Source organism: Physcomitrium patens, chromosome 4 (genome assembly GCF_059467195.1).
Source record: "Physcomitrium patens ecotype Gransden chromosome 4, ASM5946719v1, whole genome shotgun sequence".
In the NCBI taxonomy this organism is placed as follows: Eukaryota; Viridiplantae; Streptophyta; class Bryopsida; order Funariales; family Funariaceae; genus Physcomitrium; species Physcomitrium patens.
In genome coordinates, this window is record NC_143413.1 from 5255580 (window position 1) to 5327668 (window position 72089).

Here is a 72089-nt window from a genome sequence, read left to right on the forward strand (position 1 = left end):
TTGAAAGTAAAACTAAGAGCGTAATTAATCTAATAGAAAGTCATAAGTATAGAACAATTAAACCTGTATTTATAGGTGCAAGTATTTTCTTACATGTTGCAAAAGAAGGATCACCTTGTGTCATTTATGCCACACTTGTTTCTACTGGTGGAAAGACTTCAAGTGGTATTCCAAGCCAATATCAAGATTTTTAAGATATATTTGAAAAAAAGAATATGGATGCTCTTCCAGAACATCGTTCCTATGACTACTAAATTGACCTTCAAGAAAGAACACAATCGCCATTTGGACCAATCTATAGTATATTACAAAATGAGTTGGCTGAATTCAAGAAGTATATTGAAGAGAATGTAGCCAAAAACTTCATACGCCATTCCAAATCTCCAACAAGAGTTCCAACTTTATTTGTAAAAAAAAAAAGATTGATCATTGTGAATGTGTCTCGATTATCGAGGACTCAAAAAAATCATAATCAAGAATAGGTAGGTACCGACTACCTTTGATATCTAAACTCTTTGATCAGTTGAATCAAGTTAAGATCTATATAAAAATAGATCTACGAGGAGCATATAATCTGATACGCATCAAATAAAGAGATGAATGGAAGACTATGTTTTGAATAAGGTATAGACATTTTGAATACAATGTCATGCCTTTTGGACTTACAAATACACCAGCAGTATTCCAACATCTAATGAATGATGTCTTTTGAGAGTTTTCAGATGATTTTGTTATCTGTTACCTAAATAACATCTTAATCTATTCTAAGAATATAAAAGAACATGAACTTTATGTTTGTTGTATATTACAAAAACTAAGAGATGCGGGACTTTATGCTAAGATAAAAAAGTGAATATTTTACACTATTCAAGTTGACTTCTTAGGATACATCATTTCAAATGATGGACTTATGATGGATCCTAAGAAAGTTCAAGCTATTACAGATTGGAAGATCCAAAAATGGTAAGAGATGTCCAATACTTTTTGGGATTTGCAAACTACTATTGGATCTTCATCAAAGACTTCTCTCAAGTTGCAGCTCTACTTACATGTTTGACTTAAAAAGATAAACTTCAATGGAATCAAGAAACAAAAGTAGCATTTGAAGCTTTGAAGACAGCCTTTGTTTCTACACTAATCTTATATTGCGTCAATTTTTTCAAGCCATTTTTCATGGAAATAGATGCATCAGACTTTACTTTGAGTGTTGTATTATTACAAATGAGAACAGATGATAAACTTCACCCAATAACTTTTCATTCCAAAAAATTTTCAAGAGTCGAGATCAATTACAAGATCCACGATATAAAACTTCTTACAATCATAGATTTGTTTCAAGAATGGTGCCATTATCTAGAAAGTGCACCTAGTCCAATCACCATATATACGAATCATAAGAACCTTGAATATTTTATGTCAGTATCTCTTTTCAAGATCAAATATGTTCAAGATCAAAAATCCCTCGTCATTGACTTCAAAAACTTCTTCAGCCATTATCCATTCCAGAACAACTATGGTCTTCTATTTCTATGGACTTCATCACGGATCTTCTAATCTTAAGTTCTTATGACTCTACATTCGTGATAGTAGATCGTTTTACTAAGATGATACATTTTGTACTATGTACAAAATCTATCACAGGTGAAGAAACAACTAAGCTCTTTCTTGACAATAGTTATCGCTATTATAGATTACTCAAGGATATTATATCAAATAGGGAAACTTGATTATATCAAGATTTAGGTAGACTCTTTTCAAGATTCTAAAAGTGGATATAAAACTATCTTTGGCATTTCATCCTCAAACTGATGGATAAACGGAGCATGTTAATCAAGTTTTGGAGCAGTATTTAAGATGTACCATCAACTACCAACAAGATGATTGGATAATTCTTTTGCCACTAGCAGAGTTTATTTAGAATAATATGATACATTCTTCTACAAAACAAATACCTTTTTTTGCCAATTATGGTTATCATCCACAACTTGATACTTTTGACTTTTCAAAAGTTGATAATCTTGTGACAAAAGATTTGATAAATCATTTGTCAGAGCTATATGCAACAATGAAGGCGCAGTTAAAAGAAGCTCAAGAACAACAAAAAAAAAATGTAGATGTCTATCGAAAGAAACAACCACCATTCTACATAGGTGATAAGGTATGGTTATTTTGTCGCAATATCAAGACCACTCATCCTTGTGATAAGTTGGACTATTGAAAGCTTAGATCATTATCTATTTCTGCATAAATCAATCTAGTTGCATATCATTTATACCTACCAGAGTCAATAAAAATCCATCCAATATTCTATGTATCTCTTCTTGAACCATACAAGACATTGGACATACCAAGAAGAAGACAAGCTCCACTTCATTTTATAAAATTAGATAATAATGAAGAGTTTGAAGTAGAAGAAATCTTAGATTCAAGGCAACGCCAAAATAAATTAGAATATCTTGTCTATTGGCACGGATATGATATTAGTGAATGCACATGGGAGCTAATAAAAAATCTTATAAATGCGACAAAGGCGATGGAGGCTTTTCATCGACGACATCCATCAAAATCAAGATAAAAACCTTCTTTATAAAAGAAATAAGATCTAAGCAAGATAACATTCTACTTTCAATCATTGTTTGTAATTTCTTTTTAGTTGTGATGTTAAAAAGATGGAGAATCAACAACCAACGAATTTGACTCAAGAGCCTTTGTTTGCTGACCTGCCAGACAAAACATTATAATTGTCACAACCTTCAAGACGATGCAATCGTGATAATGATCCTCAAGAACGACATGTTCTTCCTTGAATAGCTGGCGAGATACAACGCGTTTGATATCACGACCTTAAAAGGGACTCCCAATGTTTGGTGATTTTACTAGAGGTAGGAACAATTCTTGACGGTGTTCCAAATGTTTTATTTGAAGGAAGTTATGAAGGACTCAACAATGATCAAATAACTAAGTAGTCTTCCCACCCTTATATGGGATACGATCGATGATTGAAAGATCCTATCAATTATCTTTGAAGACAACAAAGTTCAGAATATGTAGCAAATATAATTCACCGCATCTTAGACTTCCTCGACATGTAATCACTGCTCCTCGTGGAACTTGTCTCTAGAAGGGAAAATAATGTCATGGACATATATTTATTGTAATTATTACCGAGGTGATATGAATAGATAGAAGTAGATAAAAATAGATTAATTTCATAATATCTTCTTAAGAAGCTTCTTAGAAGCTTTATAGATACTACTTTGACTTTACATGTATTTATACTTGATTGGTAGGTTAGAAACTTGGTCAAAAAGTTAACCACATGCCACACATATTAGTGGCTTGCGGAACAAGCTAACTATGTGACACCTACATAAAAAACTTACCTTGCAAGTTAAGATATGTATTGTGCAAAGTCAACACATTTTTGGAGGTTATATAGAACGTTGCCACGTAGCTCCTAGGTAGATAGTATATATAGAGGCAAGAATAAAGTCTTCTTTACTCTTATCAACTCCTTTCTTGTTTCTAGTCTAGTTTCAAGGGTCTCTAGTTTTTTTGTCTTTTAGCAATAGCCATTCCAATTTCGTTCTTAATATACATATTTAGTTATTTCTATTTTTTCATCCTTCTTTGAGAAAAGTCTTATTTGTTTATTTATTTTTATCAAGTTCTTGTCCTTGACATTTATGGTTGTTTGAGTATAAGTTTAATTAACCAAATAACTTAAGTTCTTTAATAAAGAATTAGAAAGAAATTTATGTAATCAATTCATATATTAATTAATAATTATGAACTAGAATAAATCACCTAAATTAAGAATTTTTTTGGTTTATAATTAGAAAGTTATTAGACTTATTAGACATAAATCAAAAGATTAAGAAGAATTTTTAGAATTATTAGATAATTAAATTTTTATAAATTAGAATAAGCTCCCAATTAATGATAGTTTATTTTAGTTCACACTATACCTCAATTTCGCTAAAGCCACATCCATCTTTTCTACTAAAAGATTTATTTTGTATTAGTTCCATATTTCTAACTTAATTTTTTATTTCCATATGCTTTTTTTAGCCATCCGTCTTACCTTCAATCCTGCCACCTTACTCCAACTTTTTCTATTCTAATTCTATATATCCATCCCATATCCAACCTCTCTATTTTCATAAAATAATTTATAGTTTTATAATAATACTATCACTTTTAATATTCAATAAGCATTTATTTTTTAATTATTTATTATTTTTGAATACACAAACAATATATTGGATTGATTACAAAATCATGGTCAATTTAAAATACATGAGCAATATTTAGAACCAACTATAGTGTCAATCTTCCTATTAATATGAAACTTTTTTTAAAAGAATATTGAGGTAAAATAATTATCAACTAATAACTTAAGATATTTTTATACTTTATTTAAAATATTAAAAAATATATAAACTTATTATATTAAAAAGAAGCTTAAAAAATTAATAAAAAAATCATCAAAATATAAAAACTTATTCATGTACTTCATCATGTAGTTTTTTAGTTTCATAATATCTTTTTTCAAAAACATATTCCACAAAGTCCTTCTACATGTTGACTTAGTACAAGAATTTTTATTTATATATTGATCTTGCAGCCAATTAGCATATCATCTAATTAAAGTATTAATCTTACATGTAAATATTATATAAATATTAGTCTTTAAAGAAATTTGTAATGAATAATATTTAAAATATATTCATATTAATAATAATTTGGATGTTATTATAATATATAATATTAAAATTAATTAAATATTTGATTTTAATTTTTTAATACTATCAAAAATATTTATTAATATTTATTAATATCAAATATTTATTAATGATTCAATTTTAAATTATGTATATATATATATATATATATATATATATATTTATAGTTTTTATTAAGTAATAGAAAATAAAATGCTATTAAAGATGTAGTCTTTTGATTGAATAATTTAATTAAAAAATGTACAAAGTTTGAAGTTCTATTTAAATCCAAATCTTTAATAATAAATATATATATATATATATATATATATATATTGCTATTAAAAATAAAATTTATCTCATCTTTATTATTTAATTTTAAATATAGTGATTTAAATATATATATATATATATATATATATTCATTTTTGTGAATGTAATTTAAATTATATTTAAAAGAATAAAATAATTAAAGGAGTTTTTTTCTTAAAAATTTGAAAGAGCATTGTATAAATATCTTACTTCAAAACTGGTTTTATGGAGTAGAGTTGGAAGTGGGTGGTGACATGGGGTGAGGTTTAAGGTAGATGGGGACAGGAAGAATGGGCACTGAGTAGTATTGCGACAAAATGGTGAGATCAAGAATGGGAATGGTAGCTGAGAAAAGGATATAGTAATAGGGAACAAGGGACATGGAATGGAAATGAGGAACAGAGACATGGAACTAATATAAAATAAATCATTTAGTAGGAAGGAGAGAAGGTGTGGCTTTAATAAAATTGAGATGTAGCTTTAATAAATTCCTATAAATAAATAAATATATGTATGTATATGAATGTATGTATGTATATGTATGTATGTATGTATGTATATGTATGTATGTATGTATATGTATGTATGTATGTATATGTATGTATATACATGTATGTATTTACACATTAATTCTAATTTTTTAATTATATAATATTTTTATTAATACAATGCAATAGATAATTTTATTTCTGTACTTAAGATTATAATTTTTTTTTATAGAATTTATTTCGATAGTAAAAAAATCAATCAAATTTTGTATTATTTATAAATGAGTAGTTATTAAAACTTATTAAGATAATAATATTATAATTTATAACTAAATTTTATATGATTATAAAGATATAAATATAAATATGTATTTTATTAATGCAATCAAAATTTAAAAAGACTAGAAGTTTTCAAATCAAACCAAAGAATAAGAAATAGATTGATAAGAATAGAGAAGGCTACACTCTTACCTCTGTATATACTATCTAATTATAGATCCATATAACAATACTTATCTAACTTACAAGACACAAATTTAATTTGTATGGCAAGTTTCTAACATATGCACTATACAAAAAAATTGTACAATAAGTGACTAAGATGTGCAATATATAGCAAAATTGTAAACCAAGTAGTCAATATGTGAACTACATGGACAACTTTTTGACAAAATTTTCAACCTATCAATCACCTACTAACACTTGAAAAATTGAATTTGCATCTATGAAGCTTCTAAAAGCTTATGTATATGATAATATTAAATTTACTTGCTTCAATTTTCAAAGACATGAATTAAAAATAATCAAAAAATCAAAACAATCTTGTATTACTATAAAAAACTAAATAATTACTCGAAGATGGTATAAGATTAAAAGTAGAATGACTATTGCTAAAGACAAGAGACTAAAGATTCTAAAAACAAGACTAAGAGTAAGACATGTGTTAACAAGTGTAAAAAATGCCTTACTCTAACTTCTATATAAACTAAGAAATTAAGAACTATGTGATAACATTCAACAAGACAACTGCCACATCTCTAAGTTGTATAATATGTGTATAAATTACAAAACAAGTTTCCTACATGTGTGCCATATTACCTACTTGCACCACATATTATGATCTTTATTCCCTTTAAGAATAGTTGATAAGTTATTTCAACCATCAATAGTATTCCATACCATCATATCATGTTGTAATACAACTTTGTGATGAAAGATAAAAATATGGATTTTATTATAGAAGATCCTAGTAGAACCAAAATATGGAAAAAGATAGGGAGGTAATAAAAACTTTTAGTATTAATATTGCTTTTTTACAAAAACAACTTCTATTTACTCTATATAGCCATAAACAAGACATAGTAAAATACATTAATAAGATAAATTATATAGATATATTTAGAAGAAAGTTAAGAGTAGTTTGTAGCAATCATTATCTTAAGAAATCAAGAATTAATACTCAAATAGGACCAATTGGGAACTAAAATTGAAATAAGACCCCAAGGCACAAAACCACAATTCTAAGGCAATTCCATGGTTATTTTGCAAATTAAAGAATAGAACTTGAGAAAAGACTTTAGAAAGATTGTTTAAGCATTAGTTTTAAGTGATTTGGAAGCATAAAGAGTTTTTGAGAATTTTTTAAATAAAAAGATGTATTCAAAGGTTTTGGATTTTGAGAAAAAAAAATAAAGCTTACATATTTGAAGAATCTGTAGATATTATAGCAAATTCACAAGTAAAATATTGTAAGTTTGTTATTTTGCTTTTCTTAATTATATTTTGAAGGTATAAACTATTAAAAAGTATTATAGTGGTATTTTAAAAATATTAGCAATATATATGTATAAACTATTAATTTCTTATGTTTTATGTTAATATTTTTTATATCTACTTGAATATCATATGATTATGATTATTTCTCTATTTTTTTATAAAAAAATCTATATAATCAGTTAATAATTACATCTGAAACTATTATTATTTTTTAATTTAATTTATAATTTCTTATTAAAAAAATTATAAGTTCTTCAAACCAAAAAAGTCTTATCAATCCTAAATGCATGTATGATAGTAAATTAATTTTAAAAAGAGTTTTTTTAGATGGAAAATCAATATCTTATTTTATTTTAAGTATTTTACTTGAATTAATTAAATTTATAAGCATCAAAATATAATCCAATAAATAATAAAAATATATTTTAAAGTACATAAAATTTTATAAAATATTTTATTATTTTCTTAATCTTTTTTAATGGTTGACTATAAAAAAACTTAAGTAATTTTACAAGAAAATACATGTAAATTAAAGATAGATAATAGAAAAGTAGAAAGAATTTATGATCTAAATTTTATTGTAGCTTTTAATCTAATTTTAGTTTTGATATGATTATAAGTAAATTATAATTCATACAAAAATATGACTATTTTATCAAATATTTACATCTTTAAGTATAATTAAACCGATTATTTATTAAAAACTTAATAGAAAGTACTATTAAAATATTACAGTTTATTATTTAATTGATTGTAATTTTTTTTGTCACTTGAACTTGGACAAATTTGTTTTGCTAAAATACGAAGATTAAAAGACATTGTTGCAAGTTTTTGTTGTGTAATTATACTGATGATTGTTCTTTAAATTTTTAAATAATGATAATAATAATAATAATAAATCAATGAATTTTTTATTATATTTATTAATTATAAAAATATAAATATAAGTAAATTTATTTTAACTAATTTAAATAATTTTAAAAAATATAAGTAATATTTTGAATTCAAAAATTATACTATTATTTAATAAGGACTTTTATTTATATAAGAACTAATTCCTTTTAAACTTGTAATGATAATTTGAAATAAAATAAAATAGATTTTAATATTAAAAGTAAAATCATTTTTAGTAAAAATATTATAATAAAAATGGTAGTAATTAATATTTATAAGATTTTATAAAGCTCAATAAATTTGTAATTGAATTTATTAAATATGAGATGAATGCATTTAAAAGAAATTAGTGAGATGAATGCATTTAAAAGATGGCTTATGAAAAATTAAAAAAATATATAGAGAGCAACATGTCTATTTTATATACAAGAATGATCATATAGTTTGTGTAAGTAAATATATCTAATAAAAAAATAAATCTTAATATCTAGTTGAGAGTATAAGAAATAGTAAAGTATAGAAATCATTCTTCTTAAAGCCTTATAATCTAGGTTGTTTGTTTCTTCTCTAGCATCCACATGGCCTTGCCTTGCCAAATTTCATATAATTATGTAGTGTTTTTTGCCACCCAACCTATGTTAATTACCTCTATTACCCAATAAAAGTTAATAAAAATCAATCAATTATCAAAAATTACAGATCATTACCTTTTTACTATAAAACTCAAACATTTTTAAACTTTTTATTCTTCATTGAAGGTTATTAGCTTTTGAGAGATTAATAATTAGATAAGAAAATATATATATATATATAGTTGTAATTTTTTTCAAATCATTTTAAAAGTCCTATTATTCAATAATAGAATCATATAATAGATTTAAGATAATAATAAAATTATGCATTAATATCTATATCAAAAATAATAAAGACAAAGTATGTATGAATTTTGTATGTTTTTTTAATTAAAAAAGCCGAAATAATAAAAAATATTTATCTTTAATAAATTCATTAATAAGCCATAGATATTTTATATAATTTTTGCTATAATCTATTATTGCTAAAATCAAATTTTATTAGATATGGATGTTTCTATGATTTATTATTGAAAAATCTAAGAATTATTAGTTTATATTGTATAATATCTTTCCAATATGTAGACCAAAAGCAATCAAAAAAATTATGTGATAGAACTTGAGATAATAAATGATCTACAAGACATCTTTTTATAGTATTTTTATATAAAGTTTAGGTTTTTATTTTTATTTATATATATATATATTATTTTAATTGATATAAATTTTTATTGTAGAAAATTTCTTCAAAAATTACAAAAGTTTAAATTTTATTCTTGGTCATTTATTATAAAATTAAAATAATAAAAATAGAAGCTCTTAAAATAAATATTATTAATATTATTTATAAATATTTAGTATTTTAATATATTAAAATAGAAAACCTTTATAAAAATATATTATTTTTAGATATTAAATGTTGAATATATTATGTATGTAAAGCATTACAAAAAAAACAACTGATTCGCTAAATAAATTATAGCTTTTATATTTATACATTAAATACAATACTAGTCTTATATTTTGGATAGTTATCTAAAATATTCATGTATAATAGAGTTGAATAAAAAAGTTATTATTTTTAATAGATCTTTAAAAAATTCTAAATATGTATCTAGTGATTATTTAGTATTTTAAATTTTAATTAATTAATTGCACAAATTGAATTTAGTAGATAGTGCTGATTTATGTAATATTAATATTGAATTTAAAAGATTATAGTTTAGCTCTAAAGGACATTCAAAGTCGTAAATACAATCAACATTACAATTTAAGTTTAATAACAAATTAGTATACAAAGTTATTTGATATACATACATATATATATATATATATATATATATATATTGTAATAAAATCTAAAAAATATACCAACACAAGAACTAACTTGAATATGTGGTGGTCTATGAAAAATAGTTTCTAATATCTAAATAAGCTCTTAAATTTGATATAACAAAGTATATGTTATAGAAGTTGCTTAAATATCTTCAAAGAACCAAAAATCATCAAATTTTTATTTTATTTTATGATTTTGACTTTAGGAGATTGCTTGAAAAAATAGTATTGTAATTTGTATCCAATTTAATATCAATTCTTGTCATAATAATGTTAGCAACAAACAATAAAAATATTTTATAACTTTATATTATTATAAATATGTAAAAATAAGTAAAATTAGGTATCAATTATATTATATATTTGATCGATCCTATTGCAATATTTTAAAATACCAACTATAACAAATGTATAAAGAATCTTATTTAAAGGAACAACTTTAATAATATTTGCTTTAAGATTTTTTATTTTATATATTGAAGAAGTAAAAAAAAGTTATTTACTATAGAAAGAATTATACTTTACACAAAATCGAAGGTTGTAGCAGAATTAACATCAAAACTTTAAGGAAGAAAAAAACCAAATTTTAAATTATTTGCATTCTTAGGCCTCTTGAAAGTTCATTCTCAGCAGAAACCTTAAAAAAATTAAATAAAAAAACTATGTTAAACCTAAAGTAATTATTTTGTTAAAAAATTGTTGATGCATATATTAAAGTTGCAAGTTATATCTAATTTTGTGGTTTAAGTACATCATTTAATATATATACATATATATAAATTTTAAACCTAAGAACTTAAAGCATATCTAAGAAAAATTTATAGCACGTAAAAAAAATATTTTAATAAATTAATTATTATTTTAGTATGAAATAGAAAGTAAAAATATTATTTATAATTAAACTTATAAAAATTAAACACAAATTAATAAATTAAATTTTTAGGAATTAATAATTTAAGAGTTAAAATTTTAGCTACAATAAAGACACAAAAATCATATAAGCATTTTAGCATATAAACCTTATACAAGTAGATTTATTTGAAGAAAAAACCAATGCCCTAGGTAATACCATTTTTTGCATTATTTAAAAATCAATTCTCAAATTATATAGAGAAGAGTAATTTAAGCAATAATTACAAAGATTTTTTAAATTTTTTATTTAGAATATCGACACATATATATATATATATATATATGTATATAATTTGAATTTACAATCTGATAATGTAATAAATAACCTAAATTTTAATGTACTTTTAAAAAATCCTATGAATATAATCTTCTATTTGAAAAAAAATCAATACTTGGTCTTCTGTATTACAATTGTGTAATCACGATGAGAGTATTAATGATTTACACCAAATCCAGAATTCCAGAATTGCTTATTGGTCCATTCCACATCAACACCAACTTCAATGAATGTGAACTTAATATATTCACCACAAAGTGACAAGATAAACATATAATATCCAAAGAATCCAATCAATGCATTATTCTTACACATGTGGCTGAACAATAAATTGATCGTAAAGCAGCAACAGCATGCATGTCGCAAGAAGAGAGCCTAACGTATGAAGAAATTTCCTAAAGTGCACTTGGTTTTTGAGCTAGATGCAACTTTTGGCAACTTTTCTCTACTAAACTAGTCAACCGGGTTCGCTTGGAAACGCCGCTGAACATGGCTCGCACGTATTTGATTTATATCTTTGCTGCCACGTTGTCAGTCTGCACCCCAAGTGCAATTGACAGACATGATGCACCCAATGATCCTTAACCACCCAAAATGAGATTTTCCTTTCTCACATGTAAGCGACATAGCAGTGGACGGAGAGCTGGAATTTGAGGTGATTGTTCTGATAATGCAATTTTGTACAATCAGGACATGGGGAAAGAAATCTTGCACCCAAGTTGAATTTTTCTCGTTGCAACCAAGACCACCACTTTTTGTCTCGTAATCTGCTTCGCAACTAGCAAAGTCTTGATACAGGAATTGTCTTAATGATACTAGAGAGTTGTTCGGAATGTTGGTCGTCTTTGACATGTCTCAGCTGGATTGCTGGAGATGATATGGATTTCCAGTCTTTCTGTTCTTGAAACGCTTCTCAATCAAAAGCTCTTCATCGATTGCATCCCTTGTGGTTGCAGACAGACATCGTTCAGCCGCAACTCATTCAGCCGCAATGTAGCAATCCACAACTCATTCAGCCGCAAGTTGGCACCCAATCATCCAAGTGACTAGAGAATGCAGCATCGAACCTGAGAAACGGCCCCCAAAACCAACCAGACGTGATGCCTTTGAGGGTATCGAAGAAAGCTCTACCTGGAATGGCTGGATCTCCCCAAATAAGGCCCGAGATCATGCTCAACTCATTACTCAGTAGGTGATGAAGTGCAGTGAACGAAACTCCCTCCCCCATACTTTTGACATAAGCAAACTGCGGCTCCTAAAGTCATACTCCAGGCCGTGATGGGATTGAAAACCCAGTTGGATTGGAGAGTTCTGTGGAAGTCTGGCGACAAATTTCTATTGTGGAAGGCTCTTGTGGTGATTGTAGCACAGAATTCCTGGCTTTCACGATCGAAGTCACCCCCTCAAGTCTATTCTTCGTAGTACCTTTACAGCCTCCCTCACCTTCGATTCCATACTAAGAATGGGATCATGCAAGAAGTTGGCAGATATCATGAGAAATCAGAAGAAGAAGCATCTACTAACTTGGTTAGAATCTGAGGCGATCCAAATATTCGTGTGCTAAACTTCACCGAATTTCCAAGCTCACCGACACATGTGGAATGAAGGTTGCAAAACTGCCGAGTCGCAAACTTCCAAAGGACGGCATTGATACTACTACTACAGAATCTATATTATGAAATGAGGAAATGTTTGATGAAGAAAGGTTCCTTGTGAAAGAAGCAAACGATTAGAAGGTGGACAAATCAGATGAAAGATTTCACTGTTTTAATTGTATTTTTATTTTGTCAATTAAAGTATGTATTTAACCTCACGAGAAATGTATTTGATGCGGAATATGCATGAACGGAGAGATTAATTAGAATTTGCAAGAATTGTTTGTGTACTCAGTGATGTAGGTTTTTGCTAGTTTAGGATAAAAATAGTAAAATACTTTTTACTACATGAAAAAAATGTAATTTGACTTATTTTGAGACGCTACCTCATGCCCAAAAATATCCGTGATTTGAAGCTAATATAATTCTTTTTTTAGTAATCTTGCAACACGCAAAGTAAAATTATGATTTTTGTGCTAATTTATTTCAAAAACAAAGAATTTAACATTGTTTCAAATATCTTTGAACTAATTGTGATATTTATACACTGATGTTTTTAACATAAAAAAATGACAATTTGATGATTGAAATGAACTAATAAGTATAATTAATAGATTTGTGATAATTTTTTGCTGTAAGATATTATGAATCATTCTAAAAATGTTGCTTTACTAATAGAAATGAGATTTAGGAAATAATGAAATTATGCATTAAAAGTCACATAATCTTAAAACCTTAAATTTTTCACATAAATTAAAATTATGCATGTATATAGGAAACAGACACAAAATCACGCCACAACGAAATAAACATATAACGTATATATATATATATATATATATATATTCACTAAGGTTTAAAACAACCTACATATATAATCGGATCTTTAGTTCTAACTATTTATTTGAAATCAGTTTCAATAGACTTTGGTTTTTTTCAAAAAAGTTTTACTAAACATGTGACAAATAAAATCAATTATTGATGATAGTAGATGAACAAACAGAACAAGAAAGTGGGTGTATTTTTAGTTTTATTTTAAATTAACAAAAAAATGAGGTCTATTTTATTCTTTTATTTGTATTGATTAAAAACAAGTTAATTATAACAAGTTAAGCTTCAGATTTGATTACACAACAAGTAAAGCAAACTTTCAAACATTCCTAAAGTCCAAGTATATAACAAAATAAAATAAATGAATAAATAAATAAAAAATCAGTCAAGATAAGACTTAACAAACAGTCAAAGTGCGTTGTCATTTCAAGTGCAGATGACAGTTGTCACGAATTTAAAACAAAGTTGAGCTGCCCGAGATCTGGGGCACTGCTAAAAAAACAAATGAGCCTCTGCCCAAAAAGGAACAAAACAAAACAAAACCCAACTTCCATAATAGTGAGTTACGTGTCATTGCTGAAACTGCCTAGAGATATGCTGAAGCATGGAAAGTGCTTTTTATATTTATTTTTATAACTATTATTTTGACTGTATTCCAAGTCCCCTACTGATCCCATGTGCACACTTTCCAAGTGGTAGTACTAGAACCCATCAACAAGTCCCCTTTGAAGAAGACCTTTTCCATGTGGAACCGTCATGGCAATCCCCCCATAGAAGTGTGCTCTTCATCCCAAGCCATGTGACAACCCCAATGTATCACCTTTTTGTGGTTCATTTTCTTCTTTGTCATTTTGTGGCTGTTTGGGGTACTGTATCACCTTTTTGCAGCCACTAGCACCCCCATTCACATCTTCTCAAATGATGTGACTGCTTTCAAACATTGATTAGTTTCCTTCCTTTTTTCTCATGGTGTTTTGTTGTATGATGATGCATGCCAATCCAAAAGTAGATCCTAAAAAAACGAAATAAAAAGAACAAAACAAAACAAAACCTAATGCAATAAACACCAAAAATACAAAATGGACATTACCCACCTTCGCATGAAGCAAGAAATGAGTCGGTTAGAGGGATCATATGCATAAATATATATATATATATATATATATCTATATTAATAAAATACGGGACGAAGGAACGGAGCAAGATCCGGAATCAAGGGGGTCACATCCACACGAGATTCAGCAACACCAATTTCATCCACCGGAGTAATCACAAGCAGATGAAAGAAGGATGAACAGAAACGTCGGGACAGGGAGGGATGATGTCCACATCGGAAGGGCATTGATGACGACGCAGAAGAAGAGCGGGAGGATAAACTTATAAGAAACCTATAAGCGAAAGGCCGCGCTTATAATGCCAGGGAGGCGCCAAGTCAGCAGAATGGCTACGCAGGGGTCAGCGGGTGGGTAGGGGACAATGGAGGGGAGCCGCGTGGATGCCATGTCAGCCCATTTACCACCACTTGCCTCGCCCGGGCATCCTTCATTGCCTGTCTGGGCTTACTCTCATACAGTCGTTCGTTCGACGGCCCCCCCCCCCCCCTCTCCAGGCTTCGCTTGGCTTTGCTTTGTTATGCTTTGTTATGCTTTGTTATGCTTTGTTACTTTTATTATGGAGCTTGCGCGATCACCACTGCTCTGCTCCGCTCCGCTCTCAACATCCTTCTCATCATTCTCCTCGTCATTGTTATCATCGTCATCTCTTTCTTCAGTGAGTGAGAGAGTGAGGCAGTGCGCACTTGTGCACACCCATAATCTTAACCCCACCCCACCCTACCTTTTCGGTATCTCTCAATCGGGAGCAATCATTGCCTTTCCATGCCCGCACCGTCCTTCCGGTTTTGGTTTTCTGTTTGGTTGTGTGTTTTGCGTTCGTAGGGTTGCGCGAGAGGGGGACGCGCATCGTCTCATCTTGTCGTTGTTGTTGTGCAGCTTGCGGTTCTTGCCGCTTCTCGCTGCTTCGGCTGCTGCTCTCTCTCTCTCTTGTCGTCTCTTGTCTCTTGGCTCTTACTTCTGTCGGGGCGGGTAGTGAGGGTTTTGTGCGTTGTTCGTGTGAGGGCGACCGAGTTTTTGGGGGAAGAGTTTGTGTTTGGGACTGAGGGTGAGTGTGGTAGCGGCAAACGGGGTTTGAGGAGGAAGAGGAAGAGGAGGAGGAGGAAGAGGAAGAGGAGGAGGAGGAAGAGGAAGAGGAGGAGGAGGAAGAGGAAGAGGAGGAGGAGGAAGAGGAAGAGGAGGAGGAGGAAGAGTTTGTAAGCAAGAGGGCGCGGTGTTAAGTGAGGCGTGGTCAGGGTCGAGTATTGTGGTCTTTGAGGATTTTGGTTTGTTGGTTGCGGGAATGGGAGATTGTGGTGGGTGAAGCATTGAGCACGCATGCACTTGGTAGTGGTTAGAGTGGGAAGTAGGCTGTGGTTTTGGTGAGTCCGTCAGTTGTGTGCTTTGTGCGGAGGAAGGTGGTGACCGGTGCTTGAAGGGCTGGGGTTTGACTGGGTCGTACTGGGTCGGAGGGGCAGTTTTGGGGAGTGTGTTTTGTTTTCTTGAACTGAAGATTGCATCTGTCTGTGATGCGGTTTTCAGAGAACAACTGACTTCTGGGTGTAGTTTTTTGTTGTCTTACGCTTCTTCTTCTTCTTCTTCTTCTTCTTCGTCTTCTCTCTTTTATTTTGTTTTATTTTCTCAATATGTTTTTTGAAAATGTTCTGAAATGTTTTTAGTTTATTTTTGATATCTCCTCGAGTATCTACATCCACAGTAGTTGATCTTTGGCGACGAAATTGCTTTCGTACAAGCTCGTGCCTCAGATTTAGTCGGGGTCGGTCGTTGTTTATTTTTATTTTTATTATTTTAAATTTTGCGGCTGGGTAGCTGTTGGCATCTTGTATACCGAAGGTGCAGAAGATTGTTTGTCATAGCAAGGATCACAGAGACTCGAAGGGAAGTGCTGAAGTATCGCTGCGGTGCTAAGTCTCTGTCGCGTAGGATTATCATTTTTCCTCCTCACACGCAAAGGGCAAAGGTCTACTCTAAAGCAGCCCTGGGCACTGGAGGTTAGCGGTGTGACTTTGCGAACGCGGCACTGAGAGTTGGCGCAGGGAAATAGTGTGCGTTAGACCTGCCGAACATTTAAGGTTATCTAATTTAGCGAACTACACTCACAGGTTTTAGAGAAGTGTAGAGTACGATTTTTCTGGGTTGGGAGTGATGGAATATCTTTGATATGCCCTGGTTTACGCACATCCGTCCCGAGGGAGCGCCACCGTGCAACATTTTAGCAGGTGCCTTTCATACCCATTCTCCCATGGTGTTACAGGAAAATAAAATGAAAAATGATACAAAAGCCTGATAATCGTCGGGTACATGTAGAACTACATATTTGCTTTGCCTTCCCCACATCCGAAATAATTGGACACATTTAACACTCAGCAGTTCCTGTTAACTAGACTGTCGAAGTGACTTATGAAAGTGAATTCATTGCACTAACCTTCATTTAAATTGTTCCGCCTTGTAGGAATCATATAGCGTAGCTGTAACAAGTTGTACTGTGTGTGTATTCTAGGGGATGCAAGCCTCTCGACTACAACTCGGGTTGAAACGCAAACAGGAGTCGTGATAGTTGTTTTGGGTGGATTCAACAGGATCAACTTCGATGCAAATTATTTAGAAAGAGAACACGGAGTCGGAAATTATGTAGATAAAATTTCACTTTTGACTTGATGCATTTTAGTACATACACATGCCCCCCTGAAGCTTCCCAGCATTTCATTCATCCAACCTTGTTCTGCTATGGTGAACCAAGGCAGCGGGGATTTCTCTTCTCAGGATGGATCCCTTCCATCCTGCTCCTCTACTTCATCTGAACGAAACCAGTCCTCGGGATCAGGACTTGGTGAGGGGTGCTCGCTTCTTATGGATGACGAAGTGCGTGCTATGCTAAAGAAGGTGACTGTAAATGAGGCTGTTTTGAATCGAGCTATTCAGAGTTTGGGCGGTGGGGAAAAAGGGCTTAAGAGTTTGATGGGGTATATCATGATATGGGTGAAGCAACAGAAAGAATGCAAATCTGCTCGGTCCAATAGCGGTGAACAATCTTCTGGTTCACCGTTCAATTTCTCCATGTTAGGAGCAGAGGCAGCAGCAGAGGCAGAGGCGATAGTTCTTCAACATACTTCTGATGCTTTTCAATCTTTAAATGGAATCCTTCAGCCTTCTGCTACGCAGTCTCCTGTGAACCTGCCAGACACGCAACATCAACAGCGCTTTAAATCTCGGAGGCTAATGATGGAAGACGCGGAGGTTGATGCTGGCCTCAAGGTAGATGCTGGATTTTGTCCTAGCAATTTCATGGCTGTGGGTGTACCCCCTGGAGACTATTCAATGTACATGCCTGCGATGGCTGGTCCTGCAGTTAGTCCATATATGCCACGGCTTAACTACGACAGTGGAATGCAGCAACCAGTGTGCAATATGCAGTCAATGATTCCCTCAACAACATCACAAAATAGCATGCAGCCCATTGAGCAGACTCCCGCCATGGCCACAAAAGCAGCAAGAAGGAATCGAATGGCTAGGCAGAGGCAATCCATGATGAAACAACACGCGCGAGCAACCAATCAAGCTAATCCTGTTTCAGTAGGTTTTTGGGTATGGAATGGTGCACCTCCTGCTGGAGGCACGAAAAAAACGGAGATTTCACACTCCGGTGCTCAGCCTGCTCAAGGGACTGCTGTGAATGCTGAACAGAAGGTAAAGTCCAGTAGTTTTTCGGGAGATTTGTCCCACAAATTATACCAATCCATTGTAAACTGTTTGTCATGTAAGAGTATACTTATCGAATGGCTGTCATCCTCGTTTAAATATAATATCGTATATACGTTTTCGAGAGCTTTACACTGGAGGCGAAGCTCAGTATGTTACTTTTTGTAGCTCTTTATTATTCAAATTTCGAATTATGAGGAATGCGCGAGGAAGAATGTTTTTCCCCCTTACAAATTAGGAGGAATTGTTGGCTTTGTCATGAGTTTGGCATCTCTCAACTGTCGGTTGATCGTTAGGTCTGTTTTTTTAGATCATGGTTTTAGTGATTACGATATAGTTTTGTATCGACTCACTAGACACGGCATCGGTTGTCGAGTTTGTTCAAACGCTTACCCACCCATACTTATGTTCAATGTCTTTGAGATCTTTGATAACTTCGACAGTTATTTATTTTGAAGAGACTGCAGGTTTACAGTACAATCTTTCTTTATTGATATATCAATCAATCTAAAGCATGGTTGCAATTTGTATCCAGGGGCGCAATATGGATTCTTTGACTTTTCTTCTGCAAAAAGAACTTCGCCCAAGTGATGTTGGCAGCCTGGGGCGCATCATACTTCCTAAGGTTAGTCAAATGCTTCTTATTCCTCTGGATGCAGAGACTAGTGCTGCCTTGAATGACTAGTAGGATTTTCTGCAATAGTTTTGGGCACTGATTTGCCATTCCCCATTACATTTGTGGTTTTTTCGCAGAAAGAAGCAGAGCAGCACATGCCCTTCCTTAGTATGCGAGGAGGTGTCTGTATACAAGTTGAAGATTTTGACTCGGGTCATATCTGGAATCTCAGATACAGGTATGGATTAGCTTTTAAATCGTATATTTCCTTTTCTTCTCTGGATTTTACGACGAGAAATTGGTGGGCAGAGTTGGAAGTAAGTTGGAGTTTGTCGTTTAATCATTTAGTTGTTCCGTGCCGTTGTACGTGTGTTGGATTCCCTTTTGATATTTTCCCGTGTTCAGTGAGGGTCCGAAGTTTTCCTATTCCCCCTAGGCTTCTTGATCCAAGTATTATCCTATTTTTTATGAGAATTTCTCTTGATTGAGAGCATTCTTGTATCTTTTTGGGATATCGTGATCAATGATGGGTTATGGAATAATTGCCTACCTATGAGTTCTTTTGTGATCTTTTATTTATCAGTTATTCTGGACTTAAACCTAGAACAATTCATAAGTTTCTGTGCTTCTTCTTCTTCTTCTTTTTGTTTTTTGTTTTTTGTTTTTGTTTTTCGTTTTGTGTGTGTGTATGTGTTTCTTGTTCCTTTTGGGTTCTTATTGTGGGATCAAGTTTTTTGAGACCCTGAAGTTTTATTGTTCCGTGTTGTGGCTTGTGGGTTCTCATTTTTTTTCCTATCTTTGAATTGGAGTTTGCTGTTGTTTCCTTTCAGTGTAACACCTCCGCCTAAAATGGGGTCATCACCCTTATCTAAATCCGCTACTCCATCGTAAGTGTGGATGTTGTCGTTAAGAAGGTTTTTTCTCAGCTTAAGTGTTCATCTACATCCGGTATTAGCATTGGTGTGAAAGGGAAAGTTCGCAGTTTTAACTGGCCTCCGTCTGAACAAAAACTAAATGCTCAAATTGAATATTTAAGTGATCAGGATAATTTATGTAGCAGTAATCTGGGTGTCGTGGTTCCACCCAAAGTTTCAATAGTTTGTATGAATGCTTTTAGTTGGTCTCAATCTTCTTTAAAACCTGTGTACTCACTTGCTTTATGTTTTTTTGTGTGTGAATAGGTTTTGGCCAAACAACAAAAGCCGAATGTATCTATTGGAGAATACTGGTGAGTACGCGTGTTACAATTAGAGATGAAAATCTTTTACTGTAAAGTAACCATTCGAACATTGTTGAGTTTGCATGGAACACTTGCTCACATTTACACATGCAATATCTGATTATGATTATCGGTTACTCCATGATTTGCAGGAGATTTTGTGAAGTCACATCGTTTGGTTGAAGGAGATCTACTCATAATTTATAGAAGTCAGCAAGGGGATTATGTAAGTGTCCTCCATTATTATTCTTCATTCCATCTTTGCTACCACATTTGTGTTGCAGTAAGATGTGCATCTAGTTGAATTGTTTACAGCCTTATCTAGGATTCGACATGTGAAACGGTAGACGTTATTGCAGGTTATGCGAGGAAAAAAAAGAAAGACGCAAAGGCTAGAAACTGAATCTGTTAAGATTCAATTTGCACACAGCTCGGCTAGAGATTCCAATGAGGAACATACCTCTCCGAAAGGTAATGGTTTACCCATGGAACGACTGTATGGAGGCGGACCTCCAGAAAAGTTTGTGAAGGAAGAACCACCCAATCTGGATGACGATCCATTTTTGAAGGATATGATGATGAGTATGGGTCCATCCTTTGGTTCTGATGCCACTTCACTCCAACCTTTGGAGCGGTTTCCCAGTTTGAACTTGGATTTCCCTCTGGATGAGATTATGGCGGTGAACCCCAAGACAGAGCTGGAGTAGTCCATCACTGGTTTATCTATTGAAGACAGTTTTTAGGTTTGCTGTGCTAGAACTGAAGGCGATTCGCGACTTGAACTAGCGTTTCATCATGGATCAGGTTCATACTCCACAAGAACGTTAGGACGAAGGTGGTCATGTTTAGGAGGTCGGCGTGCTGCACCTCAGCCCCTAATTGCGCAGGACGTTCTTTTGCCAAGTGAGTTGGATTGCAGGTTTCTTTTCAATTGAGTCAGGAGTGCTCCCCACGGGCACAGGAGGATGACAATCTTCTGTCGGTGGCACACGATGTCCCACTAGTCTTTTTTTTAAAAAAAACCGTTCAAAGAAGGATTCCTTGTGGTCTCATTGAATCTTTCCGACAGGCAAGTTGCAGCAACTGTGGGATTTTTAGTGGTTTGTACTTCACGGTTGGCTGCCCCCACCTTTATTTCTTAGCCCACCCTCTCAAGTTATGTATACGGAAAATGAGTTTTTGATCTTTGCAGGAAAACTGGAAGCCGCACCGTGAATATGCTTTGATGTAGAGTTTTCCATCCCAGATCATCCCAGGATCTAGAAACTAGTTTAATGTAAAGGATCGTCCATTCATCTCGGCTTCCCAGAGGATGCTTCGTTATCCATCTGTCACTGATCCCTGTGTCGACTGGCATCCATATTTGATGTAGCATAGAATTCAACTCTTATTTTTATTATATTTTTGTAGATATCCACTTGGAACTTTCAAAATAATTTTATGTACTATCAAAAGTTTTTTATTAAAAATAATTACGTTGGCACTAAGAACCAACATGAACAAATGTACAGATCAAAACCCATTAATCACCAAGACCTAAATCTATCCACATGTTCCAAAACCATACCGTGAACGGTTCATCAAAATTGGCGGAGAGCCAATAAGCTCGCCTGCCGAGGCAACGGAGGAAATGGTACCTGCCAGATAAGCGCAGCCCATCCAGCGAGACGAATTCTGCTTGGTGGGTGCCACACCAACATACAAGGTCAGGAATTGCTTCTAGCAACGGCACTCGTTTGAAACCCCCAAAAAAACAGCCCGTAGCAACGAGGCGACGTCCGCTTTCTGTCTCACAAGAAGAACCATTTTCAGTCAAAACTGCGCGCGACCACGTTCCGACGTTGAATCGTCGTCGTCTACAGGGAGAGGGAGACGATTCCGTCTCGGAAGGGGGTCCCGCATCGAGAGAGAGCTATGGAACCTTTGCTGTTTGTTTGTTGGTGGTAGCCCGTTGCGAACTGGATGCCGTCGTCCGTGGACACACACCTTGCTGTTGCTTCTGCTGCTGCTGCTGCTGCAGGGGCGTACACTGCGAGCGTCTCAGTAAGTTGTCTACTGGAGCTCTATGGTTGGTTTTTCGGATCTTTCGTACGTGTCCTTGTTAGTTCCTTCCTTCCTTTCTCCTTCTTCTTCGACCCACCTTCTCAATCTTCCGCGTTTGTGTAAAAATGATTTCAGCGTCTTTCGTATTATGAGTCGAGTGATCGAGCGACGTTGGGCGAGAACGGAAGCGTTTCTGGAATTCGGGATCGTAGTTGAGGGTGTGGGTGTGCTCTTAGAGCGATCAGAAAGGGGTTCGCCGCTCGTCGTTAGTAGGTCGGGTTGAGCGACTTGGGCGGTTTGCAGTTGTGGTGGTGACGAGATTTGGAGTGGGTTGGAATGGCGTGGAATGCCGTCCGATAGTTTGAGCTGAAGAATGAATGCTAGGTGTGTTTGGTGGTTTTGTGGTGCTGTTTGTACTGTTTGATTGTGCCATGCTGTGGTTTTTTCTTGGTTATATTTCTTTTTGAGCGTGCTTGGGGTTTGTATAAGAAATTTCGAGCGGTGTTTAAATAGCGTGCAGTTGAGTTGTATCAGCATGGTAGGAGGGTTAGTGCAATTCAGACTAATTCTCAACGTTGTCCGAGTACATGTGGCTGTGACGTTGGGTACGGAATTTTTGTAGCTGGATTAGGCCGAAGTGAAGCGTTTTTTCCCTTTAATTGTTCAATGCGTGTGTTTGTGGACGTTTTAGGTCTCTGGATGCCTGTAGTTTTGTCTTGTTTTTGTACTGAGTTATTAAGCCGTAGGGTTTTGATAATACGTTAAGTTTGTGTTTGTGAAACGCCATATGATTGTAGAATGTGGCAGATGTTCTTGTGCGTCTGATTGTGAATTGTTGATGTATTTTTCCTCCCATCGATGGCTGGTCGTTATGTACATGCGATCAAGTGATCCAGTGTCATTCCATGCTTGTGCTAAACAAGGACAAGCACAGGTGTGAAGTTATTGTTGAGTCCATACAAACTTCTCTGTGGTACTCGCTGGAATTTCGAATTCAGTGTTATTTCATGCGAGTCTTTTCAACCGATGTGATCTTTGTACTAGCTGTGATCTAAGAATGTAGTTATTTTATTATTATTATTATTTTTTTTTTTATAAATTTGATTTGCAGTGGCATCAACATAATGTGGCGTTTGTTTTCTCCCGTTCCAATCAGAATAGCTCTCTACTAAATGTTACCTGTTGTTGACCATCTCAAATTTGCACCAAATTCTTTTGTTTGTTGTGTTGGTTTAGTTTTTAGATACGCTTGCAATTTTCGTAAGGTGACATGTTTCTTGCACTCCCTGTTTTGTATTGGTATTTAACATTTTTGCTTCTCTTCCCGATGCGTGGTTTTCTCGTTTAAACACCCTTAATTTGGAATTTGTATTAACTGTCAAGGTCAGAGACAACGTGCTGAGCTTTGAGCAAGGAAGGCTCAACCAGTCCTCCTCTTTGCGTTTCAATTGCGTTAAACGATAGGTTCTGTGTATATTTTCTGTTGCTCGTCACATGGCTTGGTTAGCAATATTCCTTCTGATTATCTCGAGTTAATTATTTGTTGTTCTCATGGTTAATTATGAATGTGCGGCTATTCACACGTCATTACCATGGTCGTTTTAATGTAGTCCTGGCTGCGCGCAGGGGTGTAATTACGCGAATTATCATTTTGTCTCACTAGGCCCTTATCAATCATCACAAGGTCCTTATTAATCATCTGCTCAGCATCGCATCCAGGTGGTAATTGGGCAATTACACTTGTTGAGTGTCTTTGTCGCTCAATTTATTTTATAGCCTTGAACTTAAGACTTCTTACTAGCTTCCGGGGACTTCTTGGACTGAACTTAGAGAACTTCAGACGGAGCGGAAATGTCGGGCTTGTAATTATGGTCGGATCCTGCATGAAAACTTCCATCGAATGAAAACCTTTGGAAGTACGTTTATGTTCATGGTCTTAGCTTTTGAGCCATTCACATGCAGGAAGCAGGTTACCCTACATTGAAGAAGAGTCTTGGTCATACTTGAATGTTTTGGGGTTTTGCTTATATATATATATATATATATATATATATATATATATACACTATTTGGAGGAAGTATATGCTGCTCGTCACATACAAGCTGCCCTTGTCGATTTTGTGGCACTTTGGACATGTTTTTTTGTTGAAACAGTGAGCCATCATGCAGTTTTATCATCATCCCCTGTCTATGAATAGTCAGAAAGTACGGCTTGCCCTTGAAGAGAAGAACATAGATTACACCGCTTTTCGAGTCAATCCCTTGAAGGCCAGAAATCTTGACGCAGAGTTCTTTCGACAAAATCCAAATGGAACACTACCTATGTTGAAAATTGGAGCTCATGTGTTGTGCGAAAGTCTTCCCATTCTCCAGTAAGTTTTTTTTTATCTTACCTCAGCATTTCAGATAATCTTTGTATAATTGTGAATTCTAAGATTCTAAGAATAGTTCTCAGACGAAGAAAAAGATAATATCAACACTTGCAAAGAATAGCTTAAGTTAACCTTTTTCTCTGTAGATTTGGTTCGCACTTAAATATCCAAACTTTGTACAGTTTCATGCAGATCAAGTTTTCACTTTGAAGCTTTTTACCAAATTCCGAAGTTGTTTTCTTGAGTCTTGTGTCATATGCTTATGATACCAATCTTTGATTCGATCGTTTTGCTATTTATTTTTGAAGGCACATTGATAAGCTAAATGAGCCCTTAGGAGAGTACAAAGATTATCGTGAGAGGGCTGAAGAGTGGATTAAAAAGATTGATGAATGGGATGCGAAGCCATTCACGCTTACCCATGTTCCAGATCGAATGATACGTTTTTTCGGTAAATTCAAGAGGAGAGTACTAATAGCGAGGATGGCGAAAAACCCAGACCTCGCTAATAAGTATCACAGCAAGCTGAATAGCATGCATGCTATGGAAGAGCAGCTTAAGGATACTCAAGCCGTTGATTCTAATAGGAAGGAGTTAGTCCTCATGCTGGACGATGCCGAACATCAACTGGCCGGAACTGAGTTTATGGCAGGGGATGTTTTTTCCGTTGCGGATGCAGCTTTTATTCCTGTCCTTGCTCGTATCGAGTTGCTTAAACTCAGTGAGGAGTATCTTCGACCACGACCAAAATTGTTAGATTACTGGGAAAGAATGAAGTGTCGCCCAAGCTACAAGAAGGTGATCGGAGGCTACTCTTCACAACTAAAACAACTGAAGCTTGTGGTTCCATCCATATGCAACGTAGGGATAAGGAATGTTTTAAAAAGATTTTGATATGAGACCCTGGTCTGGAGTTATGCATTTAACCCAGCTTTGTGAAAACTTGAGATTTGTACCTTGTGTTCTACAGCCAGTGTCTAACTTATCCAGTAGTTTGTGGCGTGCCCCCACTGTGCTTCCGGTTGTCTGATTGAGAGGTTTTTCCTGGATTTATTTTGTAGCGTACCATTGTAATAAACATTTGAGGGGAGACCCCCACGATAAGCGTCTGACATGGCCTCTCTGGTCTTGATTTGTACAGAATTGTGAGGATTTGGTGATAGTACAGCTCAAGATAGTTCAACTGATAGGTTTAATAACATGGGTATTCATCTCTTATACTTTGAAACCACTCTTGCAGCTAAATATGCCCACTAAGGAACCGTGATTAATAGCGTGTATCTGCAGACAGGAGTGCCTTGTCTTAAGGACTAATCCCAATCCCAATCATTGCGAGTTTATAAACACGGACCATTCCATCATAAAAATGATGAAAAAATACCAGAATCAACAACATAATTCTGCCGCGATGTAGTGTCTGCAAAGTAATCACATTCTCATTCCGGATCGCAGTCGTCTTTGTCATTGATGAGTGCTCTCGCACGTTTTGCAAGTCTCCTCGATCAGTGTCGTGAAATTAACAGCATGTTGGTTTTGCTGCAGCAATCCGATGCATGAGCTTTAACACCATGGGTATCAATTGATGGCTTAAGTACCGTATGTGCTTGACTTTAACTTGGGTTTGTGAAGCTTGAGCTTTTATGATTTTTAATAAAAGATTCGCATTGCTCATCATTTTCACATGAATATTCTCACATTCTCACCAAGGTGGCTTTGTACAAGAACTGCTAGGAATTCTTAATCATTCACCACCAGTCCAAACAACCCTCGCAACCTCTGTGGTGCAATCTACCAGGGTGTGGCAGCTAGCTCTTCAAATCCTCCCGTCCTCACTCTTCAAAGTCTACGGTACTCGCATCACATCCCTCCTTCCCACGGTAGCTCGGCATCTACCACCAGTACTGGCACACCTGATCAATCGGCTCGCAGGAACTCCAGGATAGATCCCACCTAGAATTAGTAATCCTGGCGAAGAAGCAACCAGGCGCAGCTTGCAGACACAGTTTCAGACTGCTGCAACTTTCCACCACCAACAAAAGTAAAAAGAAACGCTTGTGATTAATCTCTTGATTAACAATTGTGGTTAATCTCCCGATTGGCACGCAGACCCTTTAGTAACTAGTGTGTTACTCGTAAGAAAGAATAACTTCTCCCTTGTTTTTGATAGTGATAGAGACAAGAAGAAGGTGTTCTGTTTTGTACAATTGTTGTGTTCACTTGGTTGTGTACACTGAGTAAAAGTTGTATTTTTATAATCGGTATAAAGTGCTGTGAGACAAAAGGTTATGGGCTTGAAGATTTGAAGCTGGGCAAGATTGACAATCCTTTTTGTTTTCTTTTCTTAATTTGTGTTCACTGAGTGAATATGTATTGTTTACATTCTGCAACATAAGTTCATTGCACACTTTCTAGTCACCATATCCATTTTCTTAATTTTCATTTCAATCATTTTTTTCTACTTACCTTTACATTTTCCTCTCTAGGATTAATATTCTTAACTTCTTAGGCATGTCTAATAAAAAAGACTTAATTGGCATTCAATGTTTCAACAGAATAAAGTTCCACATTTGAAAATGGCAGATTTCTAATTTATTCTGTGCTAAAGGATATATATGATATATAAATGGCACTGCTGAATATGATTTAGATGACAAAGAATAGAAAGAACAAGATTACAATGCATATATATTACTTACTTCTTAGATTGAGCAAAAATTCTTAGCTCTTTTAATTGGTTGTACTATTGCCAACAGAAGTTTAGAATTGTCTTCTAAAAGAATATGAGCATAAGAGTAGTAAAAATATACATGAATTATAGTGCCAATTCTTTGATGCTAAACTTGAAAACAAACAATCAATATTTAATTTCATTGCACAACACAAACTTACTATTAGTGAGTTACGTAAGCTTGACAATACTTCTTTTTCTAACAATTTTATGATATCTAAGCTTACAATTAATCTTCCTATTATTTTTGATAGTTTCACTATTGCTTGAGAGATCACCTTAAGAAAGGATTAAACATTAGCCAACCTCAAAAAGAGGAAATAAAAAATTTACACTCTATTTAACAAGAGACTACTTTTGAAGCCAAGGCTCTTTATGCAAGCTATACATGCTTATCAATAAATAGGAGTTACAAAAGTTCATTATGCAGTGAGAGAGCTCTTCTATGCAGTTTCAATCCTAATATGTTTCCATCCTTTTATTCCAATTTATCATACAACTATTCTATTTTATACTTTGGTTAGGGTTTTCCTACTCCAAGGTATCAAATATCATCCTTTCGATCGATCTTACCCCTAAAAAATCACCACTCTTTTCCTCTGTTTGTTTGCAAATTCTTTGAAGTCATAAATTTGCAGAACTTAAGTGCTGCACATATTGCAATAGTTACTGTCTACTCAGTCACTGGTGGTAAGAATATCCATACATATTAACTACCAATTATATACTCTGATCCTTCTACTCAAGTCTCTTTTGCTGAAACTTCTAACTCAATTATATTTTATCTATACAAAAAGATTCAATATTTAAGTGATTTTCATTTTTCAAATTCTTCTCATGACAACCAATATAATCATATCAACCATTTTCTCTCTAATGAATAAGAACCATGTTGCTTTGATTTTCTACTAGTGTAACATGTACATATACAATGTTAGCCTTCAAAGGTTTATTAAATGGATGGATTTCCAATAATGGAGCTACAAAACATATGATTGATTAGTTATATTGGTTTATCAATTATAAATCATTATCAAACAATGATATATGACCAGTTGAAATTCCAACTTGTCATAAGTGTTATGTCACAAGTACAAGTAATATTATAATTTTAGTACAACTACCAATTGTAATCAAAGTTCATCTTTTTCAATAAATTTTTTATATTTAAGATTTTGGCTAAAATTTATTCAATCTTACAAAGATAGTAAGAGAACAAAAAAAATTCACTCTCTATAAAGATCATACATGTAAGCTCATTTAAGATGATCAACTTATTATGATAGGCCATATGCATCAAGATTCATATATTATTGACTTCATTATCTTACTTCCTCCAATTTTTTATTCTTATAGAGCTTTACATGACAACATATCATCTTCAAAAGAGTTACAAGATTTAAATAGTTGATACCTATACCTTAAGTATTTACATTAAGATACTATAAAATACATGGATATAAATAGTTCACTCGACCATATCAAAATAAAGAGTATTTATTTTCTTGGCATTTGCTCTAGTTACCCATTTCATAAATCTCTCAAGACTACATTTCTATGGAATATTATAAGAACTTAAATTTCTTGATTTAGAATGGTTTTTCATAATCGTATTTGTGGTTCTGTGAGTGTGTCATCTCATGGTGATTTCTTATATTATATTTTATTTCAAGAAAATTATATCTATTATTACTTTATATTCTATATTTTTTAAAAATAAAATATTTTAATTTATTTTTAATAGATTTATAAAACTATTTTTTGTAATACATGCTACAAAGTTCTTACACTATGTACCAATAATATAGATGAATATTGTAGCAAACATTTCAATGATTATCTATACACAAAAAATATTAAATATGAATTTACTATTCTATATATTCTAGAAAAAAATATTGTTTCCAAGAAAAATAATTGCACTATTATTGAAGTTGCTAGAAGTTATATCTATCATGCACATCTTGAATTTACATTTTGGACCAAAGAAATTGATAATATTGTATATATATTAAATAAAACTTGTTCTTGACTTCTTCCTATTGTCAATCCATTTGAAGCTTATATAGGAAAAAAACCCTTTCTTGCTATCTTACAACCTTTTGGTTGTAAAGTCTTCATTCACATTCCAAATAAACTTTGTAAGAATCTTGATGCTAAGAGTCAAATTTGACTATTCTTTGGCTACTTCAATTAATCTAAGGGCCATTGCAAATAAAATTTAGCTCCAAAAAAAGTTATAATAAGCTGCAATATTTTATTTAATGGACATAATTACATTCACATGAAGCTATCCATTGCTATTGAGTCTTTTAGCATTACGTCAATAGAATTTTTCTTCATAATATGACAATGCCTTCTTTTGATGTACATAAATTCTATTCACTATGCTTCAAATTTTAAATTATTAAAATTTTTCCATTAACCATAGACTTTTCCTTCAATATCTATTAATTTTGATTATAGTCTAAATACTATAGGTATACTAAGAACATGACATCTTTTATCTATCTATAATTTCAGATTCAATAAAATTCTTCATGAATGCTTTGATTACATATATAATCCAAATAACAATGATATACAACAACTTCAATCAACTTCTAAACGACTATAATATTTAATCACTACTATGCAATGACATCAAAAATCTCTAGATCAATTTGATTACTTTCAAAATGATTGACGATATTCTTTTATAAACTCAATTTTCACTTTGCCATCTATTTCAATTTTATATTTTTCTATATCATCTTTATTATTATCTCCTCTTGAGGTTCTACAATCATATCCCAAAGCCTTTGCTTCTCCTTATTTGCTACATAAAAAGAGAACCATACAAGATGAATACTAATTTGTGATTAATAATGAAACATAGAAGTTAACAGATTTATATATAGGTTGCAAAGTAATTAATTAGAAGTGGATTTATGTGTTAAAAAAAATCCAGATAATACTATTGATTATTTCAAAGCATGAATAGTGGCAAAAGATTTCTTACAAAAGTTTGGAATTGATTTTACTAAAACCTATTTTTCTAGTATAAAATATAATTATATCCGCTTAGTTTTTGCAACTAGCACATAAAAACACATCCACATTTGGAAATTTGATATCAAAATTGCCTTTTCACATGATTAGCTTGAATAAAATACATATATGAAATAAGTTCAAAAATTTAAAGATCAACAACATCCTAATGCTGTATATCAATTTAATAAGGTATATTAATTTAATAAGGTACTATAGAAATTGATATAGGCCAACCACACATGAAATGAGTGCAAAACATAATTCTTAATAATTCATAAGCTAAAGCAAAATATTATTAATTTTCAATAAAATCAACCCACGTTAATTGCATTTGGTAGTCGAGTAGAGTAACTTCATTCACATAAGATTAGATGTCTTTTCTTTCTTAACAATTGTTTTATTTATGATTTTATTTTATTTTTATTTATTTATTTATTTATTAAATTATTTATTTTATTTATATTATTTTAATCAATTACTTATTTATTAAAATTATTTCCAATGAATACAAACTTTTTAAGCAACACCCACATTCTAGATGAGATTATCTCCATTAACTCAAACCTGTGTTGCCTCATCTTATTGCCCTCATAATTTTGTCATATTCAAATTTTGATGCTCTTGACCTTGTTTGTCCAAAATGGTTGACATAACCTACCTAATCCAAAATCATTTAGATTGAAACCTATGCAATTCAAACTAGTTTGACAAAGTAGGTTGCTAATTTGTGGATTTTTTATTTATTTTTTTAAGTCCCTAAGACATCCTTATGAAAGATTGTTAAGAGTCCTTCTAGAAGTATTTCTTACTATATTTTTTCTTTAAAATAGTATGTCAATTTTTTATTATTTTTAGTATATTTTGTTAATTCTAAAGGTCTAAATAATGTATTTTCTATCATTTACTTCTTTCTTCACTACTTTATTAACATGAAACCATTATTTCTATTTAATCTAATTTTAAACTATAATTTTTTTATCCACCATTATAATTTTACTTTGCTCTTAATACCTAAATGAGTTTTTCTTTGATAATTTATCCTACTGAACTACATTCAAACTTTTTTCTTCTTAATTCCATTGATTTATTCTAATATTTTTTCTAATTATATTGTGAGTCAAAAAAATTGACTCACATTAATCTTTGAGTTTACTACTCCAATACAAATATTAAACTTATAATCATTATATTTATCAAAAATAGATTGTAATGTTGTTAAGATGCTCAGTGCATTAATTTTGATTTATAATTATGAATGATATTTTTGAAACAAAAATCAATGATCTTGATATTTATGTTGATTTATAAATTGAATGTAATTGATCTTTTAAACTAATTTTTCTACACCAATGTGCATATTTGGAGAGTATTCTTTGTGAATATGGATTTTTTAAATCTTCACCCATATCCACTCTAGTAGATTCTAATTCATCTCTTTGTAGCATCAATTTTGCTAACATTGAATTTCTTATGACTTTTTCTTTTGTCAACACCATGAATAGTCTTTAGTTTGCTTCCATGGGTACTTGACCAAACATCACATATTTAGCGAGTAATATAGCCTACTTTAAGTCAAAATTTATCCAAGCTCACTTCAATGCATTAAAAAAGATATTTCAATATCTTCATTCAACTCTAGATTTTAAACTTGTATATGAAGGAACAACTTCCTTGACTATATTAACTACCTTTGCCAATGTTGATTATTTTACTAATCTCAACAGTAAAAAATTTAAAAGTGATTATATTCTATTTTTATATAATAGATCAATCAATTTAGACCATAAGAAATAAGAATGTTTGGTAGACAATACTACATATTGTAAACACATTGCCTACTACATGGTTGCTAAAGAAATTATATGGTGTTGTTGTATGTTAGAAAATGTTTGTTTTCTTTAACAACAAGCCACTATTTTTTATTTGGATTCTTAGAATGTCATTCAACTCAAAGTAAATCTTAAATTCTATTCACAAACCAAGCATGTTGATATTAAGTATCACATGCTCTAAGAGCAAGTCAAGAAACATATTTTACAAATTGATTACATCTCTACACATGCAAATATATTTACTAATACATTAACTCTTGAGAAATTCAAGAAATTATGTGCTTTACTTATTGTCTACTCAAATTAATACTTCTCCATTGAAGTGGGAGTATCACTACATACTGTAATATCAATGGAGAAGTTATTCTTTAGTGGGACTTCAGTGCCCAGTGTATTACTTGTAACAAAGAATAACTTCGCCCTTATATATATGATAGTAATAGAGACAAGAAGAAGATGTTTTGTTCTGTTCAATTGTTATGTTCATTTGAAATAAAGAGTATGCGTTGTGTTTATATAAATGGTGTAGAGAGTTGTGAGACAAAAGACCCAAACTTCTAGAGCTTCCAAGGACCGCAAGCTTCCATTGCAGGTCGTTCAGGCATCATGGGGGGCAGGAAGATCCGCGAATGCCCTCCAAACACCTCCCACGTCCTCGATCATTGCCTGCATCTTTCTGGAGCCTGCTTCCAGGGTACCATATGATACCACTATTGATGGAAGACTAAAGCGGCCAGCCTAGTTGTGTTTCTGGTGCAGGACTGCGTAAAGAGGATGCATGGGCTTGTCATCGTCCTGCTGCTTCTGATTCTTCTTCTACTGCTTCGTCTACGTCTTGTGCTTTGGCAGCTACGAGATCGGACTCCGTGCGCAGCAAGCTTGTCTGTCTGCACCGCGGCGCTTTACCGTCACGCCTGCTCCTGCTAATCCGGCGTCGCCCTAGGAGCCTTAACCGAAGCCTGAATCCCCAGATCCAAATCAGATGCCCTTACCAATCAAAGCTTCTCATTCTCATGCCCTGATTGATTGATGACGCTTGATTATGGTATTCTACAGCTTAATTATTGTTATAGTTCCATGTAAGGAGAAAACTCAGACTGGGATTGATACACAAACACTGTGAGATGAGGTTGTCTGTTGGCTGAATCATCATATGGAAAAGATTTAGGGTCCAGTTTTGCTTGGTTTTCCTAGTCGCGTTTCCATCTCGGCATAAAAATAAGTTGAATCTTTTTTAGTTTATTTTTCTGATTGATATTGTTTAAATAATATATATATTTTTATTTAAGTTCATTTCTATCTCTAAAAATCTTATTAAGGAAGTGTAGTTTTTGTGAAATAACATGTAAGTGTAAAATTAAGAAGATATACTGACAATAAAAGTTATTTTAGAGGCTAGAAGCTTTGAAATAGTTGAATTGATTAGTAAATTGACATGAATGCAATTTAGACTTGTGTTTTTTTTATAGTTTAGTTTTAGTTTTCATAAATCTTTTTATGAAATGTTCTGAGAGATTATAAAATGTAACAAAGAAAATTATAGAAAGTTTGAGCAAGTTTTTGAATATTCTAGAAGGTTCATTTAAATTAGATTTTTTAAATGTGAGAAATTTTTTTAGTGTTTAATGTATGATATTTTTATAAAACATTGCATGCAGAGATATTTTTATTGCAAATAATAAAATTTTAAAACACTTTAAGTTTTATTTTTTAAACTATTTTTTACCATTTTTTATTTTTATAGTTTTAATTATAATTTTTTCAAAATTAAAATTAAAATTAAAATTAAAAAATATATTTTAATATATAATATATTAAAATTAAATAATTTAACTTAATTAATATTTTTTGTTGATAAAATATAAAGATGTGGATTTTTTATATATTAGATTCTTTATTAATGCATAATTATAATATTTAACTAAGATAATAAGTAGCTTAAAAAAGAATTTATTTTATACAAATAGAAATTTGATAATAAAATTAATTATTTTAATAAGTATTTTAAAAAAACTAAAGTAATATATTGAATAGGTGGTAGATTGTGGTCGTATTAACATAAATTATGGTAGCATAGAGTAGATGGAAATGTGGTAGAAGTAGAAAATATTGTGGTGAAATTAGCAACAATTTATATATATGACACAAATATTTTTGTGCCTTTGCTTAGATATATGTTTGTACCATGTTTGGAAATCAATGACCTCCTTGAAGTTTTCACAATTTCCCTCATCAAGCTCCTCAAACCTACACAATACCTTACAAGCCTAGTTTGACAATGCTAATGAAAAAATTACAAAATTATTTTGTGAAGAAGTGACAACTTCCAATGTTGGCCTGTAATAGCATTCTAGTGACAATATTAAATCATTGTAGTGATGCTAGATCATGCACTTGTGATGCACCAAGGATTCTATCTAGGTAACAATGCTAGATTATCCACTTACAAGACAATAAAGAATTAGTCTAGGTAAAAAAGATTATTATTACAATGTTGAAACATTTGCTTGCAATGCTTACAAGGAGCTTATTTAAGTAAGGATGATCATCAAAGCATTGGCATTTTGCTTACAACACAAGGATTAATTTCTCTTTATGGAGAGGATCATTGCATATTAGCATTTTTTTTGAGAATTGATAACAAGGGTGTTGACCTTCACCAACAGAATGAGAAGTTTGTCATGGGAAGAGGATTATTGTAACCTTGGCATTCGGCTTGCTATGCAACAAGGACTCTATTTTGATGGATATGACCATTGCATATTGGTGGTGAATTTTTTGAAGGTTAATAGTAGGAATCTTGAGTTTTGTAGTAGCAAGAGAGAACTTATTTTTTGGAGATCAACAACAAGGAAGAGGGGACTTAGCTTATAACAGTCAATAGCAAGAGTATTGATCTTTGCTAAAGCAACAAAAGGACTCATCTTTTATGGGATCAAAAGCAAAGGAGAGGGGACTTAATTTTTAATAAGGATATTGGCTGATTGAGAATACATCCAACACTAGATTCCATTAAAAGAAAGCATTAAGCCATAGCATTTTGCGAGAGTCAGATAATTAGGAGGTCATTGGTTGGGTTGAATTTGGCGAGGGCTTTAGATGCTGATGGGCACATATAGGATGGGCATATACAGGGAACGATAAGTTGCTGGCATAGTATAGACTTATGAGGGAAAAGCTATAGAAGGATCCCAGATCGGAACAAGAGCAAAATTAGGGGAATAGGTAATAAGGTAGCGAAGGAACAAGAAAGGGAGTGATTTAAAGAAAGGAGATCCAAACCATAGTCAAGAGGATAGACAGTACCAGAAGTGATGCATTGTCAGTCAACAACGAGGTGTATCAACTAATCGGATTGTTTAGTGTCATACAATGAGTAAAATTCACTTGTGTTACACAATCCGACTACTTGGCGTGCAATCATCTCTGGGTTGCTGTCACGCTGTCTCTATTGACAACTCACTTCTCCTAGTTTGAGAACTTTGCAGACCTTCAACAAATATGCAAGCTAGAAGAAAGGGCTTCGGAAAGAACTACAGAAGTTTGCAAAATGGGCAACTTAGACAGGATTGCCTCTGATCACATTTGTGTGGAGAAACCAAGATAACCGAGTGTGGAAGATGACTATTGCTTGATGTAGAGGCGATGGGGAAGACATGGTGCAATGTATGTTGCAGGCTCTTGTGCAACTGTGGATCAAAGCGAATCTGAATGGTGAAGCGAGCCGAGGAGGAGCGTTAGGAAGTTTAAGAAAGCCGCAAAGGAAAATTTTGCGATGGTCACGAGGACAGCAAGTGATATTGGAAGGAGGACCAGTGGGAGTATCGCAAAGAGAGGAGCTGAAGTGGATGCTAAGTTGGTGGATGCCGTCGAGATGTAACAAATGAGAACGAACTCGAATGGGTGAACGAGAGGACAATTGACAAATTGCTGGGGGTGAAGTTTTGTTGACGGATGTGAAGAAGAAGAGGAGACGGAACTTTACCTTCGCAGTTATGTGCAAAACAATTTGTCAGCATTAGTGACATAAGTGCCGGTGCAGAGCTGGTTGGGTTGAAAAGTGAGTTGTGCAAGAAGCTGTGCCGGATTATCAGGGATTAAACATAGTTGAGGAGTCTGTGGCGTGATCCTACAAATTCTAAGAGTTTACGGGATTTGGTCGTCGGCGATGGCAACAGCAATGGGTGTGAAGATTGATAGTTGTGCCAGGTGATTTACTGGAAGGATTCGCTTGTGGTGCCGTAGACGGATCAGTTTAGGTTTCATTTGTAGTACTGGTGCAGACCTGGTCCTTGAACTCGTGCATCACTTCAGAAGATTGAGAAATAATTCTAAGATAGATAACGAAGAAGGAATTTGCTGAAATGTGAGAGGAATAGGATGTAACTTGAGAGATCAGCAGGGCGACTTCCTTGCCATTTTCCTCTTGCAGTTTACATTGTGAAGAGATCACAAGTTGGGTGGAATTCCAATGTCTACAAATACAAAGTGTTTTATTACAACCCAAATTCCCTAACTACAACTCTTTTAAAGTATTTTTATTTAATTATTTATTTACTTTTGAGTGTACAAATAATCTTTAAAATGTCTTAAAAGCTCTTAAATGATTTAATTAAATAAACACATTTACAAATTTAAAATATTTTTTTAAAAAAATCCATTCAAATTTAAAATATATATATTTTATTCACAAATTAGTATTAAAAAGCATAGATTTGATGTTTCATAGTAATAATTTGTTTGTTGATTTTTTTTTTTATAAATTTCAGTTCATTATAAATATTTTATAGTTAATATATAAAGTAGCTAGAATATCTACATGAAAACCATTATTAGAAGCATTTAAAGTTTTTAGAAGATATTTTAAGTATTAATTAATATTATATTTAATATAAGTAGAACTAAATTTATTAAATTTTAATTATAGTTTTCAAAAATACATTTTGCTACATATCTTGGCTACTAATACAATTCTAGCTATTGCAATCCTTATTCATTGATACAACTAAGTTGCCAACAATGCTTGTCTAAATTGTTTTGCAAAAAATAATACTACTAATAATAATAATAATAATAAAATCTAGTTTTAGTTAGTTGTTGATAATATTTGTACTATAATATTTTAGATTTATAATAACAAATAATAAAAATTTAAAAATCTACTTATTTTTAAAAATAAACCATATATATACATATAAATACTATATTAATACAAACATAATAAAATATAAGAGTTGTTAAAACCACACCCCCTAAACCATGTGATGATTAATTTTGGAGAATAGGGAACAAAGCATGGAGGTTGGAAATGGAAGATGGGGGACATGGAACACAAGACAAAGACAAGGATGGATAGAATCAATCATGAGATGGTATTGTGGAGTGTGGCTTTAATAACTTCCTACAATATAGATAAAATTGCAAAGGATTTGAACTTTAAATCTAATTGCATTAATGTTTGAATAAAGCTTATAAAAATTACTACTTTCAAATAGACACATTTAACAAATGAATTTTGCATTCAATTGGTAAAAGTAAAGATGTTTCTAAATGTAATTACATTGTTAGGATTCATTTGATAAACCCATAGTAAATTTATAAATATATATATAAAAGTTTAAAATAAAAGACTATATCACAATGCTCAATAAACTGAAAAATTAAATTCTTCTTGAAAATCCACATTATATTCTTGGGTATCTCATAAAACCAATCTGAAATTCACAATAGTCACTATTAAATACACAGACTAATTCCAAAAATAAACTGCTGTAATTATATTGAGTATTCAACATTGATTTGCATAGTAGTGAAAAATATTATAATCACCACTTCAACTTCTCAAAACCTCCGTGATTAAAAGTGAAAATCTCTTAATCTCATTTCTTGATTCCAAATTTATAATTTGAACTAACAGCGATATAACCCATCAAAAAGAATACATTCAAAAATAATTACAAGTAATTGAGTGACTGTTTGATAACCGACTTCTTTAATAAATATCAGTTTATCTGTATGAAATTTAAATGATCTCTTACAACATCTCCGGCAAAAGATTCAACAGCACTTAATATTATCAAAATGCATTTAAAAAGAGAACCATGGCAAGCTTGGAGGTTAATCATCAACAACGACGACAAGATCCCCTCCATTACGACCTGCTGCGGACTACACCACTCAGTCAGCACTAATCAACAGTAACAGTAATCCTAATTCCATGGCAACAGGAAAGATTAATCCGCTCTTGAGAAAACTGTTTCCACCACACATCATCCGGAACGGTAAACGAAAATCTCTGGGTGTAGGGAACCAGCAAGGCAGAGCTCAGATCTGTCGATATATTCCACTTTAATGCTCTATAATACTTGTGCACACGTTTTTTGATGGGTTGCACGCCACCTTCAACTCATGCAGCAGCACCAGCAGCCTCATAGCAAATTTTTCTACAGTATTGGTTACATAATCGTGAAGCAAGCTGCCTAAGAACCGCGTCGGAACTGAACAATATATATGAGAATGCCAGGGTCTTATCAGGGTCTCCTGTTTGGTTTACAGATTGACAGAGAAAGGAGCAGAGAGCTATGGCACACAACTCAAAGCTGCTGCTGCTGCTGCTGATGGTGCTTTGGAGGGTGAAGATTACACTGTGAGTGTGGAGGTCTCAGCTACCTGTGCCTGGGAGGGACGACCATCACGCCGTCTTCTGTGTCAGGGTTGCCTTTCCGCATCATGGCTACAAACTCGTCGTAGTCTATTTTCCCATCGTTGTCTGTGTCCACCTCCCTGATGATTTCCTGAATTGCCTGTGGGTCTCCCATGCCACTATTTTCCAATGCTTCCTGCAGCTCTTCGTGAGTGATGTACCCGCTGTTATCCGTGTCGAAGTGTTTAAATGCTGCCCACAGGTGGTCCTCTTTTTCTGTCTTGTTCATGTGCATCGTCGCTGATATGAACTCGTGGAAGTCGATCTTGCCGTTTCCGTCTACGTCGGCTGCTTCCATCAGCTTGCGGATGTCCGCCTCTTTCAGCCCAGTGCCTTGTCGGATTAGCCCTTGCTTGAGCTCCTCGAATGTTACCATCCCGCTGTTGTCGGTATCCATGGACTTGAACAGCTCCCGCAGCCCTACAATTTCTTCTTCAGACAGACTGTTGGCGATCACCTTCAGTGCCAGCTTCTTCATCTTGTTGGCGGCTGAGAAGTTCTTCAGTCTATCCAGTACCGCATTGTCCAAGGGCTCGTCGGAAGCGTCACCGCCTTCCTGCATCCATGGATGGTTCAACACCTGATATGCAGTCAAGCGCTCCTTCACATTTGGGTTCAGCATATTTCTGACCAAGTCCACAGCCCCGCTCGAGATTCTCGGCCATGGCTCACTCTCGAAATCGATGTGCCCTTTCAGAACAGCGTCAAAAATCCCTTGCTCCGATTCTGCCCAAAACGGTGGCACTCCGCACAAAAGAATGTATACAATCACCCCAGCGCTCCACACATCGGCTTCGGGACCGTAATTGCGCTTTAAAACCTCTGGAGCGACATAATACGCACTTCCCACAATGTCACGGAACACTTCTCCGAGCTTGAAGAAAGTCGACAAACCGAAGTCTGTGGCTTGCAGAGGTGCATCCTCGTCCTTGCTGGCAAACAGGAAATTCTCGGGCTTCAGGTCTCGGTGGAACACACCCAACGAGTGGCATCTGTGCACCACATTCACGATGACCCTGCACAAATCGGCGGCGGCTCGCTCGCTGTAATGCCCTTTGGCGATGATGCGATCGAAAAGCTCCCCACCTGCACAAAGCTCCATAACCAGATGGACAGAATGCCTGTCCTCATACACTCCCTTCAAGTCTACGATGTTGGGGGTTCCTGACAAATGGTGCATAATCTGAACCTCCCGCTTCACATCCTCAATATCCTCCTTGGCAATCAACTTCCGCTTCGCTATGCTCTTGCACGCGAGCTTTTCACCCGTCTCCTTGTGGGTGCACAGATAGGTCACCCCGAATTGGCCTCGGCCAAGTTCCTTGCCCAGCGAATAAGTTTGGCGAATGTCGACCAGCGGTTTCCCCAAGACACCCACATTCGACACCGATCGCGGTCTTGGCGCCGCCATGGGTACGCGTGGGCGCTCAGCAGGAGCAGTGCCGCTGCTAGGTCTTGCACTATGGCCGCTCTCACCGTGTGAGCTACCCGTGCTCGCTGGACGAGTGCTCCCACCCTGATTGGAATGAGTGCTAGCGTTGTGGCTACTGCCAGTGTGTGTGCTCCCCGTGCTTGCTGGACGAGTGCTCCCACCCTGATTGTGATGAGTGCTCGCGTTATGGGCACTCCCAGTGTGTGCGCTACCAGTGCTCGCTGGTCGAGCGCTACCTCCCTGATTGGGATGGGTGCTTGCGCCACGGCTGCTGGAGGTGGCGCTCGAGCGCTGATTACTACCTTCTGCCCTTGGCCTTTCGCTCTCACTCTTGAATCGCGTATCCGCAGACCCTTCCTGACTCATGCCCCCCTGCTGCCCACGGTTTTTGCTCTGACGTCCGCTGACATTCCCCATCGCGTCTGTCTTCGGAACACGCCAGCAGACTTTTTACCAGCAACAAAAATTACCACCAGCACCCTGTAGACTCCAACATGTTAGTGCGATACACAACACTAACTACAAAATTCAAAGGAGCTCAAGTATCAAATTTGTCACAAGAAGCATCTGATTGCAAATTAACACAAGCAGTAGTTCTCAGACCAAGGTATTTCCAGAAGGTACAAAGACAAGAAGCAGAGAAGAAGACCGGGAACCACCCAAGAAATTCTCGTGCATCACGCTGCGTAATTGAATAAGCGAAGCAGCAGCAAAGACAACACCGCAACTGTGAACAGCAAAGATCAGAGAAGAAGTATGCTAGCAGAACTGCGAGGGAAAAGAGCCAGACTCGCGTGGTTACTAAGCAGGTCGTCGAGGAGGTGAGTACGTGCAACCAATTCCGCAATCTAGAATCACCAAAGGACACAATCACTCAGACATTCACGCGTTCATCACTTCGAAACCTCCCAGCAACTCTTACCGACAAGCAACCGATCCAGAAGTCGACGACACCTCAATCGCAACCCCAAGCAGGTCTGCGGAACAAAAGAGCTAAGTGAGTTCGCAAGAAAGATCGATCGCATTGATACGAACCTATCAATATCAACATGAAAACTCGGTACGCCTAGATCAACGTCCGCAAGCCTGCATGGTTGTTCCACGAGCTGAATAACCGAAACACAGTCAAACCTCCCACCATAACCAGGTCTCCAAAGAACAGGCCACATTTCGGAGAAGGAAAATTCTCGCTACTACGCGCTAGGGGAGCATAACTTATATGGTAAAAGCCCACTTATTCGGATGGAAGGTCTCCCCATGACTACCCCGGAATGAGTCAACGAGCTACTCAGCAAGGCACTCCCAGCAATGCATTCCAAAGAGATAACGAGGAGTACGAGTTAACATGTATTTGACCTGCGATACTCTATTTCCAGCTCTTCAATCTTCGTCGATTCCGTCCAATAACAGCCGGCGAACGTCGAGCAGCAATATCGCAACAATGAATGTTCCGCGATCCAGAAACCCTAGTCGCACCTTCCACGCGGTCGCTTTAACTAGCGGTAGAAATCTCGCCGGATGAACAAGAGTCGGAGCTACCCAGTTACCGGCATCAGTCCAAATGTGCCAAGGCTGGCGCTGAGCACGTGTGGTGCAGTGCAGACCAAGCTTTGAAAGTAAGCTGCGGTCTAGACGAGACTGGTCAGTGGCGCCAGACAAAACCGACGGACGAATAGAAAGTAGTTAGACGAAATCTATTCGTCCAGAGATCGTCCCTTTTAGGCTTCATCTGCACCGGGCCACTTCAAAAGGCCCGAACCACGAATATGGCGTGGCCACTTGTTCTTGTAACCACAAATATGGCGCACTGTAAAATAGGTACGAGGCCCGCCATATGCAGGCTCGTGGACATCAAATTAAGGCATCGCTGGGAGGAGCCAGGCCAAATTCTGTCTTCCAATCCTTGTTCTTGCTTCCAAAAGATTAGGTGGGCATTAGACTGGACATGCCACTTGGTGAGTGATTGTGTCTCCCGATTCTGTACCGTGCGGAACGGTGGGGCCTGCGCCCGGTATCCCAAGATTCGGCTCAGTTCTGAGACTCAGCACCCCCAAGGATGAATGGATTCTCAGACTGAAGACTGGGCATTGGGAAGGATGATATGTGTAGAATAAGTATAGAAGTATATAAGAATATATAAAAACATAAATAAATGTATGAGTATATAAGTATTATCCCTTGCACCACTATTGTTGGTTGAGTTTAAACCAACAATCTTTAGGTTGTAGAAGCCATCAATTAACATGTAAAGCCTTTTGAACACTTAGCTATGTATGGAAAATTAGTGCTATTTTTCAAGAGAGGTATTTTGTCCTTATATCAAATCCCTCCATTGCTCTTGTAGCAAACAAGCAATAATTCAAGGGCAGCATTATGTGCTCCAGATTCCAATCTATAAATGAATTTTAGTTTGTGATATTTATTTATGGAGTAAGTTTGAGGATTTATATATAAAATCAAAAGCCGAAGGGCATGTCTATTTAATAGGAAAACATTAGGGATGTTTTTAGAAGTTATATCAATTGATTGCAACTTCAATTTAAGATAGATGCATATGTTTCAAATAATTTATCTGTATGTATGTATGTATTTGTCTGTATATACATATAATTGAATTAAATATATATGTTAGTTTAAAATATATTCTCAACATATATTGCATGTTTAATTTAGATATTGGTATTAAATGTTAAAATCTTACTAATTTTAAATTTAGTTAAAATCCTAATCATATCAAATTAAAATTACTGTTACCTTTTATATGTATGTATATATATATATATATATATATATATGTAATATATTTGTTTTCATGTTAAAATAAAGACTTTTATAAAAATAAAATAATAATGATAATAATAATAATAATAATAATAATAAGATAGAATTTTTATTAATATTTAATAATACTATCACATAAATTATATAAAAAATATATAGTTTATTTAAGAACTTTTTTTGTAGCTATTAAATAGAGACATCTCTAGAATTTTACAAAGAATAGTATAGTAGAAATAAGATTTATTCTTTTCTACTTCTATATGTCATAGGGTTTTTGGGAATATCAGGATTAATGTTGGAACTTGACTTTTAGTAACTTCAACATACTTGTGCATGTGGGATTAAAAATATTACATAAGAATTTCTTGAATTTTTATTAAAAAGGAGCACAACCAATTAAAATAAAAGATGTTTTTAATCTTATCATCACCATCTCACAAGTAATTATTAGGTAACCAATGGAAGACATGGTTTAATGTAAAGTGTGATTTGGTTACAAAACAAAATACTCAAATCTTGAGACTTAGACTAGAAATAAATAATATATAAGTATCAAATTATTTAGTCCAATTAAAATTATGTTTTATATTAATATAAATCTTAGATAATAAATTTTTATTATAACAAGAAACAATAATAATAACAAATCTCATTATTTTTTAAATTAAGATGTAATAAAATAATGAAAAATAAATTTTGATTCAAATTGCACAATGATTATATTGATAAGTTCTTATATTAAACTATTGAAAACACACATAACACTTTGTAATACTATAGCTTTCAAAAAATATAAACCAATACCCATGAGTCCTATATTCAATTCAAAAAAATTCAAACAATAGGTGTAGTTCAACAAAGTCATCATGTTTGATTCTACTCAAATCAATTATTGCCGTCAAAACATCAAACAAAATCCTTAAGAAAAAGTAAAAACAAACTTTATTATGTAAAAACGTAACACCCTTCTCAACTCCACTTTACTGCAGTGCTTCGTATCCGTAATCTGAAGCTAAACAGATCATATCATTCTTTCTCACTGGATGTGTACATATAATTTTGAACGTACACAGAATCTGAGAAATAATTAAAGGAGAATCTGAACTCAGCATTGAACTGAAGCCAAGCAAGGTCACCATTCAAGCATACTGATTCCATTCCGAAATCTGGTTTTCAGGTTCGTTCGCTGGTTTTTTTGGATAAGTTATGAAGTGTTCGTCAGCAAAGGTGTGACTTTTTCATGGACTCTGGAAACTGTAGACGCCTTGAATGCCCAGATGGCTGTAGCCCACTTAGACTGAGCTCTCAAGATCCCATGGGTCCACTGCCTCGTTTTCGACTGTGTCCTTTCCTCTGTTGCAACGTTCATCCACTGCCGAAATTCTTCTGTTCACGGGAAAGCGGTACCCATGTACCTCGATCCAGCTTGGACCTCTAATACTGGCATCGATCCCTTCTCTTGTCGCCCAGCTCATGGCCAGCATCGCATCAGCTTTTCTATGGAGGATGGGCGGTGTCGAAAGACTTACGGCATTCGTAAACGTGGTTTGTAAGCACTTGAGCCTTGGGGGTTGCTGAATGACCTTTGTTGATGTTTCATGATGTGAAAAGTGTGAGTGTAAGTTTTGGCTTTTGAACGACTGTGTGACCTAGTTTTGGAGAAGGGGTTTAAGTTAGCCGATTAGTGAGAAAAATTTTCCAGTGTGAAAACTGTTGTGTTGTATTGTACAGGCTGTCTCAAATGAGCTTTGCAAAATGCCCGATCCTGGGAGGCCAGCATTTGTACCACGGAAAGAGAAAACCCAGTGTTATCATGTTTGCCGGATGAGAGGGCGAGATACCATTAAAACCTCCCATCTGAAACTTGAGCTGCGTTTTGTGTTTGTAATCAAGTTCGGTAAAATGTGCAATGGTTGGCATCCTCCTCGCTACTTCGAGCTTATGGCCAGCATTGCATCATCTGTCCTCTGGAAGGACCCCATGCAATTTTTATTTATTTAATTTTTGTAGCCGCCGAAGTTGGTCACATTGAAAGCGTACTTGCAAGAGTCTCTCCGCTGCATGGAGCAAAGGAGACCATCTACTGTTGTCGTTGCCTTTGCTTAATTTGAACAGAGTGAAAGAACGGCTTAAGGTCGTTTGCATCGGATGTCTGGATTAGTACATTTGATGTCGATGAGAGCTGCTATTCACTTGGCTGTACAAAAGCTCTTCAGCTGTTATTGTTTCACCAAACAAAGAGATCTGCACAATGAAATGGTTATTATTCTTTAGAAAATAAAGGATCACAGGTTGAAGTGCTTTTGAATAAACAAGGTCACAGAAGTATGAAGAAAAACGTGGGAGATTTCTCAGTTCTGTAAGGAGAATGAGATCTTTCAAATAAGAACTGAGCTAAAACACCACAATGCACTTCGTGGAATATTTATTCAAATAAACTTCCAGTTATTGAATCCTCAGAATTGAAAAGGCTCTGAAACTCCAGAAATGCAACTAGTATTATTAGTGATAACATGAAGACCAAAGCCCCATCAATGTGATGACTGCATTCAATACTGCAGGAGCAAAAAGGACAGCATGGATAGCTACCTTGAGAACGAGCCCATTTTTGTGGTGAGACTCCCAGGAAAACAATCCGGGCGAGGATATCTATTAAGCACAAGAAAGATCTCGCGTATTTCGTTTAGATTTTGGATGGAAAATATTACAGGATTCTAAACCTTTGGTCATAGTCCAGTACAAAGCTCGCACAATTTAATGCTTATCGTTACTCATATCGTTCGCATACCACTCCAAGGTCTGCACAAAAAAGTAAGATTTATTTAATACGCTGATTTCAACTCATCAAATAGGAACTAATCCCGTTCTGTCATGTTAACAATCATCGGTCTGCCTTACAGGTAATCTCAAAAAATCTTTTCTCATCATGAAGATCACACTTAAACAGAATACAATCTTATCATCATTCCCAATAGCATTGTGCAGAACCTTCACATTTGTCGTTCACACATGAAATGAAGAGCAGAGTCTTTAATAGTGTATTGCTTTTCAATACAAGCATAGTGTATTTTAATCAAAGGCCACACGCGGGGAGATATCATATGCGACAATTGGTTTCAATCAGTAGTCTGAAGACTAGAACAACTATTCTGGAAGAAAGAATTGTTCTGGTATTCACGGTGGAAAGAATGAAATATGATACTGAGAATGAGTTCCCCCCAATCGCTCAAGGATTTCTTATTACATTACGACACAAGAAATCTCCGTTCCATGTTCAAACCATGAGAAATATGAAGACTTAATTTACAATGCTCTTATTATCAATAATATCTGTGTTTTACAAATTATAATACTGTGAGGAGGGCGACCTTACTGGTGCCTTCGCGGGGAGATATGATGCGGTGCAAACTAGTTCTATTACAGTCAACAAATGACGACTATAACTGTTTCTGCACATTCCAATACACCTGCTAAGTCGTTATGCGTAGACAATCTTGGTTAGTTTCCAACAATTCCTAAGTATGGTAAGTGTTGAATAATTTTTGGCCCCGAGAGTGCCTTGGTGAGAAGATCAGCTCGCATTGTGGCAATGAAACAGTACTGGAATGAGAGTTTCTTGAGTATAGATAGTTGTTGAATGAAATCATATTTGACGTCTATGTGCTTTGTGCGATTGTGAAACTTGGTAGTGTCAACAAATGCCAATGCCGATTGGTTGTCACATAGAATTATTGACGGAGCGGTAAGGTCTTGATATAAATCATGAAGAAGGTGTTGAAGCCACACTACCTCGAAGGCAGCGCCGGCCATAACCAAATATTTTGCCTCCGTGCTGGATAAAGCAGTGGATTTTTGTCGTGAAGATCCCCAGCTAACTATGCCATTTGACAAGATATAGCAATAGCTCGAGGTAGATTTGCGTTGATCTACTTCCCCGGCCCAATCTGTATCACTGAATCCAAACAAGGGGCGTGGAGTAGGGTTTTGTCGATATTCAATGTAGTAGTTGAGTGTTCCTCAAATGCAACGAAACGTGTACTTGCAGGCTGTAATGTGGGCCGGTCCTGGATTATGTCTATACTGAGATAGGAGGCTAATTGTGAAGGACAAATCGGGCCGAGTACACAAACTGGCCCAATTGAGGAAGCCAACAGCGTTAGCATATGGAAACGAGAGGTTGCTGTCGGAGATGATGTGGCAATCGCTTGGACTTAGATGTGTGGCAGAACAAAGAGAAGGAGCCGCGACATGGTAGCCTTTGTGAGTGGCAGACCCTAAAGGAGAAGTCACGGCACTATAATCCTGGGGTGTAATAGACCCAACGTTGGAAGCCTCAAATTGGGAGCAGCGGAGCTGAGAGCGGCAAAATTGGCGGGCCGCAGAGCTGCGAAAAACAGGGACTGACAGACGGCAGGAGCATCGGGCGGCTGGGCGGCGAAGGTGAGTAGCATGGCTGTTGGAAGCGCTGACAACAAAGCCGCAATGGTAGGAGAGTGCAGAACTATTGGAGATGCTTGTAGGGTGCCGGGATGGACCAGAATGGCGTCGGGAGAGAACAATAGGGCGCTGAGAGAGGAGAACATGTCCTTTTACTTGGGTAGCAGGGCATCGAGAGGGATCATCAGAGTTAGAGGCGAAGATGTCGCTTGACAGTCCGCAGCGGAAATAGAAAGACCTGGCACGCGAGGAGTCGAGACGGGAGGAGCATTTTGAAAACCAAACTCTACAAGTTTTTGTTGCAAGTATAACGTTTGACTAATTCGGATACAACCTTCATTGATATCCCACGTAATTTGAAGGCTGAGTAAATGATGAGCTTTTCTAAGATTGGAAAGAAAGAAGCACCCATGGAGTTGAGTTTTGATGTGTTGTAAAAGAGGGAGGTTGTTGCATGCAATTAAGGTGTCATCCACATACAGAGTGAGAATGGCAAAAGCAGAGATCTTGTGAAGATAATACACATTTCCATCCGCCATGGAGTTGATAAAACCGAGAGAAATAAGAAAAGTGTCTATGACTTTGTACCATTCCCTCAGGGATTGTTTCAATCCATACAAAGTTTTATGAAATTTGTACCTCATGCCAGGTCGAGGGGGAATGATGCCTTCTGGAACTTGCATATAGCTTTCCTCACGGAGGATGCCATGAAAAAAATCAGTTTTAACAACCATTTGGTGGATGTGAAGATTTTTTTGAGAGGCAAGTGCCAAGATGAGGTGTATTGAGTGAATGCAAATGATGAGTAAAAAAATTTCATTGATATCAAGGTCCGAAATTTGGCTAAATCTTAAATAAACAAGAGGGGCCTTATAACGATCAATAATGCTTGTAGACTTGAATTTAAGTTTGAAAATCCATTGCCACGTGATTAGGCGTCGATCGAAGGGAAGTTCCAAAAAATTCCATATGCCATTGATGATGTGAGAATTTAGTTCATTAAAAATTGTTTGTTGCCATTGAGTGGATTCAAAAGACTTCAAAGCTTATTGATATGTCTGGGATTTAAGAAGGACTTGTGGTAAATGAGCAAGAAGTGAGTGTCATGATTTTATTGTTTTAGGACAAGCAAGGTAAGGCTATAGAAGAAAAGAATCATAATTTTCTTCCATGTCCCGAGGCAGGGGTACTCCACAATTATGGCACATGGACTATTACAACAGAATCAAAAGAGACTCATTGATTGATAAAGGAAATCCTTGACTTTCAACCAAAGCATGTAAGAGCGTATGCTAATGCACATATTGGCCAAAGTGAGGCATCACCTCCAAGCCAAAATGGGCATAAAAAATCTACAAAGAGGGGCTCAAAAGAAGCGAAGTTGGCAAAGTATTGTAAGGCGGAATTAGGCTCATCAAGGCAACAAGAGAGACTGGAGTGGCAGTACGCGACATGGTGACAATTGTTGTTGGACTAGAAAGTAGTAGATTCAATTCCGAGATAGTAAGTGGTGGATCTGGCCGTGAAAGAATGGACGTGACACAGACATAAGCGGATCTTTTGTGACAAAGACTGGTTTGTCCATGGCAGAAACATGAACAGAATTTGTAATAGCAGAATTATGCAAAGGATCTTTTGCAGCAGAGTCTTGCAAGGGATCTTTGGCAGTGCAATGCATCGTGGAAGGAGACACAAAAGTGGGATTGAACATAGGCTCCATCTGGAAATTTGTATTGAAACTTAGAAGTGATTCTTTAGAAAGAAGACGAGAAGAATGGTCTTCATTAAAAATCATATTAGGAGAGAGAATTTTTTGAAGATGAAACTTATATCCCTTGTTGAGAGTACTATGATCAATAAGGATACATTCAACAAATCAAGTATCAAGCTTGACTTGAGTGGCATTGAAAATTTTTGCAAAAGCCTAACTACTAAAGATACTAACTTGGAATAAATCTAGTTTTTGCTTGTGCCAAAGTTCAAATTGAATCATATGAGATCAAATAGCTTTGGTAGGATACCTATTTTGAAGATATGTGGCATATATTACTACTTCACCCTAATGAAACTTTGTGAAGCACATCTCATGAAGCATACATTGGATCAAGTTAAACAAAATATAATTCTTATGCCTTACAACACCATTTTATTGGGACGTATATGCAATGGTAATTTGGCATTGAATTTCATAAGTGGCAAGACAATGATTAAGATCTAAAGAAAGGTATTGACTACCTTGATCAAAAGAAAAGATTTTAAACTTGTGCTTAGTTTAGGTTTCAATCCAAGTATGATATATATTAAACATAATGAAGCATTCACTTTTTCTTTAAAGAACATGAAGAACTATGTAGCGAGAGAAATCATCTATGAAAATGATATAATATTCAAATCCAAAAAATGTAAGAAAAATGATTCTTCCACTTAGATTGAAGTGAATAAATTCAAGTGGATGAGAAGCACAGAAAGATGCCAATTTAAGAAACTCTTTTGTACATTATTTGCTATGAAGGCATGTGAAATATGTGTGAGGTGGAATATGTTGAAAAATAGGGCAAAAGGTAGTGCCAAGTCGAACAAGATTGTTAAGGTGGCTGATACTTATGTAGCCGAATTTGTAGTACTAAAAGTTTGCTTAGACAAATATTCCAAGGTGACTTTGGATTAATGTTTTTGGAACAAAGCTTATGATAGAGGTAGAGGTAGAAGATGGCAATTTTATAAGCTGATGTTCTTAGATGCTTGGTGTTCTAAGTACAATTGTTAAAATTTGGATTGGCTTGTGGAGCCAAAGGCGAAACAAAAAACAAGGGCTCCTTACATTTCAAGAAATTTGTTGTAGACAAAAGAAAATTGCTTTGACTAAGAAATGGTTGTTGGAAAGAAGTTGTTGCCACCAAAGACAATTGCATAGTATTGGACATGAAAGAAGGTAATTACAATGGAATCAATAGTGACTAACTTAGTGAGGTCATGTTAGCCTCTAAACCTGCCATATCTAGGGTGGACAAGGTAAGGCACACAAAGCTTCTTAAAACTATATTATTAAAAAGACAAGCTTCCTTAAGAGAATACGGGGCCTTGAATTGCAAGTGGATTGAAAGAAGCACAATGTTATCTAAATAAATTTAAATATAAAAAAGTACAAATATTAAGTGTAAATTTTAGATTAATTTTTTTTTTGTCCCAAGATGCATCCAATTCCTAACTCTAATATCAAATTCAAATCTTTTCTTATTAAAATATTTATAATTTACTTATTAATAATCCAATCTAAGCAAAGTTTAACTCATTGAGTTTAATTCAAGCTATAAACTTCCAATTGCCAAAGTCAAAAAACAAAATTTTGAAAAAATGAGAGTCAAATTAAGGAAAAAAAAGTTGGCTGCTTATTGCAGCCATTGCCTTGAAAAACCTTGTCCACAAATTAACTTAGATCTCCCTTGACTTAGCTCTATTTTTTGTGTGCTAATTATAATTGTAAAATTAACAACAAGATCTAATTTTATTTTAAATCTCAGTAAAAAATAAAAAAATATATAATAAAAAACATAAAAAATCTTGAATAAGTCTTGAAATTTGTGCCCAAAAACTCCAACGACTCTTTTTCTAAAAGCTTGCATGAATCTAATAATAAGATCTAACTTCTTTCAAAATCTTAGAATAAAATAAAAAATAAAAAATCTAGTAAATAGCACAAAAAATTATTTGCCTTTGTATCTCATAAAATTGGATGTGTGGATCCAAATATTGTAATACCTATGGTTATTTTCATTGTACCACATGTACCTTGGAATTTAAGGCCAATTTAAGTACCAAAGGCACATTTATCAAACTTGGTAGAATTATTGAAAGAGAAGATGAAGATGAAGATTTTGGAGCCCTCTTTTGCACCATATTCTAGTCAATGGTTTATAGTATCTAAAAAAAATTGATCATTATGATTTATTTAAGATGTGCAAGCAATGAATCCGGTAACTATCAAGAATGTAAGAATTGGATCAATAGTGGATGAATTTGCTAAAGCATTTGTAGGAAAGACAATCTATTCAATATGTGATTTATATTTGAGCTTCGACCAATTTCAACTTGTAAAAGAGAGTAGAGATATGAAAATAATAAAAACACCACTTAGGCTAGTTAGAATGTGTAATCTTCCTCAAGATGCAATTAAGTTAGTTGTGTATATGATGAATGGGATGAACAAGGTATTGATGGATTTTATTCCAGAGAAAATTGTGCCTTTTCTAGATGATGTTCTTATTAAGAGGTGTAAAGAAGAAGACAAGGATGAAACTTTAGATAAAATGGGATGTTGCAAATATGTTGCTAATCATATACAAGATTATAAAAAAAATAGTTACTTGGCTTGAGGAAGTTCATCATATATTATTAGATGCAAAATCTTCATTTGGAATACAAGAAGTTGTAATTGTTGGATATTTATATGGATTTTATGGAAGAAAATCAGATCCAACCAAGATTGATACAATTGGAAGAATAAAAGAGGATTACAATTCTTTAAAAGAGATTTATAGGTTTTAAGGTACAAGTGTATTTTATTGTATTTGAATTTCTTATTATGTTCACATAGTGGATCTATTGTATGAACTCTTACGTAAAGGCTATTGATTTAAATAAGAAAGAAATAATATTAAAGCAATGCAAAGATTGAAGAAATTATTGACATCACCTCCAATGTTGAAAAAAAATTGATTATAAGTACAATAAACCAGTGATTCTTATAGTAGATACTAATTTGATTGCCATTGGATGGACTGTAGGTCAAGATGATTCGAATGGATATAAATTTGTAATGCAATTTGGAGCTAAGGTTTTAAGTACTCGCCAATGTGTATATTCACAAGTAAAATGAAAACTATAGAGAGTTGTTTTAGTTATAAAAGTTGAAAAATATTATTTGATTGGGGCAATGGTGGTAATTGAAACGAATTGTTTGTCTTTACTTGGAATGATTACTAATCATACAATACCAAATATTGCAATGTTGGGATGAATTGTTTATATCAAGTCATTAAATCTGGAATTTTGGCATGTTGTAAGAAAAGACAATCTGGTAGCAAATATCTAATCTCAAGCAATATATGATAGGAAAGATGAAATGATTGAGAATATTGATGATGTGGTTACAAAATTTTATTCAATTGCACAATCGAACAAAGAAGATAAGCCATTTCATGAAAAAAATTATAAAGAAGAGTTATTGGATATTGAATACTATTTGAATATATTAATCAAGTATTTTAATTGATTAGTTGAAAAATTTAAATAAATCAAGAAAAAAAATATATAGATTTATATTATAAGAAGGATTTCTATAGAAGAGGCCAAAATCAAATATTCAGATGCTACAATGAGTAGTAGGTACCAAAAAAGATCAACAAAAACTACTCTAGGAATTTCATAATAGTCTATGGACAAGGCATGGAGGAATTTGGACTGCTTTTGTTAAATTGAAGGAACAATATTAGTGAAAGAGTATTGAGATGTAGATTCATTTGTAGAATCTTGTGTAACTTGTTAGATATATTCAAATATATAACATTGAGATGGTTTACATTCGACATATCTTTTGACTATTCATTTTAAATGGATTGTAGATTTGGTTATTATGGTGATGAGACTATGGCAAATGAGATATTTAGTTTTGGCTCGTAAAGATTTATTAAACCAAGTAGAAGGCACGGTACTAAGAACAAAGTCTACACAGGGAATTTGTAGGTTTCTACTTGAAGATGTTATTTGTCACTATGGATGTGTGGAAAAAATCATTGCAGATTGTGAAGAATTAGATGTATATGAAGCTTGTGAATTCTTTAAGAGATGTGGAATAAAATTATCATTGACTACTACTTATAATCTAGAAAGATTGCAAAGAATGAATATGGACATCTACCAATTATAAAAGCCTTGGTTAAAGATTGCGATGGAAGAGTGAGAGAATGGTCTCAATTTTTGCCTTATATATTATGGGTTGATTAAACAATACATAATTTAGTAACAAGATGTATGCCGGTAGAACTTATGACAAGTCAAAAACCAATTATGCCAATTGAAGAACATGTGCCAACTTTGAGTATACTACCATGGAAAGATGGATTGACAAGAGAGGAATTATTAGCTATTAGAATTTGGCAACTTGAATAAAAATTAGAAGATGTGGAATTAGCATTAGAAAGGTTAAAAAAAATAAGATTAAGGAATAAGACTTGATTTGATAAGCAACATTAGTTGAGGCCTAGAGAAATTGAAAAAAATCATTCAGTACTTGTTTATGATAGCACTCTAGATAACCAACATAGTGCTTTGTAGAAGTTTTCAAAACATTGATTTGGACCATATATAATAATAATGATTCATGGTAATGCCACATATTCATTAAAGAAGTTGGATGGTACGAGGTTGAAGATACTTGTTGTTGAGAAGTGAGTGAAGTTTTTTAAAAGACGAGATAGAAAAATCAATATAGAGGATCATATTAAAGATATTAATATTTTTCAAGAAGATAACTATTTTGAAGTAGATGGTGAAAATAATAATGAAGGATTTGATGCAAAAAATGAAAAAATGGTATGATGCCAATTACAACATATAGTTTATTTGGTGCATGTCGAAAGATGCATTGTCATGATATAATACAGATAATAAGTGAAAGGATGAAGAAAATATCATGTTTTGAGGATCTCACTTCAAAAATATTTTACCAAATTATCTTGAAAAAATAGATATTAGTCAAAGGGTAGAAAAATTAAAGGTGCTAATGCTACCTATTTACAAATTATGCTTCTATTTACTTTGTAAGGCCATAAATAAGGCAAAACAAGGTATATTAGAAAAATAAAAGATATAAGTATATGTAGGGAGGAATTAGAAGTGCAAATTAGTAAAAATTATTTCAAGAAGACGAAAGTAGATACCCGAAGAGGACCGGTTATGAACCTAGATCGAAATCAGACCCTGAGGCACAAAAATGTGCTCTGACGGCGACTCAAGGATTCTTTGATAGTTCGAAGAGTGGGGTTTGATAGAAGATTAAATAAGGTTTCTATGAGTATTGATTTTGGGTGATTTGGATCTGTATTGACTTTGTAATAGCTTTGCAAAGTCAAGATTTGTTTCGGATGATTTGGATTTTATGAAATAAAATAGGATTTATGTTTTGGATGATTTCAAGAGTTTTGTAATAGATCTACCAGTGGAATTTTGTGGATTTATGGTTATAGTTGTGTTTAATATGAATCGTGAATTTGAGCTCGATCTAACGGTTGAATTGAGGGATATTGAGGTTTAAGAGGATCAAGGTCTTAGAAAGTAGAATTTTAGGTCTAGTAGGGTTTTTTAAGATTTCGTGCAATCTACTAGTTGGATTGGAGTGAAACTTATGTAAGATGATATTGGACTTATTTTTTTATGTATATGAGAATTTTGAGATGAATCGAATGGTGTAAAAGAGAGATATTGGCTCTGGAAGATTAGCATCAAGATTAGAAAAGGAGGCCGGCCAATACCCGAGCACATTTTTGAGGTTATTGTCAATTTGATATCTCCAATCCTTTTCAATCTTTTTGTGCTTGTTTTGAACTTAGTTTTTAAGAAGTGTGAAAAATTTGAGTTAAGATCAACGGTTTATTCATTAGTTATTGAGGTTTAAATGTGTTGTAGGAATTACTAGGGTTTGGTTTAGGATTTGGTTAGGATTTGGTTAGGATTTGGTTAGGATTTGGTTAGGATTTGGTTTAGAATTTGGTTTAAGGTTTGATTTAGGGTTTAGGGTTTAGGGTTTGGATTAGGGTTTATTTTAGGATTAGGTTTCAATTAGGGTTTGTTTTAGGATTAGGATTTGATTAGGATTTAGTTTAGGATTTAGGATTTGGATTAGGGTTTGATTTAGGGTTTAGGATTTGGTTAGGTTTGTATCAAGGTTTGATTAGAGTTTAGTTAGGGTTTGATTTAGGATTTGGTTGAGATTTGGTTTAAGGTTTGTTTAGGGTTTGATTTAAGATTTGGTTTAGGATTTGGTTAGGATTTAGGATTTAGGATTTGGATTAGGGTTTGATTTAGGTTTAAGGTTAGGATTAGGATTTAGGATTTAGAGTTGGGATTAGGATTTGATTTAGGATTTAGGATTTGGTTGGAGTTTGGTTTAAGGTTTTTTTAGGGTTTGATTTAGAGTTTAAGATTTTATTAGGATTTAAGATTTAATTAGTTTGGACCTAAAGTTTGAATGAGGTTCAATAGGATTTTAACTAGAATTAAATTAAGATTGAATTGAGATGTATTTGAGTGATATTTATCATCCTTCTAATATTTCTTTAAGAATTCTTATTGTTTGTTTGAAATTTCTTTGAGGTTTTTTTGAATTTGATTAAGCTTGCTTAGCATTATTATGGTCTAATTAGAGAATTTTTAGTATTCTATTAGAATTAGAATTTTTTTATTGCAATTTCCATTCTTTCTTCCACAGCCAAGTGCCCGGAGCATTCTCAAGCAAGACTTCACGTATTACGGCGGCGTAAGTTAAGAAAGAATAGATGTCAAGATGTAATATGACTATATAATAAAAATATAATCAAAAATAAGTTTTTAATTAATATTGAATTATCTTGATTCAATAATAATTCCAATTTTTTAAATATAGCTTTTATAAAAGCGTCTTAATTTATTTTTTTGTCTTAATAATTAGTAGGTTAAAGGTTGGTTAGTAATTTTACCTTCTAGATTATAAAGACTTTTTTATTGCCTTAAAAAGACCATAAATTGATAAAATCATATTAGAAGATAGAAATAATTAGCATGATTGATACTAAGATTAAGTTAAAGATAGGATTGATCTAAAAAATCTGTAGGATATATTAGATTGATACTCAGGGGTAGACCGTTTGTGAGATAGGGTCAAAATCAAACCTCTAGCCACTAAAATATCGACTTAGGATAAAATGTAGTTTTATTTAAAGATCAAAGATGAAAATTCAAGAGTTAGCTTAGAGCTTCTTTCAAAGACATAAGATTTGTTTTTATAGGATTTATTTAGACTTAACAATCATTATTCAAAATCATGGTTTATATTGGTGACTTGAAATTAATACATTACAATTAGAGCTAGCACTCTCTACTAGTTTATAAAATTATTATTACATCTATAGTTCAAAATTTTACAATACTTGGTTAATTGGATGTGCTAAGTATATGTGAAATTTTGTAATAATCTAACAATGCGGTTGAGAGATATCTAGGTTTTGCTTCAAGAAGGTATCAGTGAGTTGGCAGTTTGAAGTAGGATAGATTTTCTATAGTATTTAAAGTTCTACTAGTCAAATCATGATAAAATTTGACATAGTATTAGAAGACTTGAAGATTAAGATATACACTAATTTTGAATTGAAGTTAATAATTGAAGAAGGAAAAATCACTACTAGGACATTTGTATCAACTTTCAAGTTGGTAGCCAAATAACATTAATGTGGTTTTTGAGTATTTTCTCACAATTTATAAGTTAGATTGGAGTGAATTTTTTTGAGCACATAAAAGACTTATAGTGGCATTTGGATGCAAAATTTTGCTTCAAATAGATAGTTATATTAGGAGCTACAACTTACTAAAGCTTACTGATTAGGATTAAGATTTACAAATAAAATTTGAAATTATCTAATTATGAAAGTAATAAGGCAATTAGAGTTTATATATGTTTGAGATAATTAAGAAGAGTATTTTTTAATATTTTATATTAGATTTAAGTTCTTTTGAATTAAAATTCAAATTACATTCTTTATATAAAGATGAAACATATTAGGAATTTTAAATACTTGTAAAACATAATTCCACCTTCCGTATCCACATGCCTATTGCATTCTCAAATAGGAAAATACATAATATAATAGTCTATCTTCTACTCTCTTTCAATCATTAGTTAAACCTCTCTCTGTGGATTTCTCAGCCAAGAGCACAAAGAGTATAGCTTTTAGTGCTTCATCTATTGCTTGCAAGAAGAGCTCAATCTTCCTTATATCCAATAAAAGTCTCTTTGAAGATGAGAGTTGAGAGAATTTTCTCACAAATTTTCTAAACAATTCATTGGAGGCCTTATACATACTTGGTTTTTGCTCAACATAATCCAAAAAAATCTCTTATTGACTCTATTAGAATCTTTATCATAAAATTCATCTTTCAACTTCTTTTTAAAGTCACTCTAAGCTTCTAAATTGCATCTATGAAAATCCTTCATTCTTTTTCTAATTTTTGAAATACATGCCAACTCAAAACGAAAAATATAGCAACTCTTAAAGACTTGATGTACCTCCATTTCTCCTACATATGCTTGAAAAAACTTAGTAATGTCCCTCCAATCAAACCTCTTATGATTATTAACCATGCTTTGTAATGCCTTAGTCACTCCCTTCTCACATGCTTGTACTTTTTGTCGTCTCTCTATGAACATACAAAGCTAAGAGTAAATCATTGGTACTTACTTATTTATTGTTACTTATATTGGCCTCTCCAGAATCACCTATCATCTTTGAATGTCAAAAAAACTCTCACTTCTTTCTTTCTACCCTTTAACTCTATTTCATACTCTAGGCTTGCACTCTAGCTCTACAACTCTATTATGCTCCACTTGTACTCTCAATTGCTTCAAGAGTACTTTCAATGGAAGCACCAAATTTATGTCAAGTGGCCAAGCCTCCTTAAGAGAATACATGGTCCTTGATTCCAAGTAGGTTATAAGAAGTACAACGTTGTCCTAATAAAGTCAAATATAAAAGAATAGCCAAATGCTAAGTACAAAATTTAGACTAATTTCTCTCTTCTGCCAAGATGTATCCAACGCTCAACTCAAATCTTAAATCCAAATCTCATCTTAAAAACCTCTTCATAGCTTTATTTTTTGTATTCTATAGCTTATTAGAAAGCTAAAAATAATATCCAGATTTTTAAAAAAAATTCAGAATAAGAAAAAGAAAATACAAGAAATAATATAGAAAGCCCTAACTAGCGTTGAATCTTGCCGCATGAGAGCTTTAGTAATCCCCCTTTCACAAATTTGCATGATTCTCCATCTTTATAGCTTTCTCTCTTATTTAGTATATCTTGTTAGAAAGATATCAATACAATCTAACCTCTCTCAAAATTTCAAAATAAAAAAAAAAAAAGTTTTTGGAAGAGGCCTTTAAAATTTCAAATTAGGCTTGAATCTCATCTCCTTTCCAAAATTTCTAGTAACTTCTTTTCTCATCCTTTTGACCGTAGCCTCCTTTCCCTCAACAATTAAAATCCTTGATGTCCAAAATCCCTATTCCCAACCCTCTCTTAATACCCATCTTGAACCACTATAAAGATGGGTATCTATCTTAAAAGACAATATCCTCAAGCTCAAATAATCCATTCAAGATAATAATTTTGTATTCTAAACTATAATCAAATTTATAAATGTATTTATATTATATTCTTCTTTTCTACAAATAAAATTAATTATCCTCTTTATATCTTTGATGCACTTAAATTAAGTGCATCACAACAATGTCATCCTTGATAGTAACATTTTTTGTTCTTTACAACTTGATCTGAGACTCTTCTCATTAGTCTTGTTTGTGTTGTTGATGCTTGTACAAGACTTTCATGCAGACGCAGTAACTGACTTAATTTAAAAAATATTTTTAATACACAATCAACATCAAACTAGACTTCTACATTTAAGTTGTATAGAAGTGTTGTAAATTTTTCTATTGTATATGATCTTTGGAATAAGTGGATATTTAAGATACAGGACTTTCTATACATTAGGAAGGATAAAGTATCAGGGTGTTGGATACACAAAGATGTACTCCATAAGAGTGGAATTTCTAGATTTTATCATATTATCAAAGAGCCTTATAGTTTGGCATGTATAAGGTATAAAAATTGATGATCAAGTAATCTATGGAAAAGAAAGCATCAAAAGCAAAGCAACCTCTTTTCCATCATCTAATTTAATACCAATTTATAAGATGAATTCAAGTTCTTATAAAGATTGGAATTTAAGATGCATTCAACTAGATTTAACCAATTTAGGATTTTAATATGAAGTATTGGATGTTGGATGATAAATTTAATCAATGATGAATTATTTTTTATTAACGTAGATGAAGTGTATAGATGAAATATTATTCAAAGATGACTATTTGTAAATAGATGAATTTTAATAAAAATAAAATATAATAAAATAAATAAATAAATAAATAAATATATATATATAATAATAATCATGTTAATAAAGATTTTTAAATTGCATGGAACTTATTAAGTGATTTATTAATTACAAGTGTAAGTTAGTAATGGGATTTTGGCTTCATTACTTGGATTAATTAAGAAAGATAAAAAAATAATTTGATTAAAATCTAATTAATGGCTATAAATACTAAAATTTATAAAATTAATTCCTTTATTGTAAACTAAAATAAACTTCAAACTAGTGGAGGCTTATTTTAGCTTATAAGTATATATCTTAATAGATAATACTAACAAAGCTTAAACAATCCATTGAAGGCAATAATCTCCTATTCTAAATTCTATTTAAATGTATAAATATATTAGCATTATATTCTTCCTTTCCTACAAATAAAACTAATTATCCTCCAAATAACTTTGATGCACTTAAATTAAGTGCATTACAATGTTTTCTTTCTCTAAACCTACACATACTCTTGTATGTATCAAAGAATTAGACCACAATACCTCCTTCATCAAAATCAAAGCCATTGTGAGCTATATCACTTTTAAACCATTGATTAAAATGCTGAGGTTGAAAAGCCTCTAAATCCTCTATATAATTCATTCCATCTCTCTGCTTAAAGACTTTAATTTTTTTTCCTACAATCTTAGTGTATAATGACATTTCATCTAGTTTTCAAAGAGAATAAGTTATATTATAATATACTTCAACTACCACATAGAATCCAAACCAATCTCAAGCAAACTTATAAAGAGTAAAATGTTGGTACATCAAACTACTATCATAAATCAATCATCCTTTTTAATTGGCTTAAACTTCAATTGTTGACTTTTATCAAACCTTTTTTTATTGTTGAACCTAATCACTATTGTATTATGTGAAATCTTGCTTGAAAATGTACCAAGTACCTAATTATGAAAGGTAAAAGAAAATTGCAATAACAAGTCCTAAAAATTTTAATAGAATTATATATAAATTATAATTAAATATTAAAAAATATAATCAAATATGAATTAAGTTCAATTAAAATTTTAAATAAATTATTAAAGAAACACAAAAAAATCCTAAATAAATCTTAATTTGAATCATAATTAAATCTTAAAAAATCCTAAATAAATTCTAATTAAATCTTAGACAAATTTAAATCAAATTTTGAACAAATTCTAATCAAATCCTAGACAAATATTAGACAAATATTAATAAAATTTTAGAAAAATCCTAATCAAATCCTAAAAAAATTCTAGACAAATCTTAGATAAATCCTAGATAAATCCTACTCAAATCCTAGATCCTAAACTAATCTTAAATTTTAAATAAATTCTTAATAAATGCAATGGTATATTAAAACTTCCATAACTAATAATCAAACTATTTATTTTAATTCAAATTTTTCACACCTTTCAATAATTAAGCTAGAAATAAGCACAAATATTTTTAAGAAGATCAAACATACCAAATAGAAGATAAATTCTAAAATATGCGTGGATGTTAGTTGGCATTCTTCTTCAATCTTGATGTCATTTTTTTTGAGCAAAAATTTCTTAATTCTACTATTAAATATATCTCAAAATTCATATTTATATTAATAATCAAGTCTACTATCCACAAACATAAAAATTTACCTCAATCTAACTAATAAATTACTAAAGATCTTAAAAACCCTCATTGACCCTCAAAACCTATAATCTTCAATCTAATCATTTGATCATACTCAAATTTATAATATGTAATAAAAAAAACTATAATTACAAATCTACAAATTTTTATTAATAGATCTATTATTAAATTTATAATTTTTTTTAAATATAATTTTTTTTTTAAAATTTTATATAATTAGATTCATGAAAACAATCTTCTCTTTACAAAGCTTTATAAAGCTATTACAAACTCAAAGTGCTGAAAACTCATGCTTAAAGAAATATTATGAAGTCTTCTCTCAAATTCCATTTTTTGATTTCCAAAAGATCCTTGGAATCGCTTTAGTTGCATAATTTTGTGCCTGAAGGTCTAATTTTGATCTTGATCGGCAATCAATCTTTTTTGGATAACAATTCTTATTTTCTTTAAGTAATATTTATTAAAAATAATTCCTAATTTTCTTATATATATGCTATATTCTTTAATTTTTTAATCTATCTTGATTTTCTTTATTTATGGTCCTATAAAATAAGTACAAGACTACTTTGTAAAAAAATAATATTTGTATTTTTTATTTTACTACCTTTTGACTATTATCTAGGATTTAGGGTTTAAGGTTTAGGATTTAGGATTTAATATAATTTTGATATCCAAAAATCCTAAATCCTAAATCAAACTTTAAATCCTAAATCCTAAATTAAATCCTAAAAAAATCCTAAATCCTAAACCAAATCTTAAATCAAACCCTGAGTAAATTCTAAACCCTAATCTAAATCCTAATCCTAGTATAATTTAGAATCTCAATATCTATCAATTGAACTATCAATCTTGCTTAAATATTTACATGCCTTTTAAAAACTAAGTTAGCAATAAGCACAAGAAATTTGAAGATAATTGTACTTACCAAATAGAAGAAAAGTCCTAAAATCCGCTTGGTATTTGGCCGACCTCCTATTCCAATCTGAATGTTAAATTTCTAGTACCAATATCTCCTTATCATATTATTCAATTGTTCTCAAATTTCATATGTATGTAAAAAAATCAAGTCTATTATCTTTAGACACAAATTTTATTCCAATCCAACGAAGATTGCTAAAGATCTTAAAAATCCTAACTACCTCTTAAAGTCCGATTTCTGAAACCTTAATCTATTTGAAATTCAATAGCCTTCAATTCAACTATTTGATCAAGCTTAAATTTACAAAAAATATTCTAAAAAAATATTATCATAAGTCATCAAAATTTGAACTATAGATCTACTGCCAAACTCACAAAATTTTCTAAAATATAATACCCTTTTTATTTCATAAATTCTAGTATCACCCAAATTAATTGTGACTTTGCAAAACTCTTACAAAGTCACTATACACTCAATTCCTTCAAAATCAATGCTTAAAAAAATCTTATTAAATTTGCTCTCAAATTCTATTATTTAATCTGCCAAACAATCCTCAAATTACCGTCTATATCTAGTTTTGTGCCTCAAGGTTTGATTTCGATCCAAGTTAATAACCAATCCTCTTTGGATATCAAATTTTTTTCCTTTTGAGTTAATTTTTATTTTAATAAATTCCTACCTTCTTCTTATATATGTTTATATTCTTTATTTTTCTAATCTATCTTATTTTGCCTTATTTATGGCCTTACAAAGTAAATAGAAGCCTACTTTACAAAAAGATAGCATTTACACCTTTAATTTTACTTTCTTTTGTACTATTGTCTATTTTCTAAGATAATTTGCCACAATTTTTGAAGACCTTCTATAATAAAATAGATTCTTTATCCCTTTCATCTATTAATTGTGTTACATCATGACACTATATTATATCACAACATCACCTTAAGCTTCTCTATAGCAATTTGGTGATTTTCTAGCAATCTCTCCAATTGGTGAATTTAAGGCTCTAACAATGTCTTTTTATCAATGCCATCTTGTTTGAAGAGCATCTTTAGAAACTCCTTCCTCTCTACGTCAATCAAAAAGTCATTTCTTCCAATCTTTAACTTATCCAAAAATTCTTTAGTAAACTTGTGTTTAATCCTTCTTCACTCCCTCAATTATGGCTCTATAGTAGCTTTTTTGATGTGCTCTTTGGTATCTTGATGTAATTAGGTTGCCATAAGCTTCACCTTCTTGGCCAAGATCTTATATTTAGTATGCATCATAGTATCTTATAATACTATACAACTATCCATTATTCCAAATTTCTTTGAAAAATTCAAAACCTCCTCATATAATTTCCTTGACTAAAGCTCTATAATAACATTAGTTCTATTTTTATCTATATGTAAAGTCAATTCTTTTAAAACCTTTATATAATTATTTTTAAATATATTTTTTTTAATGACACCTAAAATTCACTTACTACTTAAAATCATATCTAATCTTTTTAATCTTTTTTATATTTCTTCACGCAACTTTTATATACATGATCTAAATCTCCAATCTTTTGAAATCTCAAAATTGCCAAAGTTGTTAAATCTAAAAATGTACATTCAAAAATATGTACATTAGGCAGCATATAGATAAAAGATTCACTTGCACCTTTGTATCTCCATGCTATACAAGTGCTTATTAGAAATCCAAAAACTTCTCATTGATCTTTAATTAAGCTACTCTCAATTGGTCTCTATTTTATTCATAATTAGGTCTCACCATGAGAAATTGTACTAATTTTTTTCCATCATAGTTTTTAATCCTTGTATAATGAGATCTATCATTTAAAACCTTAGTTTCCATCTTTATAGTAGTGATATAAGGTTTTTCTAAAATTACTAAGTAAACAATACAGTTTTACACAAAGAAATTTTGCTCCACCTCTACATTTCCAATCTTTATCCTAATTCCTAGATATGCTCTATATAAATCACTTTGCTTATTATTGATAGCCCTCAACATCCATCCATAGTTAACATCAATGGATTATTTTTCCATCTCATAAATCCTCCTTCACATGATGTTAATCTCCGAGCCATGATCAATAAGTACCAAAGTATGCTCCTTGAGGTCTTTCAATTTTACTTGAGTCTCTATGCTAGTCTTAACTCAAAAAAGATGTACAAATTGAATGGTCATCCTCTCACCTTCAAACCTTGTGTAAAAAGTATAATTAGATATATTTACCTCACTTATCTCAATTCCATACTTCACCTCTTTGTCGCTTTTTATTCCTCCTTGATTTTTGCCTCTACTATAGTCTTGATTAGTCACCTCCTTCTTCTTTTCAAAAGGCATTTCTTCAAATCCACATATACAAAATTGGAAGAAGACTTGTCTTATCTCTTGGTCATCTTTTGTAATCAAATAGGAGTTTAATGCATTTACTATAACTACCTCCATCGCTATTTTCCTCTTTTTTTTGATGACATTGATAATAAGCTCATAGAAGTCTTTTTTTATTATATTAAGTTCTTTTCTTAAGATAAATTTAATTTTAATATCAAAAATTTCCTTCATATTAATAAAATTTTTAATATCCAAATGAAGCTTATAAAAAGAGCTCTTAGCTTTAGGTTTATTTGAGGCTTCCTTCTCCTTGTCCTTTATTCCACTTTTCATAGTTTCTTTCAATAGCTTTGAAGTAGCTACCGTGCCCCTCGTCTCTACTTCAATGAGATAAGAGTCAGTTTTTTTTTTATGTAATCTACTTGCTCTTCTTACAAAGTCATCTATAAGCTTTTGTATACGTCTTCTTTTAAATTTAAGCTCCAAAACTTGCCATGAGTCTCACTCTACTTTCTTCGAAGAAGATAACTCTCTTTCTCAAGTCTTCATCATAATTGGAGTAATCTTTTTTTATGTTTGGAACTATTATAATATGTGCACTTCTTAACAAATCTCTTTGATTCCTTGGATACATCTAAAGATATAGCTCTTAGGCTCTTCTTCAATTCATTCATCTTTACTCTCAATTTTCTCATGCTTTTAATCAATTTTTTAAGGTTGTCTTAAAAAAGAGTCTTATATATTTTTGGATTAAAATAGATATCATCAGACTTAATGGAGTAATTGGCATCATAGAATTTCATGCTTTAAATTTTTTATTCTTATCTTTACCTGCCAATGCTTAGTCATTAATGGTACCACATCCTCTACTCTCTCCAAATTATTAGTTAAAATTCTTTCTATAGACTTGTCAACCAGAAGTACAAAAAATATATTTTTCAATGCTTTATCTACTAATTGCAAGAACTTAATCTTCTTTATAATCAATAAAAGTCTTTTTAAAAATGAAAGTTGAAAGATCTTTCTCTCAAATTTTCTAAACAATTCATTGATAGCCATAGACCTTCTCAATTATTGCTCAACTCATTTTAAAAATGACCACTTTGTGATTCTATCAAAATCTTTATCATAAAATACATCTTTCAATCTTCCTTCAAAGTCACTCAAAGCCTCTAAATTATCTCCATACAAATCCGTCATTGACTTCCTAATTTCAAGAATGCATGCCAACTCAAAACTAGGAATATAGCAAGATTTGGAGACTTGATATTCCTCTATCTCTCCTATATATGCTTGGAAAAGATTAGTAATGTTCTTCCTATAGAACTTTGCATGGTTGTTATCTACACCTTATAATGCATTGATTATCATCTTTTCACTGACTTATATTTTTTGTTGTCTCTCTATAAGTATATTCAAAGCCAAGAGCAAATCATTGGTACTTATTTTTCTAATGTCACTTGCATCGGCCCCTCCAAAATCAACCATCATCTTCAAATGTCAAAAATCTCTCACTTCTTTTCTTTTAACTCTTGAATTTTTTTTCATATTACAAGCTTGTATCCTTGCTCTATAACTCCATTATACTCTATTTCTACTTCCAATTGTCTTGAGAATGCCCTCAATGGAAGTACCAAATTTCTGTCAATCAAGCAAGCCTCCTCAAGAAAATATAGAATCTTTGATTGCAAGTAGGTTGTAAAAAGCACAATGTTGCCTAAATAAATTCAAATATAAAAAAGTAGCCCAAAGATTGAATACAAATTTTAGATTAGTTTTTTTTTTGTACCAAGTTGCATCTAATTTCTAATCTAAATTTTTTTTCACTAAAATACCTATAATTTACTTATTATTAATCCAATCTAGGCAAAATTTAGCTCATTGAGCTCTATTCAAGCTAAAAACTTCAAATTGATAAAATTAATGAATAAAATTTTGATAAAATCAGAGCCAAATCAAAGAAAAAATATTAGCTTTTTATTGTAGCCATTGCTTTTAAAATTCTTATCTACAAATTAGGTTGGATCTTCCTTGTCATAGCTCTATTTCTTATATACTAAGTCTTATAGAAATTTTTACAATAAGATCCAACTTCTTTAAAAATCTCAAAATATAAAAATGTAAGAAATATAAGAAATAGCATAGAAAATTCCAAATTAGTCTTCTATCTTGCCACCCAAAAACTCAAATGACTCCTTCCCACAAATTTACTTAGATTTTTTTCATCTTAGCTCTATTTCTTACATATTAGAATTTATTGAAAAGCTAAAAATAAGATCTATTTTCTTTTAAAATTTCAAAAAAAAAAATCTAATAAATAGCACAAAAAATTCTTAATTAGTCTTAAATCTTACTGTTAAAAAATTCTAGTAATTTTTCTTCCTCACACAAATTTCTATGCAAAAAACCTACTTGATGCAAAAACTTCTATCCTAATTTTCTTCCAATATCTACCTTGAACCAATATAGAGCTAAGTATCTACTCTAAAAGATAATATCTTTAAAGCTTTAATAATCTATTTAAAGTAATAATTATCTATTTCAAATTATATTCAAATTTATAAATATATTAACATTATATTACTTCTTTTGTAGAAGTAAAACTAATTATCCTCCAAATAATTTTGATGTACTTAAATTAAGTACATCATGAAAACACTAGAATCAACAATGCTAGTGAGGACTTCTATAAAGCTCGCACTATTGGTGCAGATATTATTGAAGTTGGATTTGAATTTAGGAGATTGAGCTATTAGATGAAGATGGCATCACTACGTACTGTCAAGATGTACAAGAGTATCGGGAGCCATCGGTCATATAAAACCAAGAGGAAAGGTAGTCTAAAGAATAGAAGGCATGGGCAAATAGAAAATCTGACAAGAATTTTCTAATTCTGTTGTAATTAAATTAGCTGAGGCTAATTTTATTGAGACAATAGTAGTATTAAGTAGATAGAGATTATTACTGAAGAGAAATTTTGACAATGTTGAACAATTGATATCAAGAAGGCTACATGGATGATTTTTGATGAAGATGCCACTTTAAATATTATCATATTTGTATAACAAAAATAATTTTTTCTACAAATCTAGTATATACAATGTATTGAGAAGCCAAATAGTATGTCCATTAATCATGCATACATCAACTTCACCTTGTTCATATATAGGAAGTATTATATTATCATCAAGTTATACCTTATTTTTATTAAATAATAATACTTAAAAATTAATAAATTATATTTTTTCAAGAACTAAATAATGAATAGTTGTGATATCAATGAACCATTAAATATCTTTAATGGCTTTAGGAGAAGGTATTATTTTGAAGCAATGTGCTTGTATAAAATACACATGTATATAAACTATGAGAGGAATTTCTTCCACATTTTCAGATTTCTATGTGTTTCTATGTTTTTATTTTTTGTTAGTAGTAGTTGCAATGTTAGTCAAAGTTCTCGATTTGTTTTTGAAACAATCCAAATCCTAGTATCTCATCTTTTTGCAATATAGACAATGGATCATGGACTTTGATTTTTATTTTAAATATTTATTTTCTTTTAGAAGTTGATTTGATGATAGACAAGATTGCCACTTGCCCTTAATCTTGTTGCGAGTAAAGAGGGCTTGAATGTTGGAGAAGGAACTCTTCATTGCAGTCTCTTCTTGAATTAGATTTAAAATTAAGAAAGAGAGTATTGTTTTTTTTTATTATTCTTAATATTTGTATGATTGTACCATATTAATATGGAATTGACATCATAAATGTAAAGATTTCCATGTGAGGTAGAATTACCTCTCTTACAAAATGATATTATTGAAGTAAAGTTCAAAAATTATGAAGATGTTGTATGACCAATTCACCAAAATTTATTTTTTGAGTTATAAACTTCTCTTGCAAATAGGCTTGTGTAACAACATTACTAGCAAAATATGTATTCTCTAATGCAAGTCCATGCTTCATTAGATGTTTTGTATGTGCCAAGATGAAAAAATATAGAATTGTCAATAGAATCTCAAATAGATACAAGAGCAATAAGATCTTTTTTCTTCTATGCTTGAATTTCTAATTGATTTGAGGATATTGTCACATTTGCTTCTAAAATAGGTGATGGTGCTATTTCTTTTCTAGAAACTAATTTCCACATATCTTTTAATTCAAATTTTATTTGTAACTTTTGCTTCTACAAGATGTATCAAGTGCCATTGAACTTTGGCCATTCCTTGGTGGTGAGGCAATTAGAAGCCATGCTCTTGAGAGAGGGTTTATTAGTGCCCCAATTTTTGTACACAAGCCTTTCTCTTGTGAGCTTTCTTATCTTTCTATTTTTATTAAGCTTATACTAGATTTTTTTTTGCTCTGATACCATATAAAAAATATGAGAAGTATGAAGACTTGATTTTTAATATTTTTATTATCAATAATATCTATGTTTTACAGATTATATCACTGTGAGGAGGGCAACCTTACTGGTGCCTCCTTGGAGAGATATGATGAGGTACAAACTAGTTCTGTTACAGTCAATCAGGACTATAACTGTTTTTGTACATTCCAATAAGTAAACTAGTGACAAAATTGTCTTTTGAGAAAAGAGATGATTGTTATCTTAAACCAAAAGCATTCCAACAATTTACGTCATGAGACAACCAGATAGATGAACTAAATGAGAATCTAAAAATACATAGTGTTGAAGTGTTGTAAGTGGAAATACCCATATTCTCACAAGGTGTATTGAAGTGAGCTGACAACAATGTCGCTGGCTTTGCAACAAAAATATTCCTTCAGTCCTTTGAACAAGCCTGTTGACTGCACAGTCAACAAGCATATGTTAGAGTTGTTTGTATAAATAGCTCATGCTTACAAATAAGATTATGAGATTGTAGGTGAGCATTGACCACTAAATAACTTTAATAGCGGCTAAACTCACACGTTAAGCTCTTTATCAAAGCATCTTCCTTCGGAACCAGTTTTTAAATGGAACGCCAAATAATACATCCTCCAGGCTCTAACAACTTTCACAACCAACATGAGCTTCAATAGACATAGTATACAGGGTGAATTTGAAGAAACTAACTTGCTGCAATACAAGGTTCATGTCATTAAAAAGGTAGGGTCAAATACATACTATCCACATCTAACTGTGCAAGTTAAATTTCTCGATATTTAAAAAATGAGCTCCATCAAACAATTAAGGGACTGCAGAAGCAACCTTCGAAAGATGTACCTGCAAAACACTCACCAGATAAGGAATTGCCTCAGCTTATTAACACGTAACCAGAAACTCATGAATTAGATTCCAAGTCTGGCTCCTTACTCCAAGAAGTTTTTCAGAAAATTTCTGCATAATTTTCTTCTGACCATCGGCCATCTACCATTTTCCATACTCTTTTTTCCAACGTCAGATACATGCAACGAGTTCTTGCGGATGGATCATACCACAAACGAGATGAGACAATAGTAAGGATATGTTTCAATTTTGCTGCTGGCATTCTGTTAATTTGTTTAGAGCTCTTCATTCTAGTCACATATGAATTGTAGAGTGTACGTATTCTCTAGAATTCTAGATTTAAGATCAACTACAAGATAAAGATATATATTTATATATATTTTTATATATAAAGTTGCTTGACTTGTCAGATAGATTTAAGTATTTGAGTTAAAACAGGCCATCTTTACACTATGCCACGACCAAATTATAAAATAACATAGCGGCCCTTTGCTTCTCCAAGCTGTACTTCTTTTTTTGTGCATTCAATTGTAAATTACAATCTAGGATCTTTTCTTGATCAATCTAGCACCAACATTGTCAAAAAATCAGTACAAATTTATGACAAGCTCCATTCTAAAGAATTTTTAGAAGTAGCCTTTAATGCGCTTACTTTGTAAGGTATTGATTCCAATTGGATATTTGATTACACTGCTTTGGATCACTTTTTAGGTGCTAAAAATTTATTTTAGTATCTAATTCCATCTCACTCACCTTTTGTGACCTCAATGGAAGGAAATGTTCACATAAAAGATGAAGGACCAACTCATGTCTCTCTTCTTTCAAGAAAAATAAAAACTAACAAGGATGTAAAATATATCCTAAGCCTTTTTTGCAACATCTTATTCATCAAAAAAAACTTACAAATGATGGGTATACTGTTGTTTATACTAAATCTTCTTGCATTATATTCACTTGAACAAAACCTTATATCATGCTTGCCTTGAGTCAACAAGAAAAAGGAACAAGTTTATACAAGCTTCTCACATTTACTAGTATTTATCAATCTGAAGTTCATTCACTTGCTCATATGAATTTTATTCCTACAACATCAACTACTCTATCCAAATCCATACATAAATGCATTGATTACATCAATTTCAACAATCTAAGCATACTAATCTAATAAAATCTTACAATTGGCATTTCGGTTTTTATTGTTATTTCTCAACTATGCACAACTTGCTTTGAAGGCAAGTAAATCTGCCAACAAATTTTAAAACAAGTAACTCATTAAACAACTATGTCACTTGTATTTATCTATACAAACCTCTATAGTCCTCTTTTTATACCATTTTTAGATAAATTATGATGTTTTCTACTCTTTATTGATGATTATAGCCTAAAGTCTTAGATTTATTTTTTTTGCTCAAAAGTTGGCACTTTTCAAATTCAAAAATTTTCACTCCATGATCAAACATCTAAATAGCTACATACTACTATAGCTATGTTCGGATAAAGATAGAGAGTTTATCAACCATAAATTTACTAAATATCTTAATACACATATCATTATCAAAGATCTAACCACTACCTTTAGTTCTTAATAAAACAAGTTTATTGTATGCAAAAATTGGATGGTGCTCAATAAACTACAATTGATGCTAATTTAGAGGTGAATATCCACTTTTCTATGATCTAAAGTTTGTATTGTCATGTAATAATATAGCCATTAGATGAAAGAAGAAAAGAGATATTTTATTATAGAAGAGCTTAAATGAAAATATTTAAAAAAATTATCTTAGAAATATAAGTTAAAGATAAGAAGGTAGTAAAAATTAATAAATACTCATACTACCTTTTTATAGAAGAAATTTTTATTTACTTTAGATCGATATAAATGAATCAAATAAAAATAAATAAGATAAATAATTAATATAAGTATCTTTAAGAAAGAATTTAAAATAACTATTAGTAAAAATTAACTTAAAATACTAACAATTGATACTTAGAGAAAACCAATTGTGAACTAAGATTGAAATCAAACCTTAAAGTACAAAATTTTGTACT

At 32.7% G+C, this 72089-nt stretch overlaps 4 protein-coding genes and 2 long non-coding RNA genes across 13 annotated transcripts; 3 read left to right on the top strand and 3 right to left on the bottom strand.

Moving 5' to 3' along the window:
- Positions 1-11517: 11517 nt before the first annotated feature.
- LOC149989362 (uncharacterized) lies at positions 11518-12952 on the bottom strand. Its single transcript, XR_016502527.1, has 2 exons — positions 12422-12952; positions 11518-12233 (listed from the first exon to the last, which is right to left on the bottom strand). It is a non-coding gene; the product is annotated as an uncharacterized LOC149989362 (long non-coding RNA).
- Positions 12953-15682: 2730 nt separating this feature from the next.
- LOC112281536 (uncharacterized) lies at positions 15683-21396 on the top strand. Of its 2 annotated transcripts, XM_024518185.3 has the most exons (8): positions 15683-17047; positions 17329-18515; positions 19063-19152; positions 19281-19381; positions 19974-20030; positions 20325-20371; positions 20515-20588; positions 20722-21396. In XM_024518185.3, exons 2-8 carry the CDS (start codon positions 17556-17558, stop codon positions 21067-21069), a joined length of 1677 nt encoding a protein of 558 aa, XP_024373953.1. In that variant the 5' UTR covers positions 15683-17047; positions 17329-17555; the 3' UTR covers positions 21070-21396. The 2 variants fall into 2 exon arrangements, with proteins under 2 accessions (XP_024373953.1, XP_024373954.1); XM_024518186.3 differs by lacking the exon at positions 19974-20030 and having other exon boundaries at positions 15849-17047.
- Positions 21397-22074: 678 nt separating this feature from the next.
- On the top strand, positions 22075-25886 carry LOC112281537 (glutathione S-transferase TCHQD). Of its 2 annotated transcripts, none has more exons than XM_024518187.3 (3): positions 22075-22405; positions 24032-24777; positions 25086-25886. In XM_024518187.3, exons 2-3 carry the CDS (start codon positions 24569-24571, stop codon positions 25669-25671), a joined length of 795 nt encoding a protein of 264 aa, XP_024373955.1. In that variant the 5' UTR covers positions 22075-22405; positions 24032-24568; the 3' UTR covers positions 25672-25886. The 2 variants fall into 2 exon arrangements, with proteins under 2 accessions (XP_024373955.1, XP_090105702.1); XM_090249576.1 differs by lacking the exon at positions 22075-22405 and adding an exon at positions 22413-22462.
- Positions 25887-38414: 12528 nt separating this feature from the next.
- On the bottom strand, positions 38415-42020 carry LOC112281614 (calcium-dependent protein kinase 2). 6 transcript variants are annotated; one of them, XM_024518278.3, is made up of 3 exons: positions 41862-42020; positions 41428-41482; positions 38415-40985 (listed from the first exon to the last, which is right to left on the bottom strand). In XM_024518278.3, the coding sequence occupies exon 3, from the start codon at positions 40920-40922 to the stop codon at positions 39036-39038; it is 1887 nt and encodes a 628-aa protein (XP_024374046.1). In that variant the 5' UTR covers positions 40923-40985; positions 41428-41482; positions 41862-42020; the 3' UTR covers positions 38415-39035. The 6 variants fall into 6 exon arrangements, with proteins under 6 accessions (XP_024374046.1, XP_090105703.1, XP_024374045.1 ...); XM_090249577.1 differs by lacking the exon at positions 41862-42020 and adding an exon at positions 41721-41819; XM_024518277.3 differs by lacking the exon at positions 41862-42020 and adding an exon at positions 41644-41727.
- Positions 42021-44695: 2675 nt separating this feature from the next.
- LOC149989363 (uncharacterized) lies at positions 44696-45314 on the top strand. Its single transcript, XR_016502528.1, has 2 exons — positions 44696-44835; positions 45018-45314. It is a non-coding gene; the product is annotated as an uncharacterized LOC149989363 (long non-coding RNA).
- On the bottom strand, positions 44968-49443 carry LOC149989364 (uncharacterized). Its single transcript, XM_090250173.1, has 4 exons — positions 49297-49443; positions 46275-48041; positions 45876-46085; positions 44968-45530 (listed from the first exon to the last, which is right to left on the bottom strand). Exons 1-2 carry the CDS (start codon positions 49441-49443, stop codon positions 47304-47306), a joined length of 885 nt encoding a protein of 294 aa, XP_090106299.1. The 3' UTR covers positions 44968-45530; positions 45876-46085; positions 46275-47303.
- Positions 49444-72089: the final 22646 nt, after the last annotated feature.

What these genes read in the sequence shown, in the direction of transcription:
- LOC112281536 (XM_024518185.3), top strand. Translation starts at nt 17,556, where the DNA reads ATGGTGAACCAAGGCAGCGGGGATTTCTCTTCTCAGGATGGATCCCTT. An exon ending in TCTAAATCCGCTACTCCATC is followed by an intron (nt 20,031 to 20,324) that starts GTAAGTGTGGAT and finishes GTGTGTGAATAG; the next exon opens with GTTTTGGCCAAACAACAAAA. An exon ending in GTATCTATTGGAGAATACTG is followed by an intron (nt 20,372 to 20,514) that starts GTGAGTACGCGT and finishes CATGATTTGCAG; the next exon opens with GAGATTTTGTGAAGTCACAT.
- LOC112281537 (XM_024518187.3), top strand. Translation starts at nt 24,569, where the DNA reads ATGCAGTTTTATCATCATCCCCTGTCTATGAATAGTCAGAAAGTACGG. An exon ending in GAAAGTCTTCCCATTCTCCA is followed by an intron (nt 24,778 to 25,085) that starts GTAAGTTTTTTT and finishes TTATTTTTGAAG; the next exon opens with GCACATTGATAAGCTAAATG.
- LOC112281614 (XM_024518278.3), bottom strand. Translation starts at nt 40,922, where the DNA reads ATGGGGAATGTCAGCGGACGTCAGAGCAAAAACCGTGGGCAGCAGGGG.
- LOC149989364 (XM_090250173.1), bottom strand. Translation starts at nt 49,443, where the DNA reads ATGGAGCCTATGTTCAATCCCACTTTTGTGTCTCCTTCCACGATGCAT. An exon ending in TTTCTGCCATGGACAAACCA is followed by an intron (nt 48,042 to 49,296) that starts GTCTTTGTCACA and finishes TATCCGAATTAG; the next exon opens with TCAAACGTTATACTTGCAAC.